The following is a 72089-nucleotide window of genomic DNA, read 5'->3' as shown; positions in this document are numbered from 1 at the left end:
ATACCGCTGCAAATTTTACGGCTCAGAAACCGCATACAAATTATAAAAGGAATGTTGCACTGCCTGGAAGCATCTCAATGAAAGATTGCAATGTCATCGAATTATCCAAGGAGCATATTGAGAAGACAACAAAATGGATTAAAACAAAGCGAATGTTCCCAGAAATTTAGGTACTGGATGATTAAGCACAGAGATAAATAAACAAGGTGAAGAAAAAATGATAAGCAACGTTAACAGGCATTTTAGAAGCCGGTCAGCTCTAGTTGACCATAACTCAGAATTTCATCAAACACAAGCAAGACTTTATGAACACAACAATGAATCATTTCTTGGATTAATCGACATTAGAGCTAAATTCGAGCCAATTTGCAAGGATATGTCCCATGCATTAAAAAAAAACTAATACACTCCTGACCATTTTATTGGAGCCCGTATTCAAAATGAGCTAATTTCGATGATGGCGTCGCAGGTGAGGAACATAAACGTTATTGTAAATTTGAAGGCCGCAATAGACCTTGCGCTTATACTTTTCAGTGCCCCTGGTCTGAGTGATAAAGTTCAAATATTCCTCGTGCTTCGTTAGGTTAATCTCACTTCTGAAGATGTGAATTGAAGGGTGGATTTAATTCATTTTCTGCTGATTCAAGACAAAATTTGGCAAGGACTGTCTGATTCTCTCAATGATGCGCCAGATGGGCTTGACCTTAGCATCACTGACTGTAAGAGGCAGGGACAGAACAATCGGATAAACATTAATGATCAGAAACGAGTCGTACAGGTCCGCCCTCTTCATCACAACCGTCGAGGCTTGTTAACTCCATGAGGCTGCCACAACTTATGTCTGTTATTGCAAGATATGGCAAAGTGTAGTTCTAAAACCATAACATTGCTTTCGAGTTGTGCAGAGAATTTGAAGAATTTCAGTTTGAAATAAGAGATGACATATATTGAGAGCAGATCCTTCCTGTATAAGGTTAAAGTCATTGTCAGACCGTTGGTGGAATGACGAGTGTAGAGTGGGAAGGCAACATGTTACCAAACAGCTGATATTGGGAAGGCAGTGATTACAGTTGCTGAAGAATGTGACAATTCAAACATTAAAGTAGAGACTTAGTCCCCGATCAATGACGAAGTCAAAGCTTTCGAATTTCGCTTTGCAATGGCTGAATGGCACGACAACATATTTGTCACAAGCATTGTGACCCAGAATATTCGATCCTTCGAAATGCAGCTTCGAGCGGCATTATCATTTCTGAAGGCTAAGTGAAAATGAAAAGCAGGCTGCGTAGCACACTTAATAAGGGAAGGTATTATTGGTCAGAGCGGATCTTTCATCAAACGATGATGGGCCAATTTGTGAGGGGCTGGGAAAGTCAAGGGGATCAGATATTGGTGGGAGTTCTTTATAGGCCACCATACAACGGTGCTAATTAGTGGCACAGTATAAATCAGGAAATTCGATTTAACCTGGTTAAAGCAGGAAAATGAGAAACTTCAGTTTGCACAAAGGCCGTGGTTAACCAAATCAGCACTAATAACCTGGAAGTGGAATTAATTGGATGTATACGAGATTGGTTTCAGAACCAGCACATTGAGGAGCCAACTAGGGTTCGAGTTAGACAGGACTTAGTGCTTTGTCATGAGAAAGACTCAATGGAGTTCCATGCTTTCAAGTAGCCTTTGTGAAATAGTCACAATAAAGTGAATGAATTTCGCAAAAAGAACGACAGAGATCTGCTGAATTCTAAAACTCGCTTCTTAAACTGAAGAAAGAAAATTATGCATGTAAGAGAGGCGAGTTGGCTCTGATGGATTGTGAAAGTGTCAGAAAAGATTTGTCAATGGACATCAATGGCGAGTATTTAAGGAAATAATGCACTATCCACATCAGACATGGGGAATAGGAGAAGAGCATAGAAACAAAACAGTAACTTTTCACTTGTCGTCACTGAACAACATACAGAATATTTCCAAGATAAGCTAGGCAACCAAGGGACTTGTGAAACAGGGCAGCGAAAAGAAATAAATAGTTTTATTGAAAACGTTAGTGCTTGAAATGTGAACTGGATTGAAGATTAAATAATTTGCTGGACTAGAATCTCACATGAGTGCTGAAGGAGAATGCTAAAGAAACAATGGGTGTTTTCTTCCAAAATTCTTTAGCTTCTTGTAAGCCTCCAGCGAATTGCAAAATATCATATGTTGCATCACGATTTAAGAATGGAATCAGCGGGATGAGGGAGAACTGAAGACATGTTAGTTTGAAATAAGAGGTCTAGGAAATGTCATAATCTATTAGTACGAATGCAGTAACTGGGCATTTAGTAAAGAATGGTAAAATTGCGCAGAGTTAACAAGGGTATATGAAAGGGGAATCATGTTAGACAGACAATTAAACAACTCACTTCATAAGGATGCACCATAATTATCCACACCAAGAATGCTGAGAGGGCCCAGCACATCACTAGAAAATGTAAAGCTGAAGCAGTCGCAAAGATCTTCCTCTAGATGTGCCAAGTGGATGATTCATCTTGGCCTCCTCCATAGGTTCCCAACATCACAGATGATAGTCTTCAGCCAAGTGCTCTCACTCTCTGTGATATCAGGAAGCAGCTGAACCTCTGGATACTGCAAGACGATGGGCACCGAGAATATTCCGGCAATTGTACTGAAGGCTTGTGACCCGATAGTGCCTTGTGCCATACCCATGCTGCTCCAGTACAGATGCAACAGTGGCATCTACCCAAATATGTGAAAGGTCGCCCAGGTACGTGATACACAAAAACGCTGCACAAACCCAACCCGTTCATTAACTGTCGCATCAGCCTACATTTGATGAACAGGAACGTAATGGAAGGGTTCATCAAGCGGCATCTGATCACCTGTAATTTGCTCACTGAGGCTCAGTTTGGATTCCACAAGATTCACTCAGTTGTGATTAGCATCACATCCATGCTCCAAACATGGATACAAGAGCTGAACTCCAGATGTGACATGACCGTGAGCACACTTAATATCAAAGCAGCATTTGATCATCTGTGGCATCAAGGCGCTCTCAAATAATTGGAGTCATTGCGAATCAACTGGAAAACTCTCCGTTGGATGGAATCATATCTGGTACAAATGAATATGGTAGTGGTAGTTGCAGATAATTCATCTCAGTTCAAGGATGTCACTGCAGGAGATGCTCAGGATTGTGCCTACTTCTAAGCAGCCTTTAGCTGCTTCATATATCACCTTTCATCCACCATATGTTCAGAATTGTGGATGTTCGATGACGATTGCTCAATGGACAGAACATTTGCAACTTCTCAAATACTGAGCTGTCCATGCCTAAATATAGGAAAGTCTGGACATTATCCAGGCTTGGGGAATGAAGTGTCAATTAACTTTAACGCCACGTAAGTTCTAAGCAATTTTTATATTCAAAATTAATCTAACCATCGTCCTTTGTATTCAATGATATTATGATTTCCGAAACCAGCACTATCATCATCCTAGGAACAACCGTTGAGCAGTAACTAAACTGGGCTAACCATCCAAATACTGTGGCTACAAGAGCTGGCCAGAGGTTAGGAAATCTACGGTGAGTAACTTACGACCTGACTCCCCAATGCTTGACCACCATCCACAATGAACAAGTCAGGAGTTCCCAGATCAATGATGCTCCAACAGCCCTCAGGAACCTCAAAACAATCCACGACAAAGCTTGATTGGCTGCCCTTCAATAAGCGTGCGCTCCCTCCACCATGGACAAACAGTGATTGCAGGGCGCACTAGCTACAATATTTTCCTCAGGAACACACCACTCTACCTTAGACAGTACATCCTAAACCCATCTAGAAGGACAACAACAGCAGGCACATGGGAGCACCAGCAATTGCAAGTTTTTCTCCCCGCCACTGACCATCATGGCTTGGGGTTATCACCGTTCCATCATTGCCACTCAATAAGACCCTGGAGCTAACTTGTTAAATGAACTGTGGGTTTACCTGGCCCACATGCACAGCGTTGGCTCAAGAATGTAGCTCACCACCACCTTCTCAAGGGCAATTAGGACGGGCAGTAAATGCCCGCCAACCAGCGATGCCAACATCCTGTAAATGAGTAATAAAGATATAGACACGTTAATGAGGTGAACAATTTTTCCAGTGTTTAGTCACGATGTGGATTCTGGGAGTGAACAATGAAGGCTATGTCATGGAATTTATTCAATGCAGAGTTAGAAAGATTTTTGGTAGAGCAGGGAGGTAAGGGTTATGAACCATGTACAACTTTGGAGTAGAGAGAGATTGCAGGTCAGTTATGATCTTCATGAATAGTGGAGCAGGATAGAAGTGTCGATTGAACTACTCCTGCTGCAAAGCGCTATACTCAAACTTAGATTTCCCATTATTGTAAGCAACATTTACTCCTGTACTCCAATCTCTTACAAATAATCTCAGCGTGTCATCTGCCGTCTTAATTGATTTATTTACACGCAAGCCATCACGTTTAACACATTTTAAAGATTATATTCTGCTTTCATAATATGAGGGTGGAAGTCAATGACTTCATACTTTGACACATAACACTTCATCTAACATCATATTAACAGCTCAATTCATCATTTTATATTTCTCTGCAACCTTTTGGTTCTCCCCCTCGTTTACTTTGCTGCATAACTATATCTTCAGCAACGGTAGACACATAATTCTTTGTCTCTTCTCTCGAGTCATTAAGATTGATTTTCAGAGCCATTGAGCAACTTTCAACCTTTTACACAGGAACAGGAAAAATTAATTCTGAGCATCGGGCATTTTTGAATTGAAATGGATTACATATTCAATGCCTCGAGCCAGTTTCGCAGAAATAGAATAAGTCCTATTCAGTCGTTCTTGTGTTTGTTACAGACGAGCAGGAGGAAGGCATTCAGCATCTGTCGATCCTATTACATAGGGAATGGGGGGAACACAATTCGTTCTATATTCTACCCTCTAAGACATGAGCAGGGGGATGTCATTTAGCACCCACAGCCTGTTGCCGTGGAACTCTGTGGAATGACTGTATGTGAACAATAATAACGTCGCTGGAATGCTCAACACAGGCCCTAATATATCACACAAGTTTGAAAAATTACGCTTCTCTTGCAGAATTGCAGGATTTCGATGTTATTGATTTCTTTGTTGTTGCTGATTTTCATGACATGACAGTAAACAAGAGGAAGCTCTGATGGGTGGCTCTGGCGCATGTAACCATGGGGAATGAGGGATCCATGGTGGCGGAGTGAAGCTGTCATATGATAGCAGGAGTTTCATCAAGCACTCCCCGACATCGATTTTGGTAAGTACAATTTATGACAAGAACCACAAGCAGTAATGTCGGGCGTTTATGGTCCAGGAACGGATCATGGGTGATTTCAATTTGCATTTAAAATGGAAAATTCAGCTTGGTACTAGAAGGATGGATGAACAATACAAAGAATGTCTCCAATATATATGTTCAGCAGCGCATACTGGAAACAACAGGTTATCCTAGATTTGGTATTTTCAATTTAAAAATGATTAATTAATGGCCTCAGAATAAAGGCACTCCTAGGTTGCAGTGTGTACAATACAATTGAAATTTACCTTCATTTTCAAATGGAGAAGAGTGTGCTTAAGTCTAGTATTATGAGCTTAAATATGGGCATCTATGTGGGGCATGAATGCTGAGCGAGCTGAAGCGAATGGGGATATTAGGCTAGTGGATAGATCAAAGGAGAATCAGTGGCTGAAAGTTAATGAGGCATTTTTGAATACTCAGAATAAGTATATATCTGTAGAAAAGGAAGATTCGTAAGCGAGGACCCACAATCCGTGGATAACTAAAAAAGTTAGGGAAAGCATGGAGCTGATGGAAAATGTAATAGACCGTGCAAAGTTTGCTGCCAGCTCAGATGATTGGCCAGATTAAAAGGAAAATCATGAATGACTAAATGGTTATCAGCAATAAGGAATTACAGAGTGAGGGGAAGCCAGATAAAAATGTAAAATGGTTAGAAACAGTGTCAACAGATTTTTTTGAAAGGAAAAGAGTAAGCGGAGTGAGTGATAATCCTATGCTGTGTTAAAAAGCCAGTCAATATTAGCTAATAATGAGATGGCGAATGAAATGAAGGCACATTTTGCTCCTGTATTCAGCACACAAGTAACACAAATGTTCCACTAATAGCTGTAAAGCAAGAGAGGAAAGGGAGAGGGAAACTTGGTGTAATTGCAATCACTAGGAAAGAGATCGTGAACAAACTGATGGAGCTGCAGGCATACACGTCTCAGAGTCCACAGGAACATCATCCTCGGATCTTAAAAGAGGTTACTAATGAGGTAATCAATGCGCTGCTGTTATAATTGCAACATTCCCAAGTTTCTGGAAACGTTCCAATGCACTGGCAAGCACAAAAAAGACATCACTATTCAAGAAGGAAGTGATATGGAAAACAGGAAACCATGGGCCAGCTTGACATCTGCCATGGGAACGATGCTGGATATGATCAGGCAGGAGGTTATAGCTGGGCACTTAGGAATATTCCAGAGAATCAGAAAGAGTATCCATGGTATTACGGAAGGGAAATTGTGTTTAAGCATTTACTTGGAGTTTCTTGAATGATTAACGTGCATTGTGGAAAAAGGATTGCTTTTGCATATGATGTACTCTGGAATCTCGCAAAGCCTTTGATAAAATGCAACATCAAAGTTTACAGTAAATGCAAAATGCCTATGGGATAACTTATTAGCACGGATAGAATATTCGTTAACTGGTAGAAAATGTGGGAAAATGGGAAGTTTTCACAATGAAAATTAAACTGGGTGATACTTAACCTGAGAAAGGCTGCATGATTCCGAACTGCAGAGGGATCAAGTTGGTTTAGTGCATGAGTTGGGAAAAGTGGCCATGCAGGGAGAGCATGTAGTTCAGGCTATGCTTTTTTTGTGAGGGGAATTGAAAATTAAAGTAAGGATGTTTTGCTTCACTAAAAAAGATCATTGGTGAAATCTGGAATATTGTGTGTAGTTTGGATTTTTATGTTTATGGAAGGAGGTGAATGCATGAAGGACCTTCAGAGAAGGCTCACTAGATTGTCACCTGGAATGAATGGGATGTCTTGTGAGGAAAGGTTAGGAAAATCGGACCTGCCTGCACAGCATTTTCTACGAGGGAGGGGTGAACTAATCGATGTGTATGCGAATCTGAAAGCGTTTGACAAGGCGGTGGAAAACCATGTTTCATGTTTTGGGTGAGCCCTGAATTAGGAGGTGTCTATTTATAAAAAAAAGGGTTTGCCCTTTTAGGACAGTGTTTATTAATTTGTGTGTGTGTTTTTTTTTGTTTCTGCTCGAGGTTTATCTGACCTTTGAACTCACTGCCTAAGAAGGTGGTGCTGGCTCAATCACGGAATACTGTTACGATAGTGGTCAATATACTTTAGTAAGGAAAATAGGTCAAAAGTTATGGGGTTGGTTGGGATTTTGGAACTCGAAAAGATCAGATTATCCATGAACTTAATGAAAGATGCCTAAAGATCGATGGGCCAAATAGCCTAAATCTGCTCATACCTTCTGTGTTCCTATGTTCTTAACTTTGAGGACATGGACGAATTTGATCACAACTATATAAACTTTCAGTTTATGTTTTTGCCAGAGCGAAAGAGGTTAATTAGCCCAAGTGGTATGGATGAATGAAGTTTCGTGAGAGTTCGGTTATAGGCAGCAGAGTTCTAGAGGAGTTCTGATCATACAGATTTGTAACTGTATGTTGCCAGTAAAATAATTAGAAAAGTTGAGCCTGGATTTCCCAAAAGGACAGCTGAGGCCTTGAGCAGTAGATGATCTGTAGTAAATGTTGTGACATAATTTTGAGGATCGAGTGAAAAGCTCTGGGTGTGTGTGATGATATGGAGGTGCATGTCAATCAGGGCCAAGTGGATGCTAGATGTTCTGACCTGTCTGATTCCGCAGCAGATATTGGCCGCACACTGGTTCAGGAACCTTTATTGTTTAGAACTGAGGAAAATGACCGCCATCTTCCCAATATTGAGCATCACCGATGTTAATGTAATGGATCATTGATTTCAGGCATAGCATCTGGATATAATGGTTAAACAGGAAGTACGTCAAAGCAAAGATGGGAGAGTGAGTTAAGGAGATCATCAATAAGTTAAGAATGGGTTGTGGAGTTAATAACTGAACGCGGAGATTCAGAAAAAAAAATAAAACACAGGGCAGATTAAATGGCTACAAGAGTGACAGCGCCAAACATCGTTCATACAATTACTCACTGAGTAGAGTTTCTTACTGGGGACAAGCAATAGCAAAGATAACTTAGAAATGTATTAAAACACTAGTCCGAACCGTTTGGCTTAGTTATCGACTACTCATCTGCAGAAATAACGTTGAAAATGTAAGATAATCCGCTGCCCCTTCTTTGTACATTCCACTCTATTGTTGCCAGATCGACTGCATTGCGGTAACATTCAAACCAATTGATCTCAGATTCAGATCCAGTTTTGCAACATTCGAATCGATGGTTCTCAGATTCAAAGACATTGTTGCATCATTTAATTCTGTTGTTCTCAGATTCAAATATATTCCTATAACATCCTAATCTATTGTTCCCAGATTAATATATGTGCGGGCAAACTGGGTAAATGTTGCTAGAAAATGGAATTCCAACGGCAAAGTGGAATCTGACTGGCTACGGTGGAATGGAGCTGCAGGCCTGTTTCCCTTACTATTGTGGTGAGTATCCACACGGGAGATCGAGTTTCAATTCACCGACATGGTGAAAAGTCGTTGTTCGAATTGAGCATTGCGGAAGATGTGTTCACGATGTTGATTGGCAAATGTTTTTTCATTTGCTGATGAATATCGACCTAAAGGGCACATCCTCCACAATCCGAGCAGAAGGCAGATTTGCAAATATACATCATGAGCAAAGATGTTGGAAAAATCAGGAAGTTTAAATCCCCTGTCGGCAAACGACCCGTTGCCTCATCGTGCTGCCCGCACCCATCTTGTAGACGTCGCAACTTTTGCCGAAAATAACGCATCTCAATGTTTATCCAGGGTACTTTAAAAAGAAATCAAGCTTTAGAATCGACAGCGGCACAAGCCAGAACAGGCTTTAGGATAACCGATTAGTCAACGTACTTCACATCCCCTTCACGTTTGAACATCCAGGGCGAACTGACGACGACAACTTCCAGGCAAGAACGCAGCTCCACGTCGCCTGTAGCAGCTGCTCCTCAAGACTGAAGTTGGCTTGTGATGGCCAGAGTGCCAACTGCAATGTACGCAATGTGCTTCAGGGGGCTCTAAACTGGCGAATTCAGTAAAAAAAGAACATTTGAAGGCACGCGACTTTCCATTACTTCCGATAAACAGGAAAAGTAAAATCTTGTTTCAAGAGATACTTATTCAATCGCACTCCACCCTTCTTTAACGTCATTCCTGAATTTGTACATTACTTATGGGATGTGTACACTTCACTTGCGCACATACAAATTCAAGGTGAAAAAAACAGCAACCCTGCATGCAGTCTCCTCTAAACGCCAAGGTAATCATGTGTAAAAACAAAGTTTTGCCAAAAATCCCCTGGTTCTGTCAGCAAAGCATATAATCTTTGCCGCGTGGTAACTGACCCTATTTCAACTGAATTTCTGACTGCCAAAATGTGCCTGGATTTCCAACACCGCTCTATAAACACTTCAGAATACAATTTCCTTTCGCTGAAATAAACTATTCGATTTCAGCTTTGCAAGCAGCCCGAGTCATGCATGGCTTGTTCCTCCCAACTCAGAGGTTCTGTCCCAAGTGTGACGCGCAGATGACAAAAATGAGCGCTGGGCGAGAAAACCGGTCAAGTTTCACAGAAACCCAAACTGTTGGAAAAATTAACCGGGCCTGAAAACATCTGTGGAAGGAAATAAATGGTTTACTTTACGAGTCCGTGGGGCCCTTCTTCAAAACATACATTTGTCAACTTTGTTCGAAAATGTTTGCAAATGCTGCCGTACACAGGGTATCCTCTCCGCATTTCTACACTCCTCTTTAGGCAGTTAACATTCAGTCTGAAATGAAAAAAGCCCTGTGGAATTCCTATCCAATAGTCTCCGATACCACTGTATCAAATCACGCTACCCAGAAGTAGCCTCTGATCCCATGACGACATCTGCTTCTTCTGATTCACATTTCCGCAACACAGGGTTCAAGGAATTCGTGATTTTTAACACTTCGATCGAGCGCTTTGTTTTATTGCTCTGCTCAAAGCTGACCAGGAGAATTCAAGATTTGTTTTTTTTTCTATTTTGCATGTCGCCGCTTGCGTTCGGGGATCCTCCAGCTGCACTGAGCCTTTATCTATGAAGAGGGACCAATAAGGACTTCAAAGGCAGAAAGCGACATCCGGTGATTTGGAAACGTTGCATCTGACAAGTTTACTTACGTTGCTAAGTGCAAGTGAATAAAGCCAAGGCTTCCTTGACCGGTTACATGTGAAGTTTTGTATCCGACACTATGACTTGGGCTGTGTGGATTATGAAAATGGAGCTAGGATTGTGACTGCAGGAGATAGGCGTCTGAAGCAGATGGACGACTGGAATTCCTTGCGAATTCTTTGCGAGACTGTGAGAATGACAAAATAAAGGAAACAGCTGAGGAAGAAGCATCAGTGCCTCTGGGCAACGGGAAGAACTGACGCCATCAAGCGATTTGCAAGAAAAAGATGCATCCCGTTTAATCCGATGGCAGTTAATTGTCTACATTATGCAGATGAACTGTGTAACTAGCGCTTCAAAATGAAAATCTCACTGCAAATTCAAATATCACTAGCTCCCGTGGAAAAGACTTGTCGGCCTCTACTCGTTAGCATAGTGGTGAATATCCCAGCCTGTCATGCTGAAGAACGGAGTTCAATTCCACGAAGGATCGCAAGTCTTTGCTTGCATTGTGTGAAGTAAAACGGGTGCTCACGCATTTGATTCACAAACCGGTTTTCACTTCCACATGGAGATCGACCAAAAGGGCATCTACTCAGCAAATCCGACAGAAGGCAGCTTTGACAAAATAAACCATGAGCAAAATTTCTGGACAGTTCTGGTTCTAATTGTCACCTGTGATCAACGGTCCTTTCCGGCATCATTTTGTCCTCTTCCACCTTGTGAGCGTCGAAACGTTTACCCAAAATAACACATCTCCCTGTGTATCCAGGGCACCTTACTTAAGAAAAAACAGACTTTAGAGACGGCGGCAGCACAAGTTTTAAAACATTTTTCACTAATCGCTGAGGCCCACATACTTCACATCCCGCCCACGATTGAGCATCCAGATCTAACTGAGGACTGCACCTTCCCGGCTGGTTCACAGCTCCACGTCGCCTGTACCAGGTGCTGCTACAGCCTGAAGTAGGCTTGTAATTGCCAGAGTGTCAACCGCAATGTACGCAATGCGTTTTGGTGAACTCCAAACTGGCAAACTCACGAAAGGAATAACGTTTGAAGGCACGCCAATTTCCATTACTTCCAATAAATGGGAAAAATAGATCTTATTTCAGGAGATACTCATTCAATCGCAGTTTCCCCTTCTTTCACGTCATTCCTGATATTGTACACTACTTATGGTATGTGAACTCTTCCCTTCAGCACATACAAATTCAAGCGCAAGGAAACAGCAACCTTGCATGCAGTCTCTTCTAAAGGCCAAGATAATCATTCGTAAAAACAAAGTTTAGCCAAGTATCCCCTGGTTCTGTCAGCAACGCATCACATCTTTGCCGCCTGGTAACTCACCCTACTGCAACTAAATTTCTGACTGCCAAAATGTTCCTGGATATCGAACGCCGCTCTATATCCTCTTCAGAATAAATTAAAAGGTAGGATACACTATTCGAATTCGCTTTTACCTGCAGCCCGAGTCATGAATGGCCTGTGCCTCGCAAGTAAGACTTTCCCTCTGAAGTGTCAAATTACCCGCTGGGTGAGACAACAGGTCATTTACCACAAAATGAAAAATTGCTGGAAAATATCAGAGGGACTGACAGCATCTGTCGAGAACAAGAGAGGGTTGACCTCTGGACTCCATCAGAGCCTTCATCAGAACGGTCATGTGTCAACTTTGTTCGGAGGTATTTCCTTATGTTGCCGTAAGCAGACTATCTTCACCGCCTTTAGGCACTTCTCGTTAGGCAGTTAAAATTCAGCCTGAAATGGAAACAGACCTGCGTATAATCTATGCAATAGCCCTATAAAATTCTGAATCAAAATATGCTTCCCCCATGCAGCCTCTGCTTCCCTGATCTCTTTGTCCCTGTTAGCCCTGCCTTCTGCATCTACATGGTTCCTGCCGCTGCACTGAGCCTTTCTCTCTGAACAGGATGCCCTGAAGTTTAAGAATCCAGAATGCGCAGCTGGTGATTTTGAAATGTTGTTCCGAATGTTTTTTTATGCTGCTGAGTGGAAAAAAATAAATAATCTTTTGTTTTCCCGTTTTACATGTGATGTTTTGAGTCCCACCCTCTGTTGTCTGGATAATGGAAATGGAGCGCGGAGCGAGGCTGCAGTAGGTTAGTGACTGAAACAGAATTCCTTACGAGACTTTGCCCGTGACACAATGAGGCAAATAGCCGAAAAAGAAGCACCTTTGCTTCTGGATGACGGGAAAAACTGACACGATTGGATGAATTTCTAAAGGGATTATGCACCCGGTGTATTTCGTTGTCATGTAAATGTACGAATTGTGCAGGCAAACTGTGTAACTGTTGCCTCAAAATGGAAATTCCAAGGCAACTCAGAATCCCATTGGCTCTCGGGACATGTCGCAGGCCTGTCCTCGTTAGTATAGTGGTCAGTATTCCCCGCCTGTCACACGGGAGACGGTGGCTTAATTCCCCGACGGGGAGGCACGTCTTTCTTGGAAAAGTGTGCGGCGGAAACCGTGCTCACGATTTTGCATTAAGTGTTTAGATTTCTCTTTTGGCAGTTACCATTCCGCCTGAAATTCAATCAGCGCTGCAGCCAGTTTGTTCAATGGACTAACACAATTCTCCGTTAAATCATTCTATCCGTATGCATCCTTTGGTTCAGTGAAATCATTGCGTCCTGCATGTGCTCCCTTCTGCAATTAAAGTTTTCAAAAACATTCGCAACTTTTAATCTGCCAATCGAGCGTCTTCCTTAATTACTGTGCTTAAAACTGACCAAGAACATTCAAGTTTTTGTCTATATTATTTTTGCATTTCGAAGCTTCCAAACATGCCTCGTGTCGCTGCACTGAGCCGTTCTCCCTGAAGAGGCTGCCCAGCAATATTAAACATCCACAGTGTGCGCCAGTTGGTGATTTGAAAACGTTGCTTCCGGAGCTGTTGCTTTTGTTGCTCATTGGGAATTATTAAACAATCTCTCTTACTGGTTTCAGGTGATGTTTTGACTCCGACCCCATGATTGTGGTTGTGCTTGAAATGGAAATGAAGACCATAGCGGATCCGCAGGGTGTAGGCGACTGAAATAGATGGACGGCTTCAAACTTTGCCAGTGATCAGATGAGACAAATTGTGAGTGATGAAGCACCTTTCCTTCTGCATAAAGGGCAAAACTGAAACGATGGATTGATGACCTGGAGGGAAGATGCGCGCCGCCTATTTCGCTTGAATGTAAATATCTGGATTGTGCAGGAAAACGGAGAAATTTGTGTAACAGAACTGTGGCTAACGGCAAATTGAAATCTCACTAGCCGACTGCGCGAACACTGGCCGGGCTCTCCTGGTTAGCATTGCGGTTAGTATCCTCACTTGTCACGCGGTAGAAAACGGGGAGACAAGCCCTTGTTCCAAACGTTAAACATTGAAAGCGGCATGCTGCTTTTCCTTCGCAAATTGCTTTCCAGTCCCGCGTGGGGGTTCATCATAATGTTCCAGCGCTCAGCCTGGCGGACAGGACGCAGATTTGCGGAAAGCAAACATGAGCGACCTTGCTGGACAGAGCAGGAGATCACAATCTCCCGTGGGAATCGGCCGCTTGCCCTATCATCGCCCATGGCTTGTCGGGTTAAGTAACCATCGCCGCGTTTCCCCGGAGACAATGCATTTCTTGTGTGTCTATAACATTTTCCTGTAACGACATGTTTTGGAAACGTCAACAGCACAAGTCATACCAGACATTGCAAAGAAACACAAAGCCGACTTCCTTCACAACCTGACACTATTGAGGATCGAGCACTGACTGACTACAACATGTTCTAGGGCTTGGCCTAAATAGCCAAGTGGTTATGGTACTTGGTTTGTAAACCCAAGATCAAGAATTCAAATCTCACAATGGCAAACTATGAAATAATGTAACTTCAACTGAATAGGAACAGATAGAAACGTGTTTGTACTCGAAAGAGTTACAACATGTTCTAGACAGGGTCACAGTTCCAAATCAGCTCCATCGTATCCGGTTAAAGCCTTAATTAAGGCTGCGGTGCCTAGAATGTCATCTACAGTGAACGCAATGAAGGTTCGTGAGCTATGAACCGAAGAGCCCAGAAAGTAAAGCACATTGAGGCACGTAAATTTCAATTATGTGCAATAAATATGAAATATGCAAACATTTTTCAATTATCGTCTCATTCGTTCGCTATTCTCCCTCCTTTCTCTTCATTGCTTAACGAGTAACTTCCTTAGGAAATGCGAACACTTCCTTTAAGTAAATTGCAATTCAGTAAGAAGTAAACAAAAAACACGTTGCATGCAGTCTCTTCAAGAGGCCAAAATAATTATGCGTAAAAACAAAAGTTCCCCGAGCAGCCCCTGGTTCTGTCTCCTGGTAACTCGCCTTTCTGTAACTAAACTCTTCTTTGTGATAATGTCCCTGTATTTTGAACTCATATCTGTACACTCTTCAGAAAATCCTTTGCTTATACGGGAGCAGATGTATTCGGTTCATCTATACATGTAGCCTTAGTCATGCATGGTTGTTGCCGCATCACTGAAAATGTCTCTCTCTAGTGTGATGCCCAGAAATCTAAAATATCCACAGGGTGGATCAACCGGTGACTTCCTAATTTGCTTCGGGGGTCTTTGCTTCTGTTGTTCTGAATTCAGGCGATACTTATAGGATTTAGACTTCTCTATTGGCAGTTAACATTCAGCCTGAATTGAAAACAGCCTTGCAGTTTGTTAAATGGACTGACACAATTCTGCCTGGAAAATTACCTTCCTCATGCAGCCCCTGGTTCCGTGAAATCAGTAACCCGCTGATCGCGCACCCTTCTGCAAGAAAATTTCCCCTAAATGTTCGTGATTTTTAACCCCTCGATCGAGGGACTTCTTTAATTTCTGTGCTGAAAGCTAACCTTGAGCAATCTTTTATTTCTCATGTCCCGCTGTCGGACATAGCTCCTGCCGCTGTACTCAGCATTTCCCTCCGAAGGGAGCCAGGAAGGGTTAAAAATCCAGAGCGCGCTGGACGGTGATTTGTAAATCTGGGTTCGGAGGAGCTTGCTTATGTTGCTGAGTGGAAATTAATAAACCATGTTTGTTTCCTGTTTCATATGACGTGTTGATTCCGGCCCCCTGATGGGCGTTGCCCTCGAAATGGAAATGCAGCGTGCACCGGGTCTGCAGATGGCGGGTGACTGAAGTAGACGGGCGGCTTCAATGCTTCCAATGACTCAATGAGGCAAATTGTAGCTAATGTTGCATCTTGGCTTTGAGGATCAAGGGCAAAAACGACTGAGCAATGATCTAGAGAGATGATACTTCGCGTGTGCTTAATTGGAATGTACATTTCTGAATAGTGCAGGAAAATTGGGACAGTTCCAGGGTGCAATTCCCCGTCAGGGTCATAACTCTTTGTTCACAACGTGACGCAAGGATTCATGTTTCAGATTCGCAAATCCGTTTTCCTTGTCACTCCGAGATCATGGTAAAGGTCATGCACTCAGCAGAATTGCAATAATTTGTCTGGTTGATAAGAATAGGTCTTTCAGAATTGGCGCAGGGGCGACGGTTGGTGAGTGTCAGATGAGTAATTACGTTATAAATTTCTGTCCTTAACATCTCACATACAATTTAAGGTATGCCTGCTTTGCTGGGCCATGTGGAATGTGCACACTGCCTGGCGTCGGAGATAGTGCAGGCACAAAGTTCTCTCGATGACTACATCTGCAGGAAAAGTATCCAGCTGCAGAAAGTTGAGCTGCGGGTTGCGGAACTCCAGTGGCGGCCACAGTTGCTGTGGTGCATCCGGGAGGCTGAAGATTACGTGGAAAGCACATTTAGAATGGAGGTCACACCGCAGCGCAGTAATCCACAGTTAATGATCGATTCAATGACCACCAGTGTAACTAAGGGAAACAGGAATGTGGTGCTGGAATTCGCTGAGTTGATCTAGCTCTCTAAATGTGTTTTCATGGCCCTTTCGTGATGTTGGTAGGCGAGGTCGGTCCTCAGAGACATGCAGGAAGAGTCACATTCTTTGGAAGACTGGTGGCTCAGCTACACAGAATGAGAGGAGGATGAGCGAATGTGCTACATCAGTAGGGAATTCCATAGCTAGGTGAGCAGACAGGATTTTCTGCCGCCGTAGATGTGACTCCAGGATGTAATGTTGCCTGTCTGGTGTCAGGGCCATGGATGTCACAGAGCTGCTGCAGTACCTTTATATTTCTGGTGGAGGGGTGAGCACCCAGATGTGGTGGGCCAATTTGGGATCATGGGGAGGAAAAATGATGAGGTCGTAAAGGGATTTTTAAGGGAATTAGAAAGGGAATAACAAAGCAGGACCACAAGAGCAGCAACCTCACTATTACTCCCAGTAACACTTGCTAGTGATCATGAGAACGGCAAGATTAAGCAGTTCAACACGAAGCAGAACAGACGGATTAGGAGGAATGGCTTTTTATTTCTGTGTTATTGGGACAAGTTATGGGGCAGCTGGAGCCTGTAATTACGCGCGGGTTACAGCTCAACAGAGCCAGGAGTCGAATGTCCTCGTGGGAAGGTTTGCTGGTGCTGCTGGGAGATTTAAACTACATCGGCATCGGGAGGGAAATGTGAGGGGATTTCCAAGCTGGAGTGGGAAAAAAAACCTGGCATTGGGAATTAGAGAAATATTCACTGAAAAGAAGGAGATATCAGACATCAGCATTAAAATAAATCGAATACTTGAGGAGCTTTATAGAACTAAAAGCCGCAAAAGAACGTTGTTAGATGAAGACAGGATGAGGGCGATTTTTTTTTAGAGCCTAGATCAAGCTTAACGTGTATGTATACCAATGCAGGTATTATGAATATAAAGATTGGTGAAGTAAGACACAGGTTGACAAATGGGAATATGAGATTATTGCTACAACAGAGTCCTAGTTCCAAGAAGGGCACTCCTGGGCTTTAAATATTCCTGGGTGAAAAATGTCCAGTAGTGACAGGAGAGATCACTAATTATAACAATATTTGGCAGGAACTGAGGAATTTAGACTGGAGGCGGATGTTTGAGGGTAAATCAGCAACCTACATGTGGGGGACTTTCAAACGTTAGTTGATAAGAATTCAGGCCGACATGTTCCTGCTAGGATGAAGGATATTTATGGCAAATTTCAGGAAGCTTCGATAACGATGGATATTGTAAGATTAGTCAAAAAAAAAGGGACACATTCGTAAGGGCTAGAGGATGGGAATAGATGAAGGCCGTGGAGAATATAAAGAAAGTCAGAAGAAACTTAAGCAAGGAGTCAGAAAGGCTAAAATTTGGTGATGAAAAGTAATTGGCCACCAGAAAGCAAGAGGATAGCCACCAAAAGGATAGGCCCACTCAGGGACAGAGGTGGGAATCTGTTTGTGGAGCAAGAAGAAATAGGTGATATACTAAATGAGTACTCACCAAAGAGGAGGACTTAGTGGTCGATTTGTCTAGGGAAGAGTCTTTACATGGCCTGGATAATGTTGAGATCCAAAAAGAGTAAATGTTAGGCATCTTCAATGATATTAAGGTGGATAAGTCCCCAGGGCCAGATCAGATCTGCCCCAGAGTACTGAGGGAGGCAAGGGAGGGGATTGCCAGGGCCTTGACAGAAATCATTGTATCCTCACTGGATACTGGTGAGGTCCCAGAGAACTGGAGAATGGCCAATGTTGTTCCATTGTTTAAGAAGAGTAGCAGGGATGATCCAGGAAATTACAGACCGGCGAGGCTTATGTCAGTGGCAGGGAAATTATTGGAGAATATTCATTATAACAGGATTTACTGCCACTTTGAAGCAAATGGGCGTATTACTGAGAGGCATCAAGGTCTTGTGAAGGGGTGGTCGTGTCTCAATAACTTGATGGGGCTTTTCGAGGAGGTGGCAAAGCTGATCGACTTTGGAATTGCAGTGGATGTTAGCTAGATGGTTTTCAGTATGGCCTTTGAAAATGTCCCTCATGGCAGACTGGTACAGAAGGTAAAGTCGCATGGGATCATATGTGAGCTAGCAATATTTCTTGGTCATAGAAGACAGAGTGTAGCAATGGAAGGCTGCTTTTCTGAATGGAGAGCTCTGACTAGTGGTGTTCTGCTGGAATCAGTGCTGGGACCTTTACTGTTTGTAGTATATGTAAATGATTTGGAAGAACATGTAACTGATCTAATTGGTAAGTTTGCAGACTACACTAAGCTTGGAGGAGTTGCACATAGTGAAGAGGGTTGTGAAAGGACGCAACGGGTTGGAGACTTGGGTGGAGAAAGGCAGATTGAGTTTAATCCAGAAAAAATGCGAGTTAATGCATTTTGGAAGGTCTAATGCAGCTAGGAATTATAGTAAATGGCTGAACTCTTAAGTGCATCGACGGGCAGAGGGATCTGGGTTTACAGGTTCACAGATGACTGAAAGTGGCAACGCCGGTGGATAATGTAGTCAGGAAGGCATACGGCATACTTGCCTTTATCGGCAGGTGTATTGGCTATAAAAGCTAGGAAGTCATGCTGCAGTTGTATAGAACCTTGCTTAGGCCACACTTTGGATATTGAGTGCCATTCCGGTCACCAAATTACCAGATGGATATGGAGGCGTTGGAAAGTTTGCAGAGTGGATTTACCAGGTTGTGGTCTGGTCTGGAGTTTATTAGGTATGAGAAGAGTTTGGAGAAACTCGTTTTGTTATCACTAGAGTGACGGAGATTGAGGGGCAACATAATAGTAGTTTACAAAATTAAGAGTGGCATGGACAGAGCAGACAGTCCGAAGCTTTTTCCTAGGTTGGAGGAGTCAATTACTAGGTGACATACATTTAAGGTCAAGAAGGAAATTTTAGAGGAGAAGTGCGGGGCAAGTTTTTTGACACAGAGTGCAGTGAGTATCTAGAATTCACTGCCAGAGGACATGGAGGAAGCTGGCACGATAGTGGTGTTAAAGAGGCAGCTTGGAAATACATGAATATGATGGGAATAGAGGGATACAGACCCCGGAAATGGAAAATTATTTAGTTTGACAAGCAACTATTTCAGCGCAGGCTTGGAGGCCCAAAGGGCCTGTTCCTTTGCTATACTTTTCTTTGTTCTTTGTTCTTTGTTCTAATTGATTGTGGAGACTGTCACTTAATTTACAGAATCAGGGGTCATTCAGAATCGTACATGATTTTGGACACAGTCACTCAGGTGACAGAGCCAGTGGCCGGTCACTATATTAAATGATTAGGAAGTCTGTCACCAAGGGTACAGAGACGGTGTCAGTCAATTTAGAAATGGATTTGGAATACTGTCACTCTGTTTCCAGAGCCAGGGTTCATTCACGATAGCAATTGATTGGGGGGACCGTCATTCAAGTTAAAGATGCAGAGCTCATTCACAAAAGTAATTGATTGAGGAGACAGTCACTCAGGTTTCAGAACCAGGGACAGCCAACATGGGGAATGATTGGGGAGACTGTCACTCAGGCTACAGAATTGGGGCCACTCATGAAAAGCAATTTATTGGTGAGACTGTCATTCAGGTTTCAGAGCCAAGGCCAGTCACTACTGAAATTGATTGGGGCGACAGTCAATCAGGTTAAAGAGGAGGGAGACAGTCATGCATAGAAAGTGATTGGGGGTCTATCAGCTTACGGAACCAGGGGCCAGTCAGTAGAACAGATAGCTGGGGAGACTGTCACTCAGCTTACAGAGCCGGCGGCCTGTCAGCATAGTAATTGATTGAGGAGCCTGTCACTCAAGTTACGGAGCCGAGGCTCAGTCTTTATTGTAATTTAATGGGGAGTATGTCATTCAAGTTACAGAGTCAGGGGCCTGTAAATATAACAATTGATTGAGGATACTGCAACTCAAACTAAAAAGCCGGTGGCCAGTCAGCATAGTCGTTGATTGGGGAATCTGTCACACAGGTTACAGAGCCCAGACCAAGTTAGTGTAATAATATATTGGGGGATTGTCACTCGTGTTATCAAGCCAGGGGCCTGTCACTACAGAAAATGGCTTTGCAGACTATCACTCAGGTTACAGAGCTGGGAGCCTATCAGTAGAGTATTTGATGGTGGAAAAAGTCACTCACGTTAGTGAGGCAGGAGCCAGTTAGTATATTAATTCGTTGGGTGGGGTGGGGGGGAGGGGGGCTGTCACTCAGGTTACAGAGCCAGGAACATTCAGTATAGTAATTGTTTCAGCAGATTGTCACTCAGGTAACAGAGGCGGAGCCAGTCGTTATAGTAATTGATTGTTGAGACTGCCTCTCAGGTTACAGAGCTGAGCCCTGTCACTATAGGTGTTGATTGAGGACATGGTTATTCAGTTTATGGAGCTGGGTGTCATTCCGGATAATAATTGAAGGAGATTCTGTTACTCTGTTAAAGGAACCAGGGGCCTGTCTGCAGAGCAATTTATTGTGGAGACTGTCACTCAGGATCCTAAGCGGGGGGCCTCTCAGTATATTAATATGTTGGGTAGACTGTCACTCAGGATACAGAACTGAGTGACAGCCTGTGTGCTGATTGGTTGCGGAGACTGTACTCAGGGTATTGAGCCGGGGGTCATTCATGTATCACAATTATTTGGGGAAACTGTCAATCAGGTTACAGCGCCGGATCCAGTCAACTAGCAGTAGATTGGGGAGACTGTCATGCAGGCAACAGAACCAGGGGCCTGTCAGTACAGCAAAAGACTGGGTGGTGGATGGGCGAGTGGGTAGCTGTTACTTAGATTACAGAGCAGTTATCCTGTCACTATAGAATTGATTTTGGACACTCTCGCTCTGGTCACAGAGCAGGGGCCTGTCAGTAACATAACTAATTGATGAGACTGTCAGTTCGGATACAAAATCACGGTCATTCAGTCTAGAAATTAACTAATAAGAGTGTCATTCAAGTTAAGGAGCCAGTGGCCTCTCAGTATCATAACTGATAGTGGAGACTGTCACTCAGGTCACAAATCATGGTTTAGTCAGTATTGTACCTGATTGGCGAGACTGTCAGTCTGGTTAGATTGGCTGGGCCAGTCAGTACAGCAATTTATTGTGTAGACTGTCACTCATGTGCTAATTCCCGGGTGCCACTCACCTTAGTGATTGAGTGTCGAATCTGTGATTGTAATGGCTGGGGCCTTTGGTCGGACAATACAGTGGGTGGAGGTGGGGGTCCCTGTCAATATGGTTAAAGATGCGGTTGCTGTCAACATCGCAATAGAGTGGGCGGACTGCCATTCAGGTTACAGAGCTTGGGGGCCTGTCGCTATAGGAATAGTCTGGGACTGTGGGTGTGAGGAGGCGTGATGAGTATTGCTATGACTGTATTAATAGCATATGGAGTTGTCAGTATATTTATAGAGATGTGAGCCTGTCCCCATACTAAGAGAGTGTGTAGATTGTCAGTACGTTTTTGGAACCATGGCCTTTCGCTATTTTAATGGCAAAGGGAGACTGGCAATAAGTTTACAGAGCCTGGGGTCGGTCAATAATTTAATAGAGTGGGGAGAGACTGCCAGTATTTTTACAGGGCCGAGGGCAGTGGTTGGGTTTTGCTGTCACTCAGGTTACTGAAATGTGCCCTGTCACAAAGATGTTAGAGTGAGGAGTATGTCAATCAGGTGACAGATTTGGGGGCCTGTCACCATAGCATTAGAGAGTGATGGTTGGCTTGTTCTGTTACTCAGTTTACAGAAAGGTGCCCTGTCACTATCAGATTAGAGTGGGGCATATGCCAATCAGGTGACCGAGATGTGGACCTTTAACTTTCGTAATATACTGGGGAGGTTGTCAGTCTATTTAAAGAGCAGATGGCAATCACTACAGGGATATAGTGGGTAGACTATCAGCACATTTACACTGCCTGTCAATAAAGTAATAGAGAGGGGGGACCATCAGTAATTTTACCGATCCGGGAGCTTGTCTCTAAAGTAATAGAGTGTTGAGACTGTCAGAATGTTTACAATGCAGGGAGCCTCTCATTATAATAATAGACAAGGGTGACTGTCAGTATGTTTACAGAGCACAGGACTTGCCCATATATGAATAGAGTGTGCAGACTTTAAATATGTGTACACAGCTGGTGACTGATCACAATATTAATAGTATGGGGAGATTTTCAGTAGCTTTACAGAGCCAAGGGCGGTCCCTAGGGGGGATAGAGTGGATAGACTTTCAATGTGTTTACAGAGCTGCGGGATGGTCACATTATAAATAGATTGGGGAGACTGCCAGGATGATAATAGAACCAGTGTACTTTTGCAATAGTAATAGAGTGGGGAGCTTGCCAGTATGTTCACAGAGCAAAGGGCCTGCCACTATTGTATTGGAGAGGGTAGTTTGTCAATATGTTTCTATCACCAGGGCCATTCATTATAATAATAGAACGGAGAGGCTTTTAGAATGGTTACAGAACTTTCGTAATAGAGTGGTGACAGTGTCAGAATGCTTGCAGGGCATGGGCCCTGCAATGTAGCAAAGACAGTGGTGACTGCAAAGTAGGTTTACAGTGAAGGGGGCATGTGACTAGTGTAGTAGCGTGGGCAGATTGCCATCATATTTACAGAGCTGGTGGTATGTCACTATATTAATAGAGTATTGAGATTGTCAGCAACTTAATAGCCCAGGGACCTAATACTATATTAAAAGAGTGGGGAGACAGTGAGCATGCTTGGAGCATGGAGCCTCTCACAATAGCAATAGAGTGGACAGACTGTCAGCATGTTTACAGAGCAGGAATTACTCAATTTATTAATAGAATGTGGGGACTGTCAGGGTGCTTGCATAGCCCGGTGAATGTCACTATAGAAATAGAATGAGGAGATTGGCTGTATTTTCACAGAGCCAGGGGCCTATCACTATATTAATAGAGAGGAAGACTTTAAGGGTCTTGAGAGTGCCCGGGGCCTGTCGCTAAATAATTTAGTGGAGAAACTAATAGTACTTAGAGAGCCGAGGGCCTGTCACTATCATAAAAGGCTGGGGAGACTGTCAGGATGTTTACAGAGCCTGGCGTCTGTCAGTATTGGAGGAGAATGGAAATATTGTCACTAATTTTACAGTGCCGTGTGCCTGCCATTTCATAATTGCATTTTGAGGCTGTCAGAATGTTTACAGCAAAGGGGCCACCTCGCTAGAGTAATAGGCTGGGGCGAATGTGAAAATGCTTACAGAGCAGCGGGCTTGTCATTATACGAATAGAGTAATAAGACTCCACCTATGTTTACCGAGCCGAGGGCCAGTCACTATAGTAATAAAGTGTGGACACTGCCAATATATTTACAGATCTGGTGGCCTGCCACTATAGTAATAGCATGTCGAGATTGCCAAAATATTTACAGTGCCAGGGGTCAGTCAATATACTTATTGAGTGGGGAGATGGCCAGTAGGTTTCCAGAGCCGGGAGCTATCATGATTGGTGTAGGCTTGGTAGAATGTCAGTGTGTTTACAGAGCCAGGGAATTGCCACTCTAGCCATATAATGTGTAGACTGTCCGCCTATTTACTGAGTCAGAGTCTATCACTGTATGGATATCTGCATAAGCTATCAATATATTTACAAATCCGGAACCTGTCACTATAGTAAGAGAGTGGGAAACTGTCTGTATCTTCAGAGAGCTGGGGGCCTGTCAATATAGTAATAGAGTGCGGAGACTTTCAGCATGTTTACTGAGTTTGAGCCTGTCACAAAATCTATAGGGTGGGGAAAACCGTTAGTACTTTAACAGAGCTGGTCGCAAATTACATTTTCAATAGAGTGGGGAGACTTTCAGTATGTTTACAGAGCCAGGAGACTGTCACTATATTAAGAGATTGGGGAGGCTATCATTGTGTTTACAGATCTGATGACCTGTCACTATAGTAAAAGAGTGGGGAGACTGTCAGTATAGTTAAAGAGCCAGGGGCCTATATAGTCAATATAGCTTGAGAGAGACTGGAATATAGGTATTATGGTACAACCAGGGTTCTTTCAGTATAGTAGTAGGGAAGGGAGGCTGTCTGTATATTTAAAGAGCCAAGGCCTGTCTTCATACCAGTTGAGTTGCAAACTTTCATTAAGTTTACATTGCCAGTGGATATCACTACAATAATAGCGGGCACAGATTGTCAGTATGTTCACAAAGCCGGGGGACTGTCGCTACCCTACTAGTGTGGGAGAGGGAATGTTTACAGAGCCGGCGGCCTCTCACTATTGCAATATACTGGGATACTGTCAGTTTGTTTATATAGCCAGCAGCCTGTCATTATAGTAAAAGAGTGGGTAGATTGTTAATATTTTGACAGATCTGAGGCCCAGTCACTATAGTAATAGTGTGGGAGCACTCTCAGTGTATTTACAGTGACAGGGGCTTGTCACTAATGGAAAGCATGGATAGTCTGTCAGTATGTTAACAAAGCCTGGGGCCTGTCTCTATCGTATTTGAGTGGGCAGATTGTCAGTATGTTTACAGAGCCTGGGGCCACTATCGAAAAAGAGTGGGGAGGCTGTCATTGTGTGTACAGAGCTGGGGGCTTGTCAACACAGAAATATAGTGGTACACTCTCTGCTTGCTTACAGAGCCAGGGGGCTGTCACTGTAACAATCAATTGTGGAGGCTGACTGTATATTTTCAGAGTAGGGAGTCTGTCATTTCAATAATAGAGTGGAGAGGTTGTCAGCATGTGTACAGGTCAGCGGCCATCCCTGACATAATCGAATGGCAGCATTGTAACTATCTTTAAAGAGCCGAGGGCCTGTCACAATAGCAATAGATTGGGTAGCCTCTCTGTATGTTTAAAGAGTTAAGGGCCCCTCAATGTTGTAATAGACACGATAGACTGTGACTATTTTTACATAACCCATGTTCTGTCATGATAGTAAAATCTTGTGAGAGACTGTCATTATGTTTACAGAGACAGAGGCCCACCACAATATTAATGGAGTGGGGAGGCTGTCAGTGTGTTTACAGGTCTGGGTGCCTGTGGCTATTGAAATAAATTGGGCTGACTGCTAGTATGTTTGCAGAACAGGGAGACTCTCAATATAGTTACACATTGGAGAGACTGTCAATATGTGTATAGAGCTGTGGGCTTGTCATTCCGGGAGTAGCAAGGGGAAACCATCAGTATTTTAACAATCAGGGAACCTCTCACAATAGTAATACATTGGGAGGACTAGCAGAATGTTTACAGGGCTGGGGTCTCTCAATACTTTAATGTATTGTGCACACAATCAGTATATTTACAGGGCTGGGTTCTCTCACTATAGTAATGTACTGTGCACCCAGTCAGTAACTTTGCATGGCTGGGGCCTCTCACTATTGTAATGTACCGTGCACACAGTCAGTAATTTTAGAAGGCTGGGGCCTCTCATTATTGTAACTACCTTGCACACAGTCAGTAGCTTTAGAGGGCTGGGGTCTCTCACTATAGTAATCTACTGAGCACAGTGTGCACACAGTCATTATGTTTACAGAGCTGGGGTCTCTCACTATAATAATTTACTCTGTACACTGTCAGTATGTTTACAGAGCTGGGGCCTCTCACTATTGTAATGCACTGTGCATACAGTCAGTACCTTTACAGGGCTGGAATTTGTCAATATAGTAATGTACTGTGCACACTGTCAGTACATTTATAGCGCCAGGGGCATCTAAGTAAATGAATTCATTGCGAAAACTGACTTTATGTTGACAGAGCAGGGGGCATGTAAAAATATTAATAGAGTGGGGGAACTGTCAGTATATTTATCAGAGTCAGAGTCTTATAACATTAAAAATAGAGTGGATACACTGCAGTATGCTTATCGGATGGAGGCCTGACAATATAGTAACAGTTTGGGGATAATATTTCTATATCTAAATAGCTGGGTGCCTTTCATTATAGCAATAGAAATTCCATACTGACAGTATGTTTGCAGAGCCTGGGTTCTGTCCCTATATTACAAGATTGGGGTGACTGAAGGTGTGTCTTCAAAGGCTGTAAAAGAGTAGGAATACCATCAGTATGTTTAAGGTGCCGAGGGACTGTCATTATAGTACAGAGTGGGTAGGCTGTCAGTATTTTTACAGACCCCAGGCCTTGTCACTGTAGCAACAGCATGGGGAGACTTTCAGCACTTTTACCGGGCCAGGCGCCTGTCTGTATTTTAGTAGTGAGCTGATGTTGTCAGTATGTTTGCAGAGCTGGTAACTTGTCACCATTGTAAAGAGTGGATAGTCTGTCAGCATGTTAACAAACCAAGTGGCCTGTCACTATTTTAATAGAATGGGGAGATAGTTAGTATTTTTACAGAGCCGAGGGTCTGAAAATATCGGAATACAGTGGTATTCTGTCTGCATGTTTACCGAGCTGGGGTACTGTCACTAAAATAATAGTTTGGAGATTATCAGCATGTTTTCCGTGCTGAGGGCTGACCACAATATTATTAGAGACTGTCAGTACATTGACAGAGCCGGAGGCCTTTCACTGTAGTAATAGATTGAGGACACTGTCTGTATGTTTAAAGGGATGGCCCTGTCACTATAGTAATAAATTGAGGAGACTGTCTGTATGTTTAAAGGGATGGGCCCTATCACTGTAGTAATAGATTGAGGAGACTGCCTGTATGTTTAAAGGGATGGGGCCGGTCAGTATTGTAATAGGAAGGCTAGACTGAGAGCATTTTGACAGAACTGGTGTTCTTTCACTATTGTAATAGAGTAGGGAGGATTTGAATACATTTCAAAGGGGTCCTGTCACTATAATAATAGTATGTGGACTGACAGTATGTTTACAGAGCCATCACTTGGTTTTATAGTAATAGACCGGCGAGGCTGTGGGTATGTATACAGAGCTGGGCCTGTCTTTATATTAAAGATTGGGGAAAGTATCAGTAAGTTTGGAGAGCCAGGAGGTGTCACGATAATATTAGAGGGTAGATATTGTCAGTTTGCTCACAGAGCCGGGAGAATTTCACTAATAAATTAGACTGAGGAGACTGTCAATATTTTTACAGAGCCTGAGGACTGTCGGTATAGTAATAGAGTGGGGAATCTGTCAATGTGTTTATAGCGTGGCGGACTGTCACCATCCGAATTGAGTGAGAAGGTTGTCTGAATGTTTACAGAGCCGGGGGCCTTTCACTGTTGCAATAGAGTGGAGCGAAGATCAGCATGTATAAAGAGAAGGGGGGCTCGCAGTATAATAACAGGTGGGTTGACTTTCATTATGTTGACAGTGCCAATGGCCTGCTAATTTACTAATAAAGGGAGGAGGCTGTCTGAATGTTTACAGAACTGTGGGCCTGTTACTATAGCAAATGGGGAGACTCTTGGGATGTTAACAGATCCTAGAGCCTGTCACTATTGTACTGGAGTGAGGAGACTGTCTCCAAGTTTACAGTGCCGAGGAGCTGTCACTATTTGTATTTGTAGTCATTCAGTTTTTTTTACAGAGCCTGGGGCCTGTCACTTAGGCTGTAGCATGGAGAGAATGCCATAGTATATGCAGAACTGGGACCTATCACTGCAACAATCGACTGGGGGGATTCCCAGAATGTTTACACACCCGGAGACCTGTCAGTATAGGAATAGATTGTTTAGACTGTCGGAATGCTGAAAGAGCTGGGGCAGTCACTACAATAACCGAGAAGCTAGACTTTCAGCTAGACGGAAACAGGGTCCTGTCAGTATAGTAATAGAGTGGGTTGGCTGTGAGTATGTTAACAGGGCCAGGGGCCTGACACTACTGTATTATAGTTTGAAGATTGCCATTATATTTAGATGTCAGCAGCGGGCCTCAATCTTAAAATAGTGGAGAGACTGTCAGCACCATAGCAGACCGAGATTTGTGCCTATAGTGCGGTAATGAGCAAACTGTCAGTATGTTTACAGAGCTGGGAGTTCTGTCACTGTAGTAGTAGAGTGGGTAGACAGTCAGCTTGATTACAGAGCCTGGGGCTGGTCACAATCGTATAAGAGTGGGTAGACTTTCAGTATGTTTACAGAGCTGGGTGTTCTGTCACTCTTGTAATGGAGTGGGTTGAATTTCAGAATGTTCACAGCGCCGTGAGACTGTCACGACAGTAACAGAGTGTGAAGCCTGCCTCTACGTTTAAAGAGCTGGGTGCCTGTCACTATAGCAATAGCGTGGGGAGACTGTCGGCACGTTAAAAGAACCCGGGGCCTGTTACTATAGTAATCAATTGGAGTGACTGTCAGTATGTTTGCAGAGCAGGGACCTGTCACTTGGTTTCTACAAGTAATTTAGAGACCCAAAGTAATTTTCTGAGAACTCGGGTTCAAATACCACCACGGCAGGTGGTAAAATTCAAATTCAATGAAAATCTAAAATGAAAAACATAATAATTTAACGCCCCCCCTCCCCCCAACACACACACACACACACACACACACACACCTTAAACCAGCTTATATTTCAACTCTTTCTTGGACTCGAACTCAAGTTCTGTCGAAGGGTCATGAGGACTCGAAACGTCAACTCTTTTCTTCTCCGCCGATGCTGCCAGACCTGCTGAGTTTTTCCAGGTCATTCTGTTTTTGTTTTTGTTTTTTATAATAATTTAAGTGCCTGTTGAAAACCATGAAACCGTTTCCAATTGTGATAAATATAATCTCGAAAGCATTGAAAGAGTTATTATCTATCTGTCTACCTGTCTGCCTGTATCTCCCTCTCTCCCTTTCGCTGTAGCACATGCTCACTCTCTCTCTCTAACTCTCCTATTCCTGACTTAATTTTCTTTCACTGCAGCATAAATAAATCTATCCACACACTTATCTACATATGCTTTTTTTTTTGCAGGGGCGGGGATTGAAGGCAGAATGAGGAGAAACATTCTAGGAATAAAAGCGGCTGTTTTGGGACATTGGGATCATTTCCTTTTCAAAAATGTTTGTGAATCTTTGGAATTCCCCACTCCAAAGGGTTGTGGCTGCTCAGCTGTTGAATATGTGCAGGGCTGAAAAGTATCGGTTTTAGCTAATAAATTATAGCAATGTACAGGAGGAAATTTGAGGAAAGTCATAGATCAGTCAACATCATGTTAAAAAGCAGTGAAATATTAAAGGCCGAATGTCCTTGCGTTCGTTTTATTTCTTACATCAGTATGCGTGTGTTGCATTTTGTTCTTATCCAAACATTATTCATGTATTTCTGGCAGCCAGTCAGTGTAACTGCAACGTTCTCTCCATCAAGGAAACATAACTTAAATAGTTGAATAAGTAATAAGCATTCTCTGCTGCTCGTGGAACGCATCTACATAACAAGAAGAAATGCCTCGGGGGCACCATACCCGGCTTGAACAGCATGACGTATGGCATTTTATAGAGCATAAATATTGCCACAGTGAGATGAGTTCCTACATGATTCTGCGATTAAACAAGAGGAATGTTGAATGATTGCGTTTAACATCTGCCTCAGGTCAGCCACCCCATCTAACTAGGTGGGGCATTCTCAACCTGTCAGGCTGGAACTCGGGGAGCGCCGCAGGGATTACTGCTGGCGACTCCATTACATACAAGCTGCATTAACCATGAACTGACGGAGAGTAATATATTTACATTTGCTGAAGAGAGAACACAAGTTGAGAGTTATAAACTATAAGCAGGGAACAATAGGCTGCAAAGAGATACAGGCATTTTAAACCAGCAGGAAATAAGATGCGAAACGCAATCTGATATTATGAATGCATACACGCTGTTGGAAAATATAGTAAACAACACAGTTCTTTCACAGTTTGACGTTACGGAATTTTGAACTTCGGGGAGAATTTAGTTTACACATACAGGAACAAGGAATGCTGGATGCTTGTATGCAGCCGAAAAAAAAAGCACTGGGAAGGCAAACAGCATGTGTTTGTTGGCTCCTGGAATAAAGCAGCCTATCCACATTTTTAAGGGCTTTTCAAGGCCTGATCTGGAGAGGCTGTGTGATTTTGGTCTCTTTGTATAACTAGAAGCATAATCAGCTGGCAAGTGGTATAGCAAAGCTTCACAAGGTTGGTCCAGGGAAGAAGAGATTATCTAATGATGAGAAGCCGACTTACTTGCGATCCCAGCAGTGTAGAGATATGAGAAATCTGTTTCATTGAAACATGCACGGCTTTGACAGGGACTATGAAGAGTATAAAGTAAGAGTCTCGATGGGAAAGTAGAGCATATGGGCACAGTAACAGCATAAGGGGGCGATCAGTTTGGGCTGAGATGATTTGAAATTTCTACATTCAGGCGGTTGTGGATAATGGGAATTCCCGACACCAGTAGGTTTTGTCTGCTCCATTCTAAACATGCAAGGGGCTGAGATAGACGGTTTTTACTCTTTCAGAGAATCAAGGGGACATGGGGACTGGGTGTGAAATTTAAGTTTAATGTATTACATCTGCCATGAATGTACTGAAAGCGGTTGAAGCTCGATAGATTACATGATCCACTCCAGCTCCTATTTATTCAGTTCTTGTGGTTAGAAATCACCGTTGCCTACATTGTAATCCATTTCTCACAGTTTTTTCCCATTCACTTCAAAGATGAAAGTCTCTTTGAAATGTTATATTGCCATCGAAAATGATGCTTGCAATGATGCCTATATTTGTGCCATTGGTTAATTATATAATCGTGGTCTTCTTATTATCATCTAAGTTAATAGTAGCTACAGTGAATAGTTGAGATCCTTCTGGGCACCGGTAGGCACAATCTGCCAATCGCAATGATTGTCAATTGCCCCTAGACTCTGGTTTCCTTCCACTGAGCCCTGGCCAAAGTATTAATTAGTCATCAATTCCATCAGTATGAAATTCAGCTGGCAATCTCTTATACAGCAATTTATCAGGTGTCCACTGGGTGTTTTTACACATAAAGCCCATAGACATTTCACTGTCAAGTTATTGAATAAGCACTTCAATAAATTTAATGATTTTTTTGGTCATAACCTACCATTTAAAAACCAATGATGGCTTTGTCTGATTAGCAGAAACATCTCAATGTGCTTACAGATTCTATACATTAGAGAGACTTGTCGCAATCTCCCTACAACTAGTCTTACTGGCCGATAATTCGATGGTTTCCTTCTGACATCGTCCTTAAATGGCGGAGAGACAAGCAATATTTTCCACTATTAATGGCTGTTAGCCAAGTATGGAAAATTTTGTAAGTTTATGGTCAGATACATCTGCAACGTGTCTGATTACATGCTTTAAGATCCTGCAATGCAACAGCCTTGAAATATTGTCAGTCTTTAGATCTATTAATTTCTGAAATACTGATATCCTACTTATATTAACTTTGTTCAGCCTTTGCTCTGATTCAGTAATCGTTTCTTTGTGATGCCTAGCATGTTGATCTCACATTAAATATTGATGCAATGTACTTATTCAGCATGTCCGCCACCTTTTTATTTTAATGGACAATGGTGGCATTAATAGATATAACTTGCCTAATATTGCTTCTGAGTATTCAGTTCCAAAAAACATGGAACATCGGAAAAGGAGTAACTCGACTGGCTCCCCTAAACTGCTCCACCATTTAGTCTCATCATGGCTGATACTCTAATATAACACCGTGCTCGTGCCTTCTCCCAACATCCCTTCCAACCTTTCGTGTCCAGAAATCTATCTATTTCCTTCTTAAGCATATTCAGTTACCTGGCCTACAGAGGGTTCTGTGGTAGAGAATTCCACATGTCCAATACTCCTTGAGTGAAGAGTACTTCTGTTCATCTCAGTCCTCAGTGGCCTATTCCGTACCCTGAGACTGTGGCCCCGTTTTTCTCGACCCCTTGGCTGGAGGAATCATCATCACTGCATCCAGTCTGTACATCCCTATCAAAATAATAGATGTTCCAAGGTGATACCCCCTCATACATCTAAACGCCAGCAAATTTGGGTCTAAGCGGCCAAATTGCTCATCATACGGTAAGCCTGCCATCACTGGAGTCATTCTGGTGAAACTTCCCTGCACCCCTTATGTGGCAGTACATCATTACTTTGGGACGGAGGCCAAAATTGCACACGGTACTCCAGGTGTGGTCTCAGCAAGGCCCTATAAACTGCAGTAAGACATAATTGATCCTGTGCACAAGTCCTCTGGCAATGAAAGCCTACACACCATATCCTTTATCAAATGCTTCCTGAGCCTGCAGGGTTATTTTCACTGATAAGTGTACAAGAATACACATGTCCTATTTAAAATCAACAATATCAAATCTAACAACAGTTTTCGAAGTCTCCCCATTAAATTTTCATAACAATGTCGATAAATCCACACTTATAGTCCTTATATTGCATCTGCCATCAGTTCACCTGTCTAAATCATCTTGAAGACTCTTCACACCCTCCTGACCGTTCATACTCCTACCAAGTTCCGTGTTATCAGCAAACTTCGAAAGATTATATTTTGTTACCTCATTCATATCATTTTCACCATTTGCTGCTCTTTGTATGTTTCCCATGCCTCAAGATCTGTGTGTTATGCATTTATTGACGTAATTATTTTCTTCCCCTCTCGTAATTTTTTCTTGACCACTACTTGTCCTTGGATGTCTCTTTGGAAATTAGTTGTGTGTGTAGGTTGGGGTATAAGTTGGGTCCTGCAACCCAAAAAATTATCTTTGAACAGCCTTCCAATGTCGTTTACCCATCTCATTCACAGGTTTACCCCTTGATGTTTGTCGGAGAGGAAGTTAACTCAGGCACATTCAAGGATCTCCCATATTTCTTACATATGCTGGACTGCTTATCACACACGTCAGGAAAGTTGCATTGACAAAGATATACATAAGGTAAGGATAAATGTTATAGCTACAATGCAGCTGACATTCAGGGGACGGGACTTGATCTCAGGAAGGAATGTGAAGGAAAGTCGTGAAATGCAAAGAGATAGAATAACAACGTAGAAACATATACATAGAAATTACGAGTGGGAGTAGGCCATTCGGCCCTTCTACCCTCATTAGCCATTCATTATGATCATGGCTGATCATCCAACTCAATAGCTTACTCCCGCTTTCTCCCCATACTCTTTGATCCCTTTCGTCCCAAGAGCAATGTGCAACTCACACTTGAAAAAAAAAATGTTTTGGCCTCAACTAGTTTCTGTGGTAGCGAAGTCCAAAGGCCCACCACTCTCTGGGTGAGGAAATGTCTCCTCATTTCAGTCCTAAAAGGTCTACCTCGGATCCTCAGACTGTGACCCCTGATTGTGGAGTTCCCAGCATTGGGAACATCCTTCCTGCATTTGCTCCATCTAGTCCTGCTGGAATTTTGTAGGATTCTATGAGATTCCCACTCATTCTTCTGAACTCCAGCGAATAAAATCCTAACCGAATCAATTTCCCCTCATATGTCATTCCTAAAATCCCAGGAATCAGTCTGTTAAATAGTCACTGCAGTCCCTCTATAGTAAGGATATCCTTCCTCACATAAGGAGACCAAAGCTGCACACAATACTGCAGGTGTGGTCTTACCAAGGCCCTGTAGAATTGCAACAAGGCATCCCTGCTCACTTCCTCTAATATGCCTTATTTATCATCTGTTTGACCTGAATGCTTACTACAGCGACTAGTTAACGTGGATACACTGGTCTATTTGCATTTTCACCTCTCTCAATTTGTAGCCATTCAGATAATAATCTCCCTTCCTCTTTTTGTTAACCAAGTGGATAACCACACATTTATTCACATTATAATGCATCTGCCATGCATTTATCCATTCACCCAGCTTATCCAAGTCACACTGAAAAATCTATGCGTCCTCCTCACAGCTCAGCTTCCCACCCAGCTTTGTGTCAACTGCAAATCCGGGGATACTACATTTAATTCCCTCATCTAAATCATTAATATATATTGCAAATAGCTGTGGACCCATCCCCGATCCCTTTGGTTCCCCTTTAGTCACCGCATGCCATTTGAAAACAAAACACGTTCATTCCTACACTTGTTTCCTGTCACCAAAATGTTTTATACCCATCATAATACAAAACCCCCAATCTCATATGCTTTAATTTTGCACACCACTCTCTCATGTGGGACTTTGTCGAAAGCCTTCTGAAAGTCCAAATAAACTGGCTCCCCCTCATCAACTCCAAGAGTTGCATCATTAAAAAGTTCCAGTAGATTTGTCAAGTGTGATTTCCTTTTCGTAAACCAATACTGAACGTGTCCGATTCAGCCACTGTATTCCAGTTGCACAGATGTGAAATCTTTCATAACTTACTCTAGAATTTTCCCGACTACCAATGACAGGTCTATAATTCCCTGTTTTCTTTCTATCTCTTTTTTTAAATAGTGGGGTTGCATTAGCTATCCTCCAATCTGCCAGAACTGTTCCAGAGTCTTTACAATCTCGGAAGGTGTCCACCCAATGCAACCACTATCTATCGTGCTGCTTCAATAAGTATACATTGGATAGTTATCAGGCCCTGGGTTATATAAGCACTTCTATCCCATTAATTTTCCCAACTCAATTTCTCTACTAATACTGATTTCTTTCAGTTCCTCCCTTCAACTAAACCCTGTGTTTCTGAATATTCCTGGCATGTTATTAGTGTCCTCATTTGTGAAGACAGAAACAAAGCATGCAAGTACTTGGTCAGCCATATCTTTGTCACCCATTATAAATTCTCGTTTCTGATGGTAAGGGACATTCATTTTTATTCACCAATCTCCACATAACTATAATAAATATTGCTGAATTTGAAACTGCTCGCATTCCTCAGATCTGTTGCTTTTTTAAAATTTCCCATTCAATTTGTATGCCTCTTCCTTAGAGCGAATGATATTTCTAATTGCCCTAGTTAGCCATGGCTGGGTCGCATTTCTTGTATTATAACGTGTATTATGTTCAAATTTGAACACTAAGCTTCAGAACGATACATATTCTGCTAAAGAAAATCAAGAACAGGCTGATCATAATGAAGCACAATCAGCAAATTGCAGAGCTTTTAACAGAATTGAAACTAAAGAGAAACTTATCCAACAAGTAAAATGAACAGAAAGTGGAATACAACCATGAGGAACCAGAAGCTTTTAGGATCAATGTCGGAACAAAAAGTTCAGAAGGTTAGAGGAATATGACAGTAACCTATCTCCTAACATAAGTAGAAATAGAAAAATATATCACAGAACAGCTATTATCAAATTGGAATCAGCATTAGGTCAGGCTAATTAAAGGATGAACAAGATATATTCAGGTAATGACGTTAAATGGGAAAAAATGCTTATTGTGCGTCATTTTTAGCTATCAATATAACATTACGCTATTACTGCCGCAACATAAATCTCAAGCTCTCTTTATCGACGACCCAACCCCTCTCAGTCCAGATCTCCCTCACCTTCCGTCTCATTTATATTCTTCTGTATGTTTACTCTTCCTTTGCTGCTTTATATCTGCCGCTCTCTCTAAACGTGTCAACGTTCTAAATTACCACTGCTCCCGTGTCATTCCTGTGTCAACAAAAGAACTTTGTGTTTTATCTAAGCTTTTTGTCGGCATCACTGTATGGCCAGAAATAGTTGCCCATCCCTAACTGCCCTTGAACTGATTGACTTGCTAGGCATTTTCAGAGGGAAATAAAGGATCACCCCCCTTGCTGTGGACCTGGAGTCACATGTAGGCCAGGCGACAGAAGGATGTTAGATTTCCTTTTCTAAAGGATATGAGCGATATCAATGGATTTTTGTCACATACCTTTCATTGTGGCCATTACTGAGACAAGTTACTCAATTCTTGTTTATCAATTGAATATCAATTCCACGAGATACCGTCCAGGAACTTTAACCCTGGCTGCCTGGATTACCAGCCCATTGACATTTCCGCTTTGCCATTGTCTTCGTGGCCCCCACCCCTCTAAGACCTTAACTCAGCTTCTACAGCCCCAGGTATAAAATGATCTGCCATGGATGTGCAAAACTAACTATCCGTCATGGAAGATATTGCTGTGAACCTGAGGGAAGTCTATGTTTGGATTTAAATTCTGCTGTGGTTCTGCCTCCCCCAACGCTCAGGAAAATCCCAGATTTTTTTTTATATCATATTTCATCTGAAGTGAAAATATTCAACCGTTTATATACACTTGCTGGTTGGGGAGTCGACAAGGAGGTCACACCGTCAGGGAATAAAACCCCATTACCTTTATTAATGTTTTAACAAATATCTTCAGACTAAAGTTGTCACCTTTGGAGTTCCTCGCCACAAAGGGCTGTGGATTTTCAGATTTTGTGCATACTTAGGACATAGTTTGTTAGCTTTTCGACAATTAATCATGTAAAGAACCTGCAGGCAGGTAGTGTTATTAGCATTCTCATATTAATTGGCAGTGCAACATCGAAGGGCCGAATGGAATATTGATGCTTCTATTTCTGACATTTGAATGTCTGCGATGCGCTTTGCTATTTAAATCTTTTTGGTTTTTTCCCCCCTTATTTCTGACAGTCTGCCTCTTTAACTGAAGCTGTTTTTCTCAACTTCAAAATCAACCTGAACACATTTGAATAAACTTTTAGCAGTTGCTGCTGATCTGCGGATTATATTTGCCTGTCGAGAACTAATGCCTTGGGTAAGGCTGCATCATAGACAGGTTAAATAACGTGAAACAGGCTTTTCTAGAAAACAACGCACGGTGGCAGGGGATTAGAAGGGAAAATGTTAGCAAAGCTATGACACGAATAACATTCATAGGATCGTTATCATGTTGTTTTTCAACGACAACAGTTAATCTGGGAAGGACGATTGCGAAATTGGGGGAATCAAGGGGGTTATATTGTGTACGTCAAAACACACAATTCCAACCCAGTTACTAGGAGACTCCAAATTCGGGGTGCTGGAATTCGACTTTGAACATAAAACACAGAATTGAATGAATAATTATTTTAGTTGCAAATGCGGATATCATCTATCAGAAATTAATGGCCTTTTCTGGCAAGGATACGGAAAGAAATAGGAGTAAGAAAATCCAAAAGAAAATAATTGATTGCCGTTAGAGGGTGGAGAGAGGGGCGGGGGCGGTGGTAGGGCGGGGTAACACATATTCTGGCAATTGGAATGTATTTTGTGTTATTCAACTGCCATGGAGTATTGGCGAACAGCACTGAAAATATTTTAAAACTGATCAATAGTGTCCAGGGGAACTATTTTCAATAAAAATTATAATAAAAGTGGTCAATAATGAGACGCCCTGGATGAATAAATGGTAGTGAAGAACACTAGATTTAAAATCTAATACCTGCAGTGCTATGACAATAATGGAGAGGAAGCTGAATACCAGATCTCTTTCCCTCTCTCCCTATTTCTCCGGCAGACCTTCTAACTTCACACAAGCCCAGAAAACGCAATAACCATATTAACCGCGATGACCTCAGCTTTTAGATCCCCGCAATATATCTTTCTTTTTGTCATTATTTTTTCCAGGAAATTCTCCTTTAGCTTTGAAGCTCTGCCGCAAATCTGTCTCACCATCTCACCTGCTTCCATTCCTGATCCCTGTTTCTTATATCTTTCATGTAACACGGATATATATCTGCTCGCTAATGTGTACATATGTTTTATTATACTCTAAACACTGGTGTTATGTATCCGGACATTTATGAATAAGATGTAAACAATGCTTCTCACTCAAAGCCTTGTGGATCTTTGGAAATCTCTGCTGCAGAAAGCAGCAGATTGCTCGGTCGTTTGATATAAACAGGGCATGATTTAATCAAACCTCTTGACCCGATTGGGATGAAAGGCTATATGGAGATTGTTAGCGTTTGAGGAAAAGTAAAACATTAGGTGCAAATCACTTGAAAGGGGCTGCAAGCTGTGACGAGAAATTAGCTACTCCTGCGACCATATCTTATATCCTGATTATTAAATGCGTTCAAAGGCTATTGCTCTCGTCATCTTCTGTGCTAGCTTTCTCCATATTTTTCACAGCCTGTCTCTGTAACTGATGCGATTTTGCCTGTTTCCAAATTTACCTTCAACATTTAAAGTATTGGCGAGCAATTTGTTACTGCTGAACAGTGTATTTACATGTGGGAATCAGGCTCTTCAACGATGGGACTATCAGGGCGATTTTAAATAACGCAAAGGTCATTCCAAAGCCCAACTGATCTTGGAGGGAATGCACATTGCAGTATTATCTGTGTGCCCCAGTTTGCAATGCTTGCCTCGTAGAGAAACACACCAAAGGATTAGTCTTGAATCTAGACAATAAAAAATCACTGACAGAGGAATGAGAAATCATACCCTTTTGAGATAGAGGCATTTCCAATCAGAAAACAATTGGAAATATCTGGAAAAGTTTGAGAAAGAAGTAAGGGATAGAATATCCAAAACAAGACCATGTCGTAAGGAGCTGTTATGGCAGTAGTGAGAATGTTAATTGCGTAGATAAACTGGAATAGGGTATTGATGACAAAGAGAGAGAATAACAGTAGGGAATATATATTTATCATTGACGTCCTGGATAATATGATCCACTAAAACAAAGAAACATAAGTAGATAAGGATATAAGTTGCTGAATGAATAAAAGGGGGACAGCAAGCAATAGAAATTGAGCTGAAAAACATGCCATAACTGCAATAACAAAGAGGAGCCAACGGCAAAAAGCATATTCGAGGATTTCGGGAAGAAAGCAAAAAAAAAAAAGCAAAGGAAATACTCGAAATGATATTAGGAATGAATGACAAAAGCATTAAATCATCCTAAAGATGACATTGGCAAGGAGCAAATAAGAATTGGAGCAGAAATAATAAGGGTCCTTTCAAAGAAACGAAAGATTTATTCTCTCCCTCTCTTTCTCTCACTCATTCTCTCTCACTCTCTCACTGCATCAATAGATCTCTATCTCCCTCTCTCTCTCATTCCTGAAGTCACTTTTTATCCACTCAAATATAAATGACTCTATCCGCCCATTTTTCAGCCCTCTTTTGTGGGGGTGGGGGTGGGGGGTGGTGGGGGAGGCTGGTGGGGGGGGGGGGTGGTGGTGGTGGGGTGCGGGGGTGTGGGAAAAGGTCAGATTGAGGGGACACATTCTGAGAATACGAGTGGCTATTATGTGCTAAAATGTGGAGCATTTTGGAATGCTCTACCCCAAAGGGTTGTGCCTGTTCAGCTGCTGAGTATATTCCAGACTGAAAAGTACGGGTTTTAGGTTGTAACTGATATGAAGCTACAGCAGGAAAGCTGATGAAAGTCATAGATCAGAGATCATCATGTGTACAAACATTGAATGTTAAAAGATGAAATGCTACTTGTCCACTTTATTTCCAAGTTCTTTATGCATGCAATGCCCTTATACAACTGTTAATCATTTATTTCTGGCATCCTGTCAAAGTAACTGAAAAGTTCTTTCCAAAACGAAAATAGACATAGATACTTGAATAAGTTGTAATCATTCTATGCTGTTCGAGGAGCGCATTTTACTAAGATTAACAAGTGCCTCAGGACTGACACGTGGTAACCGGCATTAACTGCTTGAACATCCAGACAGACGAAATATTGGAATGGGATAAAACATGTAGTAACAAGGCTCTGAAATGAGCAAAATTCTCGTTAGTGATCATAAAAATTTGAACCCAAACATTCAATCAGAGACAGAGTTGGTGAAGGGGAAATTTAAAGGGGGCCTTTACTGAGTGCAGGACAACATGAGACAGCCTGTCCACAAAAGCAGTTGTGGTGTACTTAGACACTATTATAAAGCCATAGCAGATTTGAGAAATCATTTCAACTGAAAGTCGAGGCATCATCATCAAACAAACTTAGTCATTTGTTGGGTCAACTATAAAGAAAGTTACGAGAAAGAAAGATGTTAGAGATAGAGAGAGAGGAATTCGGGACAAATATGTCACAATAAAAGAGAACAAATTAGTCAACCATAAAGCATCCAGATGAATAAAGGAAACAGAGGGACAATATAATGCAGGAAAAAATAATTCAGTAAGTTTAATGACGATGAACGAAAGTAGGGAGAAAAGCAGATGCAGAGGGTAGGGACGAATTTTTGAAATGGAAGAGAAACATAAGCTGCGGCAGGAAATCAGGAAGAAATATATCATGTAATCCCTACAATAGCCTACAGAAATAACACAATAAAAATCCAAAGGGGTACGTAGACATTATGGTTGAATTAGAAAGAATAAACAGAGAGACATGGACCAAGGTTTTCAATGATTATCTCTATCGATCACTTTCTCTCTTTTAAGCCAGGATCATATCTATATTATCACATAGAAACATAAAAACACAGCGACTAATAGCGGGAATAGTTAATTCCGTCCTTCGAAACTGCTCCACCATTCATTATGAACATGGCTGATGATCGAACTCATTAGCCTGCTCCTGCTTTCTCCCAATATCCTTTGACCCCTTTTGCCCGAAGACCTATATCTAACTCCTTCCTGAAAACATACAATGTTTTGATCTCAACTACGGTCTGTGGTAGCGAATTCCAAAAGGCTCACCATTCTCTGTGTTAAGAAATTTCTCCTTATCTCAAGCTACAGTCGTCTATCCCATATCATGAGACTGTGACCCGTGGATATGGACTCTCCTACCATCGGGAAAACCCTTCCTGCATCTACCAAGTCTAGTCCTGTTAGAATTTTAGAGGTTTCTATGAGATGCGCCCTCGTTCCCCTGAACTCTAGCAGATATAATCCTAACCAACAAAACAGCTCCTCATATATCAGCCCCACAATCGCAGGCATCTGCCTTCTATCCTGCTTTACCTACTCCTGTCCTCTTAAACAACAGAAACTGAATCACTTTTTAATGTTCTTTAGCCTTAATAAAGAGGCTAGCAATAAAGTCCTCGCGTTCACATTCTATTCCGCCATTAATCAAACCAAATGGTCCCAATGAAGGATCTTCACCACTTTGCACCTTCAAACATCTGTGTTCATAGACCTGGGCGTCTCTGCACCTGAGCTCCACTTTAAACTGTATAATTTAATATATATTGCCTTTTCACCATCTTTTGATCAAATTGAATCACTTCGGACTGATCTTTGATCAATTTAATTTGTCAAGCGACCACCCAGTTCAGCAGTTTGCTTGTTCCCGAGCGGATATTTCACCATCCTCCTCATTGTTTATTACATTTCAGAATTTCTATTCGTCTTACATCTTAAAAAAATATATATAAGCTCTGTATAAAAAACTCCATTACACATGTATCGAAAAGAACAGAAGTCACCAACTTGGCCAATGGGAAGACACATTGTATTCATTGAGCAAAGAAAGACTGTCTTCAGAGTGGGAGCTGTGCTCAAAGCGGGATCAGTGGTTAGAGCGGGGCAGTGTTCAGTTTAGACAATGTTCCGTGTGGGCACTGTGCTCAGATTGGAAACTCTGTCTACTGTGGTCTCAATGTTCCACGTGAGGTCTGTATGCTAAGTGTGGTCTTTCATCACGGTGGGATTTTCGCCTCTATGTTCGGTAGGGGGTCTTTGTTCAATGCAGTTTCTGTGTTAAGAAAGGCGTGTGTGTTGAAAAAACGTCAGTGTTCACTGTGCGATCTGTGTTCAGTTTAGGGATATTATTCATTCTTGGATCGCTGGCCACAGTGGAGTTTATGTTGAGCCTGGGGTCTCTGCTCAATTTTCTGTCATTTTTCAAATTGAACTCTGTGTTTAAAGAGAGGTCAGAGAGATGTAGTGTCGGAGTACAGAGGGAAAACTGAGATCACGGTTCGATCTTAATTCAGGGTGTGGCCTGTGTTCAGTGTGGGACCTGCCTTCACTGTGAGTACTGTGTTCAGTCTGCGCCCTGTGTTCACTGTGGAGTCTGTGTTCATATTGGGGACAGTGTTTGGAGAGGAGTGTGTGTTCAGAGTGGGCTCTGTGTTAACAGTGGGATCTATTTTCAGAGTATTGGGTGTGTTCAATGTACTCCCGTGTGTTCATTGTGAGGTGTGTGTTCAATGGAGATTCTGCTTTAAGATTGGAGTCTGCGTTTGGAGAGGCTTGTGTGTGTGTGTGTGTGTGTGTGTGTGTTCAGAGAAACCTGTGTTTACAGTGGGACCTGTCTTCAGAAAGGGGTCACTGTTCGGAGTGGAGTCTGTGTTTGGAGTGGAATCTGTGTTCGGAGTGGAGTCTCTGTTCCGAGGGGATTGTGTTCGGACTGGTGTCTGTGTTTGGAGTGCAGTCTGTGTTCGGAGTGGGGTCTGTGTTCAGAGTGGAGTCTGTGTTCGGAGTGGAGTCTGTGTTCAGAGTGGAGTCTGTGTTCGGAGTGGAGTCTGTGTTCAGAGTGGAGTCTGTGTTCAGAGTGGAGTCTGTGTTCGGAGTGGAGTCTGTGTTCTGAGTGGATTGTGTTCGGAGTGGAGTCTGTGTTCGGACTGGTGTCTGTGTTTGGAGTGGAGTCTGTGTTTGGAGTGGAGTCTGTGTTCGGAGTGGGGTCTGTGTTCGGAGTGGAGTCTGTGTTCAGAGTGGAGTCTGTGTTCAGAGTGGAGTCTGTGTTCGGAGTGGAGTCTGTGTTCTGAGTGGATTGTGTTCGGAGTGGAGTCTGTGTTCGGAGTGGAGTCTGTGTTCGGAGTGGAGTCTGTGTTCGGAGTGGAGTCTGTGTTCAGAGTGGAGTCTGTGTTCGGAGTGGAGTCTGTGTTCGGAGTGGAGTCTGTGTTCAGAGTGGAGTCTGTGTTCGGAGTGGAGTCTGTGTTCGGAGTGGAGTCTGTGTTTGGAGTGGAGTCTGTGTTTGGAGTGGAGTCTGTGTTCTGAGTGGATTGTGTTCGGAGTGGAGTCTGTGTTCGGAGTGGAGTCTGTGTTTGGAGTGGAGTCTGTGTTCAGTGTGGAGTCTGTGTTCAGTGTGGAGTCTGTGTTTGGAGTGGAGTCTGTGTTCCGAGTGGCTTGTGTTCGGAGTTGAGTCTGTGATCGGCGCGGACTCTGTGTTTAGATAGGATTCTTTGTTCTGAGTGCTGCCTGTTCCCGAGTGGTATCAGTCTTCAGACTGTGGTCGCAGTACAGAGTGAGATCTGTCTTCATGAAGTTACTTTCTAATTGTGTGTGTGTTCAATCTGGTCTCAATGTTGAATGTGTACTTTTTGGTGTGTTCAAGCTGCTGTCTGCATTCAGACTGGCCTCTATGATTACAATGGGGCCTTTGTTCAGAATGGGCTCGTTTTAATGTTAGGGTCAGTTAATTATCTGGGGTGCCTTCAGTGTATGATCTGTGGTCAGCATAAACAATTTTCTCGCTACGAGGATTATTCTCAGACTGGTATCTGTGTTCAAAATGAGATCTCTGTTTAACGCAAGCTCTGTGTTCAGAGTGGGCCGTTTGTTCAGTGCGTATTCTGTGTTCAGTGTGGGATATGTGTTCAGTATGTGTCCATGTTCAGTTTGGGCTCTGTGTTCAATTTGTGCCTATGTCAGTGTGGGTTCTGTGTACAGTGTGGGGCTTGTGCTCAGTGTGGAATCTGTGCCCCATGTTGTTCTATGCATAGTGCGGGGGCTGTATTTAAATTGGGATCTCTGTTCCGTGTAGGGTCTGTGTTCAGTGTGGAGTCCGTGTTTAGTGTAATGTCGGTGTTGTGCACGGGGTCAGTGATCAGTGTGGTGTCTATTAGCATTGTGGGCCCTCTGTTCAGACTGAAGAGTATGTCCAGAGTGATGTATGTAAAACTCTGTAGTGGATGCCTGTGCCTCTGCTCCCCATTTTAAACTGTGCCATTGACGTTGTATTGAATCTCCCCAACCTTTGGACCGAAATGTTTTCAGACTCTGCATTCATATAAACATGTAAGGATTAAATAAATGATTGGGAATAAGGCAGATGTTTTAGAATTATTCCAAAAGCCCTCATTCTGTACCTTCAATGCCTCAATGCAGAGAACTCTTAAGGGCACCCCACAGTACTGAAAGTCAACATTTCAGGATGTGATCGCCACACACCTATCATCTCCGAGATTATTCATTCCAGTATGGAATGTCCAGCAGCTTTACCCTCAGCAAAGAAAAGCTCCAGTCTCTCAGTTTGTTTCCGCACAATATCGCGGTATTTGGGATTTCAGGGAAACAGATGTCACCATTGTCCCTGATTTCAGGTTTCTGTTTCTGGAACACATTCTGTTTTCAGATTCGAGTTTGCATTTGGAGAGGGGAGTGTGTCTGTGTTTATTCAGAGACACCTGTGTTCACATTCGGTTATGTGAATAGAATGAGGTCTGTTTTCAGTGTGGAGTGTTTGTTCAGAATGGATTCTCTGTTTAGCATTTAGGTAAGCATATAGGGAGGGTGTGTACTCACAGAGAGGCCAGTGTTCATCATGGGGCCTGTGTTCATAGTGTCGACCGAGATCAGTGTGAGGGCAGATTACAGAGAGAAATCTGTGCTCAGAGGGGGCTTGTTGTGATGTTTCTTATCTCACAGGGCTCAATGCTGAATGTCGTGTTTATCTGTTTTCAGAGTGCAGTCTGCATTCAGGGTTCTACTTTTGGAACAGGGCCTTTGCTGTGCCTTTAAAAAAAAGGTTTGTATCTGTATTCATTGTCTCAACTGTCTCCAGCGTGCTTTATGAATTCAGTGTGAGGACTTATCACCCACAGCGCACTGACCTCGGAGTAGTTTTTGTGTTCACAGTGAGATCTGCAGTCAGAGAGGGCTTTGTGTTCAGTGAGCACTCTGCGTTCAGAGAGGAGTCAATGTTATGTGTGGGTCTATGTTAAAGGCGACTAATTTGTGAACAAGCCTGCATTTTGAACACAGAAGACACATTGGACTTTAACCAGTCAATGAACACTGACCCGCATCTTTAAAGATCCCATTCAAAACAAAGACCCCATCCTAAACTTAGAAGGCTACAGACAGACAGCACTATGCACACATTCATAAATACCACATCTAGAGTGTGGACAATATTCAGAGAGGCATCTGTGTTACAACAGTGGGCGGTGTTCAGAGTGCTCTGTGTTCAGGGAGGCATATATGTTCAATGTGGGGTTGTTGTTGAGACCAGGGGTCGTGTTCAGAGTAGCGTCTGCGCTAGGAGAAATGTCTCTGTTCAATGTTGGGCGTGTGTTCAGATCAGGGATCGTGTTCAGACTCGGCTCTGTGATTAGAGGTGCCTAGGTTCAGAGTATTCAGCGTGTGTTCAGAGCAGCGATCATGATCTTAGTGGGTACTGTGTTTGGAGAGTGGTCGATGTTTAATGTGACCTGTGTTATCAGAGAGGCGAATTTACTCAAAGAGCGGTTTGTGTTCACAGTGGGGCCATTGTTTAGATGAGGCCCTGTGATCAGAGCGGTTTCTGCGTTCAGAATCGGGGCTGCCTTCAGAATGTTGTGTTTGGTCGGTCACGGATGTGTGTTTATACTGAGGTGTGCTTTCAGAGTTAATTTTGTGTTCGGTCTGTGATAGTTGTTGTGGCTAGAATCTGTGTTTATGTCGAGGGTTTTTTTCGGGGAGTGATATCGGTTCAGATTATGGTCTTTGTTTAAAGTGGGCTTTGTGTTCAAACTGTAATGTTAATATAGACTTGGATCTGTGTTTAGATTGGGCTGTTTTTATGGTTTTATATGGGCTCAGAGTGTGGTCTTTTTAAAGCTGTGGTTTCTGTTCAAACTGTGCTGTTAGTTTAGAGGAGGATCTGTGTTTAGACTGGACTGTTTTTAGGGTTTTGTGTGATCTTTTTAAAGCTGGAGTTTGTGTTCAAACTGTGCTGTTAGTGTGGAGGAGGATCTGTCTTTAGATTGGTCTCTGTTTTCAGGGTGGGGTATGGGTTCAGAGTGTTGTCTTTGCTTAAAGTGATGTTTGTGTTTAAACTGCGGTCCTTGTTCAGGCTCGAATCTGTATTCTGTATCTTTCTGTAGTCAGTTTCTGTCCTTGTTTGTCGATCCATGCCTTGCCTTGCATTTCCATTCATTCAGTAGGGTGCAGATTATGAGTGTCTAGCAATTCAGGAGATGTTTGGGATAAATGTTCCAGAGAATGTTTCAAAATGTTTCCCTCACTCCATCTCTCCGAGCTTCTCTGCCCCATCATCCGTTATTACTGACACGGAATATTTCACGGTGTTATCTGCTCACAGCCATTTACCCCGAGAATCTTCTGTCCCAGTGGGGAATATTGAGCAACTTTACACACAGTGAACCAAGTTCCCGCCTCTCAGTTTGTTTCCACACAATATCCTGATGGTTAGTGTCTCAGGGAAACAGGTTCCTCCATTGCCCCTGAGCGATCACAGTATTTATGTAAAGATATTCTGTTGGTAAGGCGCCTTTTTGGATATGCATGTAAAGTTTAGATTTAACCGCATAACTGATGAAAACTTTTCGTTCAGAGCGTCAGGCACATAAAATACAAAAAAAAGCAGAAGCCATTCATCCCATCGTGTTTCTGCTAGACCTTTTCTAAAACTATTTTATTAGTCCCACTTCCCCTTCTCTTGCTTAATATCCCTGTTAAAGTCTTAAATAGAAACAGTTACCATGATCAGCATAACTGGCTCTGTCATTAAATGCTTGCTTGAATTTTGTTCTTGAGATTTTGCCAAATAGCTTCAGTCTGTGTCCATTTTCTGCCTGACCATCCCATCTCAGAAAAAGCTTCTCCTCATTGACTCAATCAAACACCACCCTGCAGTTGAACGCCTATAATCTAACTTTACTTAACCTCCTCTGTTCAAAGGTGAACAACTCACATTCTCCAGTCTCTCCACATGAGTTAAATACCCTCATTCCTGGAATCAAATCAGAAAATAAACTTGCCACCCTCTCCAAGGCCTTGACACCCTTCGTAATTTTTTGATTTGATTGGGCCACAGAACTCATCTGGGTCCTAACCACTGTATTATAAAGAGTTCAGTTACAGTTTCCTTGTTTTTGTATTCATGTCCTCTATTTATAAAGGCAACGATTCCATGTGCTTTCCAATTCTTCCTCCACCTCTGCTGCCAGATTCAATAATTTGTGTCCGAAACCCCCAGATCTCTCTGCTCCTGTGATTACTTTGTATTTTTCCATAAGTATTATATTGCCTCTGCTCATACTTAGTGGAAAATCTCTCTCTTCACACTTGCCCTTTTCCCCAGTCCGTTTATCTCCTCATAATGTATGTGACTATCGTCCTCATTGTTAACTTCATTTCATAGTTTTGTAATAATCTTACAATTCTTATGTCAAGGCGTATATAAAAACCAATAATAGTAATAATCCATGTCAGTAACACACATGATATAGAGATGTGGTCTCAAAATGAAGTGTAGGTGAACATCGCTCGATACACCCCCAATAGAAAGTGACAAATGTTCATAATCTGGACTGTGAGACGTGAGGTGCATTATTCAGCTTGGACTCTCTTTATTCAGTCTGGGGATTTTGTTCAAAATGGGCACGGTGTTCATGCAGTACAGTTTGCCCATGTTCGGACGGTGTTCACGTTTGTGGATTGTATTTAGAGTGGGGCCTGTGATCTAGGTGGGATCCGGTTTCAGAGTATGGACTGTGTTCAGTGTGGGGACTGTGTCCAGTGTGGCTTTTGTGTTCAGTGTGGCCTTTGTGTCCAGCGTGAACTCAATGTGCAATGTGTGCCTTTTGATCAGTGACTAACAGTGTGCAGTGTTCGTTCTGTTCTGACTGCGCGCTTTGGGGGAAATGTCTTCATAGTGGGCGCTGTGTTCAGCGATGGCTTTGAGTTGATTCTGGGGTCAGGGATTCGTGTGCATTCTCCCCTCCGATTGTGGTCTCCATATAGAGAAGATTGTGTTTTCAGGCTGTGGTCTCTGATCATACATGAATCGGTGTATTCAGTGGGGTCTGTGTTCAGTTTTATTCCCTGTGTTCAGTACTGCCTCTCTGTTCATTCTGGGGTCAGAGTTCATTGTTGGGTGTGGGCTCTGGGATCAAGAAGGATTCTATGTTTATCATGCGGCCTGTGTTCAATTTGTATTCTGTGCTCAGAATCGGGTATGTGTACAGAGAGCCGTGAGTGTTCAGAGATAGGTCTCGGTTCACACTGGAAGCTGTGTTCACTGCGGGGCCTGACTTCATTGTTTGGACCTTGATCAGTGAGGATACTATGCTCAGTGTGGGGTTTGATGTAAGTGAGGTGTGTGTGTTCAGAAAGAGGACTGTGTTCACAGTGGAATATGTTTTCTGCGAGGGGTCTGTGGTCCCAGAGGGATCTGTGTTCCGTGCCAGTCCTATGTTCAGTGTCGATTCTGTGCAAAGCTTGGGGTCTGTGTTCAGACCGGCATGAGTTTTCAGAGAGAGGCTTCTGTTCTCAGTGTGATCAGTGTTAACAATAGATTCTGTGTTTAATGCGGGTCCTGGGTTCAGTGTGGGTCCTGGGGTCAATGTGGATTCTGTGTTCAGATTGAAGTGAGCATTTGGAAAGAGGTTTGTGTTCACGGAGAGCCCTGTGTTCACATTGGGACCCGTGTCCGAAGTGTAGACTGTGTTCAGTGTGAGATCTGAGCACAGAGTGAGTTCTGTGCTTAGAGCGGACTTTGTTATGATGTGTCTTTTGAAACAGGTCTCATTGCTGAAGGTAATTTTGCAAATGTTTTCATTTCTATATGTTCAGAATGGGGCGACTTGCTGTGATTCCTTTTTTTAAAGATAAGGAACTATGAACATTATCTGAATACTGTTCAGTGTGCCTTCTTCTTTCAGCGTGAAGAGATTTTTTCATTACCGGAATTGTGATCAGATTCGTTTTTTTGGTCATAGTGAGATCAGTATTCAGAGAGAGTTGTAAGTTTAGTGCATTGTCCGCTTTCAGAGCAGGGTCAGTGTTTTTGTTAGTCTGTGTTCATGGCGTCTAATTTGCCGAATATCCCTATCCTGAACACAAACAGCACCTTGGACACTAAACAGCCAATGAACGCATAACTGCATCTTATAAAGTTCCCATTCAAAAAAGAGGCCCCATTCTGAAAATGTAAAGCTGAATACAGACACCACTCTGCACACATTCACTAACAAAACATTCAGTGCGCGGCCTGTTTTGAGAGAGGCGTCCATTTTATGTATGGGTTCGTGTTCAGAGTAGCGCATGTGCTCCAATGAGACTCTGCGTTCAGGGAGCTGTCTCTTTTCAGAGTTGGAGTGTATGTTCCGAGCAGGGATTGTCCTCAGTGTGGGCCCTGTTTTAAGAGGGGTATCTATATTCAGTGTGGATTGTTTGTTCAGAGTGGGGAACGTGCTCAGAGTGGTATCTGTGTTTAGAGACGGAGCTATGCTGAGTATAACATGTGTGATTAGGGAGTCGGATATGCTCAGAGAAGGGGTTTGTGTTTAGACTGGGGCCTGTGATTAGATGAGAGGCCTGTGCCCAGATTATTTCCTGCGTTCCGAATCTGGGATGTCTCCTGATTGTGGTATTTGGTCAGTCTTGGATGTGAGTTTACACTGATGTTTGTTTTCAGAGTGGGGACTATGTTCAGTCTCTGGTATTTGATAAGAATAAAGTATGTGTTTAGGGTCTTGTCTGCTTTCAGGCTGTGATATGTGTTCAGAGTGTAGTATTTGTTTAGAGTGAGGTTTCGGCTCAAACTGTGCTGTTAGTGTAGACGAGGATCTGTGTTTAGATTGAGCTCTCTTTTCAGGTGGGGATATGTGTTCAGAGTTTGGTCTTTGCTTAGAATGTGGTTTGTGTTCCAATTGCTGTTTTGTTCAGAGTGTTATCTGTGTTTTGTTTATTCCCCTTGTTTCTGGGCTTGTTTATCGTTCTGTACCTTGCTGGGCTTTATCAGGCATTCAGCAGGATGCAGGTTATGATAGTCTCGAAATTACAGGGATGGTTGGAATAAAATTCTAGAGAATGTTCTCAATTTTTCCCACAATCCTATCGCTCTGTATCTCCGAGTTTCTCTGCCCCGGCATCCTTCATTACTGACACGAAATATTTCACTATGTTATCTGCTCACAACCATTTTCACCGAGATTGTCGCGTCCAAGTGTGGAACATTCAGTGACTTTACCCCCAGTGAACCATGCACCTGTCTCTCGGTTTGTTTCCACACACTATCCTGTTGTTTAGGATTTCAGGGAAACAGGCTACTCCATTGCGCTAAGCGCCCTCAGTGTTTATGCAAATATATTCTGTGGATACGGTGACTTTTTGCTGTGTATGTAAAGTTTAGGTTTAAAACCACAGTTGATTGAACCTTTTTAGCTACAGCGTCAGGCATATGAAATTTAAAAAAAGCTATTCGACCCATCGTGCTTCTGGTAGATATTTTGTAATTATGTTTAATTGGACACAACCCCCCTTCTCTTGCTCTATATCACTGCTAAATTCTTAATTTGAAGCATTTAATCCTAACAGCACAACTGGCTATGTCATGACATGTTTCCTTGAATCCCACGATTTTCTTTTGCAAAGCAGGTTAAGCCTGTGTCTTTATTTTTCCTGACCATCCTGTCCCAGGAAAGCGTTTCTCCTGATTGAATCTATCAAAAAATTTCCTGATGTTGAACGCTTCTAATCAAAATGTAATTAGCCTCCTCTGTTCAATGGAGAACAGCCAACTTTCTCCATTCTCTTCACATGAGTTGGAGAGCCTCATTCCTGGAATCAAATAAAGAAAATAAACTCCGCATGCTCTCCATGTCCTTGACACCCATCCTAAAGTGTGGTTTCAGAATTGGACAATGAACAGCATCTGAAGTCTAACCGGTGTGTTTTAAAGAGTTCAGTTACAGTTTCCTTGCTTTTTGTGTTCTAGTCTTCTATTTCTAAAGGCAATGGATCCATTTCTTTATGACACCTTCGCCAGTTGTGCTGCCACCTTCAGTGATTTGTGTCAGACACTTCCAGATCTTTTTGATCCTGCAACAACTTTGTATTTTACCATTAATTTTATATAATCGCTGCTCATTCATCTGTAAAAGATGTGTCTCTTCACAGCTGCCCAGTTTACCAGTCTGATTGTACCCTCGTAAATTCACTGAAACACAGAATCACACATTGCAAGAGAGGGCCTTCAGCCCATCGAGTTTGCACCGAAAGATACTATGATATTACCTTCCTCATTGTTCACTACATTTGAAATTCTTTTTTAATAATCAGAACATTGTTAAATCATGGCCTGCGTAAAATTAGAAAAAACATAATTGTGCACAATAATATGTTTCATATGGCGATCTCATTTCAAAATCATCTCTGTGGGAACACCGCACTCTCCACCCCTAATTGATAGTGATAATTGTACAGAGTTTGGACTTTGAGACATGTGCTGTAATATTCAACATGGACACTTTTATCAGACTGGCGATTTTAATCAGAATGGGCACTGTGTTCACTGCGAATATTGGTTCCATTGTCGCTCTGTGTTCAAATTGTGGATCTGATTCAGAATAGTGTCTGCGATCAGAGTGGAATTGAGTTCAGTGTGTAGACTGTCTTCACTGTGTGGAACGTATCCAGTGTGGGGATTGTGTCAGAGCTGGTTCTGTGTTCAGAGTGTGGACCCTCCTCAGCGTGGTCAGTGTGTCCAGTGCGTCTTTCTGTTCTTTGTGGGGATTGTATCCTGGGTTGTTATAGGTTCAGTGCGGTGACTGTGTTCAGAGTGCGGAGTATGTCCGAGCTGTTCAGAGTGGAGACTGTATTCAGTGTGGTATATGTGTCAGAAGTTATTCTGTGTTCAGAATCTGGACAGATTTTAGTGTGAGGATTCGGTCAGAGGAGCTTATGTGTTCCGAGTGTAGATTGTCTTCAGTGTGGTGATTGTGTACAGTGTTGTTATACGTTCAGCGTGGGGACTTTGACTTGGTTCATTATGGGATCCCCGTCCACACTCGTGTTGCTCGCTTGAGCGAATTTGCTCCTCTTTAAAGGCAGCCCAATGTTCAGGTACAGTTTCGGCCCTGCTGATTTTTGATTGCCCAGATATTTATTTGGGGTAGATTCTGTTGTCACCCCACTGGATCCCGTGTATCAAAAGATGAAATTGCTTCTGGATTAACAAGAGTCGAGGTCACCCGTGATGAAACCCACATTTGTCCACAGCCATTCTCTTGATCCCTGAGCCAAACGGCCAATCATGTCTCAGTTTAACAGAAGATATTTGCCTCAGCAGGAGTCACTCCTCGTCTCTGGAATGATAAATTCGCACAAGCACTCTCTGTTGTTCCACACACAGTTTCTAGTGTCCAGTTCACTGATCCTTACGTGGAGGGGCTCTGTTTAAGATGATGAAGATTCTGTACTGGTTCTTGGTCTCCTGCTGATTGCTGAGGATTTCCAGGTCGTGGGTGAGTAGCGACCTCCCTGTCGTCAGCAGCTATTTGGAACAATGTCAATTTCTTACTCTTTGATTCTGTGTGTGGTTGTTAGGGTGCAGGGTGAGAGGAGAGGTTTGAGGAGCTCTTTCAGTCCCTTTCCCTTCCAATCACTGTTCAACGAAAACAAAGGGAGAATGTTGGAGCGGGAATTAAACCAGCCTTATTGTTATTCCCATTCTTGCATCCAAATCCCTCCACATCCCTCGAGAGCGTAGACCACTGCAACCTCCTCCTTCCTCCAAAACATTTCCTGGCCCTGTGAAAATCTCCAGCCCCTACAATAGCCTATCTCTCTGCACCATCCTGCAGGCGCTTCATAACTGCCCATCAAAGAAATACCACCAGCCCCTACAAGGCTCTGTATCCCAATGAGTTCTTGCAGCGGAGAAACATTCTCTATGCACGTAAACTCCTCCAGCCTCGACAACCCTCCCTATTTCCATAACCTCCTCCAGGCCCGACAGCCCTCCCTATCTCCGTAACTTCCTCCAGCACCGACAATGCTCACTCTCGCCCTAAGCTCCTCCAGCATCGACAACACTCACTACGCTCTAAGCTCTTAACAACCATTTCTAAACTTTATATCTCTGTAAAGTCCACTAGAACATCCTGCAATGCCTATCTCTATCAGCACATCCAACCCTTTGGACAACCATTTTGTCTGTAATATCAACAATCTCCTCAGCCCTCTCCCTATCTGTAAATTCCCACAGCCCTCACAACCTTGCCTGTCTCTTTAAAAGCCTCTAGAACCTCCGATTCCTTGAATGTTCGTAATGTACGCCAGCCCCTGCAACTGCCCCCAGCTTTTTACCCTTCTCCAGCCAACAAAAGCATCCATGTCACTAACATTACCAGCTGTTACAAACCACCTTCAATCCCCCAGCCCTCGCAAACTGTGTGAACAACTCCAGTCCTACAACTCTCACAATCTCCGTTACCTCCCTCAACAGCCGTTACATTCTACGTACATCCTGGGGCCCCTAGACCTCCATATCTCCGTGGCAACCCACATTCCACACAACTCTGCCTATTTCTGCGAAAAAAAAATCCGGCCTCTACAAACTTGCCCCTTTCTCTGCATCCTCATCCACTCCCAGCCACCCCCTCTCTATCCCTGTAAACAAAGCCAGTTTATATAAAAGTCTCTGTCTTCTTGAACTTCTCCAGGAATTACAACTCTGCCAAACTCTGTAAACTCTCCCAGCTGGAGCAGCACTCTCCATCTACGTAACATTCCCCATCTTCTACAATCCTCTTCATCTCCATAATGCCTGCCATTTTCTACAGTCCTCTCTGTCTTCGTAACTTCTCCCATCATCTACAACCCTCGCCAATTCTGCAAGTTCCTACAGCCCTCTCTACCACTGTAACCTCTTCCAGTTCCCAATAACCTCACTCATCTCTGCACTGCTGTGGTTCCCATCTCTCTTACACATCTCTGATTTCAACCCTTCCATTATTCGGCCTGCAGCTTCCTGGAACCTGAACCCTGGAATTCCATCCCTAAACCTCTCTGGCCCTATCTCCCCCTTTGTGAAGTGACTAAAATATTTTCTATATTGAGCCTTTGGTCACGTCTCCCCCCTGCAATTGTTGACATGACGCATTGTCCGATCCTGAAAAACAACCTGAGCTATCAGTTCTCTTGCTGTTTCCATGTATTGCTGTGTACACACTGGCTGCTGCATTTTGTACATCGCCACGGTGAACATAAAAAGGAAAAACAATCTCCCACTGTTCTTCACTCTCCTCTCTGCTCCTCAGGCTCATTCTCCAAGTGACTCTTTGTTTAAAATTACAGATTCCTCCACGGGTAAATGTGAGGATGCCGATGGAATATGTACCAATGACCCTTGCCCACCGGGTTATTTGCTTGAAGAAGATTTCTGCGATAACGGTTCTGATTGCTGCTATCCGGGTCTGGGATGAATCTCCAGTGAGTGTGCGCCCCAACACCCAACCGCAATCGTCATTCCGAATAAGCACGAGCTGTGTAATTGGGTGTGCGCAACAGGCCCCACCCCATCTCCGAACCTGTTCTTTTCTTAGTGCAATAATGGTCTATAATCAGCAATAAAATAATTTGTATTGATCACAGCCTCACCTTGGTGTGGTTGTTTTATTCTCCCTTTGTTTAAACGATTTCTAGACTTATGGGGAAGGCGAGGTCGGTGCAGGAATGATCCCATGGCAGCAGCTGTATGGTCACCGGTATGAATGGATGTAAGGGGGGAGGGAACAGACCTGGACAATATCTGCTTGCGCCTAGAACATGAATCCAGGAAGCTGCTGGCATGAGGGGGAAGGCTATTCTCGAGCTTTCACACTTTGACAATGCAGATTGAATCATTTTACCGACTCCTGCCCCACCAGCACCACCACCACACTCCGTTTTTATACAAGGGCATCAGGAATAGCTGCAGGGGCAGGTCATTCGGCACATTTCTGCTGGCCTTCTACACCAGTCCAGTTTTCCATTCTATTGAAAATAATCCTTCATTTCCTACGTTGGCAACATTCCGAGTTTTCAACATAGGAAGCATCTGAGAAGCCTGAATGCCCTGGGGTAGAGATCCAAAAATTCACAGCCCTCTGGGGAAATACATTTCTCCCCATCTCAGCCGGAACAGTTAGACCCTGCGCCCTGAGGCAGCGAGCTCCGTGTGCGGATTCCCCATCCAGGGGCAAACAAGCTCTCAGTGTTCACCCGTCAGAATTCCGCATCTTTCAATGAGGTCAACACTCTTTCTTTTATACTCCAGAGAAGAAAGGCCACATGTGATCAGTTTACAGGAGAAGCTTCTCCCAGCAGGATGTAAGGCCAGTCAAATGAATAAATAAATACTTCCCTAAACCGGGCCTGAAATTGACATGGAGGATGGAGTGTGGAGTGAAATCAATTTGCTGGTACACTAGAGGCTTCTGTTAGGATTGTGTTATGAATATGCAGGTAGTTTATAGATACTACCTCTGAAGCAATCAATACTCCTATCCATCTCTTAATACAGCGGGTCACCTATCCCATTATCTCTGTGCTGTGAACACGAAGCAGATGTTCATCAAAGACAATGGGGGAGAAAGGATCCAAAACCAAAGGGCAGGAGCATGGGGACGGGTTTTCAACATGAACAGCGAGACCTGAGTTTACCTGTGCACAAATGGTTGGAGGTCGCATTGCAGCTTTGAAAAATGGTTAAAATAATATTACATCCAGGGCTATTAATAGACCTAGACAGAGAAGAGAGAATTTCGTTTAAGCAGCGTTTTACATGGCCTTGGTTGTCTCAGAGATCCGGGCAGGTGAAGCGACTTTTGAAGAGTAGTCGCATTTCTACTGCAGGAAATAAGGCAGCCGTGTTGCGCACAGCAGGATCCCATAAATTGCAGTGTGATAACTTCAGATAATTTGCGTTTGTGATGTTAATCATGGGATAGTTACTGTTCTTGAAGTTATTTCTAAACTCATCCAAAAAACAATGTGTTCTTTACTGGCTGGAATACAGCATAAAATTATAGGCACCACACTTCGGGAAGGTTGTCAAGGCCTTGGGAACGGATCAGAGGATATTTACTGTAGCTGCAACAGGAACCAGGGACTTTAGTTAATGTTCAGCCACTGGAGGAGGTCCGTGTGTTCTTTTTGGAGCAGAGATGCTTCATTGGAAATGTGCTAAAGGGCGCAACATTTAAATAGATTTTGATAGAATCATTAAGGAGAAACTGTTGTCAATGGCAACAGGATCGGGAACCAGAGGAACACAGATTTAGCGTGACTGGAAAAGAAACAGAAGTGGAAGGGGAGGAGTGAAGAAACTATTATATTTCTTTTTAAACAGAGTGTGTCTGTTATCTGGTTAAATAATGCAAGTGAAAACATTGCCAGAGGCATCGAGAAAGACAAGAAGGCAGTCAGGCTAAATGAAGAGCTTTAGAAAGGGGATGACAAAGACTGAATGGGCTGAATGGCATGTTTCGGGTCGAAAATTCGATGCACCTACAAAATCTGCTGTTTTGCTTCTTTTCAATATACCTGCATGGTGCTGATCAGAATGAGTGTGATCAACATCCAAATTACGTTGAAACTTTACATGCATGAACAACAAAGATACCTCACCGACAGCAGATATATCTATATAAAGAAAAATTGGAATTGGTCAGTGGCAATGGAGGAAAATAATTCTCCCAAATCCTAATCATCACTAAGTTGAGTGAAAAGAAACTGACAGACAGGAGATAGTTTGACTGAAGCTAGATCCGCAGGAAATTTCGCCCTGGGACAGAACCATTGCAGTTTAAATGTTTGCGAGGAGGTGAAACCGTGAAATATTTTGTGTCAGAAATTGTGCATTTCCTGAATAAGGGAAGATATTGGCGCAGATGTTCGAACGTACTGAAAGTTGGCACTGGATTAGGGCTTAAAATTTTATATTATTATTTCAAGATATATTTTCAATCATAACAAACTCTTGAATTCTGCCGTCTGCTGAATGTCTGGTAAGGCTCGGAGGCCTTTGAAGAGAAACAACGTCTGAAGATAAAGAAAGGCACTTAACACAGGGCCGTCACTGAACACGGAGCACAAACTGAACTCACAGGCAACCCTGAACGTCGAGCAGAAACTGATCATAGAGACAAAACTGAACACAAACCACATGCTGAACACTGAGCCCACGCTGAACACGGAGGCCTCACTGAACACAGAGCCCACACTGAAAAGACAGCCCACACTGAACACAGAACCCACACTGAATACCGGGCCAACACTGAACACAGGCACCACACTGAACAGAGAGCCCACACTGAACACAGAGGCCACACTGAACACAGATCCCACACTGAAAACACAGCCCACACTGAACACAGAACCCACACTGAATACCGGGCCAACACTGAACACAGGCACAACACTGAACACAGGCACCACACTGAACACAGGGCCCACACTGAACACAGCGCCCACACCGAACACAAAGCCCACACTGAAGACAGGTACCACACTGAATACTGGGCCAACACTGAACACAGGAACGACAGTGAACACAGGCACCACACTGAACAGAGAGCCCACACTGGACACAGAGCCCACACTGAACACAGAGCCCACACTGAAAACACAGCCCACACTGAAAACACAGCCCACACTGAACACAGAACCCACACTGAACACAGGCACCACACTGAACACAGGCACCACACTGAACACAGGCACCACACTGAACACAGGCTCCACACTGAATACAGAGCCTACACTGAACTCAGGTACCACACTGACCACAGCGCCCACACTGAACACAGCGCCCACACCGAACACAAAGCCCACACTGAAGACAGGTACCACACTGAATACCAGGCGAACACTGACACAGAAACGACAGTGAACACAGGCACCACACTTAACAGAGAGCTCACACTGAACAGAGAGCTCACATTGAACACAGAGCCCACACTGAACACAGAGCCCACACTGACCACAGAGCCCACACTGAAGACAGATACCACACTGAATACCGGGCCAAAACTGAACACCGGCACAACAGTGAACACAGGCACCACACTGAACAAAGAGCCCACACTGAATCGAGAGCCCACCCTGAACACACGCAGCACACTGAACAAAGGCACCACACTGAACACGCAGCCCACACTGAACACAGAGCCCACACTGAAGACAGGTACCACACTGATCACAGAGACCACACTGAACACAGAGCCCACACTGAAGACAGGTACCACACTGAACACAGAGACCACACTGAACAGAGGTACCACACTGACCACAGTCACCTCACTGAACACAGAGCCCACACTGAACACAAAGCTCATACTGAACACACCACCCTCACTGAAGACTGAGGCCACAATGAGAAATGGTCCCACATAGAATCAACTCAGAGCACAAACAGAACTCAGAGGCAACACTGAACCTGGAGCCCAAACTGACAACGGGGAACAGACTGAGCACAGAGCTCAGGCTGCTCTGAGTGTCTACATGGAAGACTGAGCCCACACTGAACACAGAGCCCGCTCTGAAAACAGAGCATGCACTGAACGCTGAGCCCACACTGAACACAGGGCCCACACTGAACACAGAGCCCACACTGAACACAGAGCCCACACTGAACACAGAGGCCACACTGAACACAGAGCGCACACTGAACACAGAGCCCACACTGAACACAGAGCCCACACTGAACACAGAGCCCACACTGAACACAGAGCCCACACTGAACACAGAGCCCACACTGAACACAGGGCCCACACTGAACACAGAGCCCACACTGAACACAGAGCCCACACTGAACACAGGGCCCACACTGAACACAGAGCCCACACTGAACACAGAGCCGACATGGAACACAGGGCCCACACTGAACACAGAGCCCACACTGAACACAGAGCCCACACTGAACACAGGGCCCACACTGAACACGGAGCACACACTGAACACAGAGCTCACACTGAACACAGAGCCCACACTGAACACTGAGCGTGCATTTTGCATGGAAGCCACTCTGATCAAAGAATCCAGGCTGATCTGAATTCTCACTCTGAACACGGATACCACACTGAATACGTGGCTCACAGAGGACACAGGATCCATACAGGACACATCGCTCACACAGGCCACAGAGCCCAAACTTAATACACGGACCCTAATGAACACATAGCCCAAATTGAGCAAAAAGCACAAAATGAACACAGAGCCCACACTGAAAACAGAGCCCACACTGAACACAGCTCACACAGAACACAGAGGCAACACTGAACACAGAGCCCACACTGAACAGAGAGCCCATACCGAACGCAGAGCCCACACTTAACACATAGCCCACACTGAACTCAGAATCCAAACTGAACACAGAGCCAAATTGAACAAAGGGTCCAGACTGAACACAGGGACCACAGTGAACACAGGCACTACACTGAACAGGGAGCCCACACTGAACACAGAGCCCACACTGAACACAGAGCCCACACTGAACACAGGCACCACAGTGAACACAGGCACTACACTGAACAGGGAGCCCACACTGAACACAGAGCCCACACTGAAGACAGGTACCACACTGAACACAGAGACCACACTGAACAGAGGCGCCACACTGACCACAGTCACCTCACTGAACACAGAGCCCACACTGAACACAGAGCTCACACTGAACACAGAGCTCATACTGAACACAGAGGCCACAATGAGAAATGGTCCCACACAGAACACAGTGCCCAGAACGAACACAGGGCCCAGAATCAACTCAGAGCGCAAACAGAACTTAGAGGCAACACTGAACTTGGAGCCCAAACTGACCACAGGGAACAGACTGAGCACAGAGCCCAGGCTGCTCTGAGTGTCTACATGGAACACTGAGCCCACATTGAACACTGAGCCCAAACTGAACACAGGGCCAACACTGAACACAGAGAACACACAGAACACTTGAGCCCACACTGCACACAGAGCCTACACTGAACACAGAGCCCACACTGAACACAGAGCTCGCACTGAACACAGAGCTCGCACTGAACACAGAGCTCACACAGAACACAGAGCCCACAAAGAACACAGAGCCCACACTGAACACAGAGCTCACACTGAACACAGAGCTTACACTGTACACAGAGCCTGCACTGAACACAGAGCCCACACTGAACACAGAGCCGACATGGAACACAGGGCCCACAATGAACAGAGAACCCACACTGAACACGGAGCACACATTGAATTCTTATCCCATTATGAACACACAGCCCAGGCTGATGGGGGAGGGCTGCGTGGGGGTTGGATCGTGCGTAGTGGGATAAGAGTTTGGGGTGAGCAGGACTGGAGTTCGGGGGAGGATTATGGAAGCCTAATGCAAGGGGGCAGGAGATCAGGGCGGGTGGGACAGGAGGTTGAATGAAGGAGACATGATAACAACATGTTGGGATAGAAGCTACAGACTGGGGTGTGTGAGGGTGGGTGGTGGGGTTCGGGCGGTGGTCCTTGCTGGGGTTTTGGGGGTGTTGTGGGGGATGGGGTGGCGGGGAGTGGTGGTTGGTGGTGGGTGGTGGGGGCTGGGACAGAACCTCGATGGTGGGTGGGTGGGTGGGACAGAATCTCAAGGTGGTGTGGGTGGCTGGGAACCAGCACAGGGGGAGTGGGAGAGCTGCTCGGGCGCTGGCTGGGTGGGAGAGCAGCTCAGGGTGTGGGTGGGTGGGGCAGGAGCTCGGCGGGTGCATGTGGGACAGGAGCTTTGGTGGGGTAGGACAGGATTTCAGGAGGGTGGGAGAGCAGCTCTAGGGGAGTAGAAAAGAAACTCAGCTCCGGGTGTTGGGAGGGTGTATCAAGGTTATGTGGGAAAGGAGATCATGGGGAGTGCGGCAGGAACTCATGGAGAGTGGGACAGGAGCTCATGGAGAGTGGGACAGGAGCTCATGGAGAGTGGGACAGGAGCTCATGGAGAGTGGGACAGGAGCTCATGGAGAGTGGGACAGGAGCTCATGGAGAGTGGGACAGGAGCTCATGGAGAGTGGGACAGGAGCTCATGGAGAGTGGGACAGGAGCTTATGGAGAGTGGGACAGGAGCTCATGGAGAGTGGGACAGGAGCTCATGGAGAGTGTGCAGGAGCTCATGGAGAGTGGGACAGGAGCTCATGGAGAGTGGGACAGGAGCTCATGGAGAGTGGGACAGGAGCTCATGGAGAGTGGGACAGGAGCTCATGGAGAGTGGGACAGGAGCTCATGGAGAGTGGGACAGGAGCTCATGGAGAGTGGGACAGGAGCTCATGGAGAGTGGGACAGGAGCTCATGGAGAGTGGGACAGGAGCTCATGGAGAGTGGGACAGGAGCTCATGGAGAGTGGGACAGGAGCTCATGGAGAGTGGGACAGGAGCTCATGGAGAGTGGGACAGGAGCTCATGGAGAGTGCGGCAGGAGCTCATGGAGAGTGCGGCAGGAGCTCATGGAGAGTGGGCAGGAGCTCATGGAGAGTGGGCAGGAGCTCATGGAGAGTGCGGCAGGAGCTCATGGAGAGTGGGACAGGAGCTCCTGGCTGTAGGACAGTAGCTGAGGTGGTGCGGGACAGATGCTCGGGAGTGTGGGGCAGGGGATCAGGGTGGGTTTGAAGAGGAGCTCAGTGCAGAGCCGGCCAGGGGCTCAGCAGGATTGGGACAGGAGATCAGGGGAGGTTGAGACAATAGCTCAGGGGGAGTGGGACAGGAGCTTGTGGGGGGTGTGACAAGAGGTTGATTTGTGCGGGGCAGAAGCTGAAGCGGTTTTGGGACAGGTGCGCAGCAGCGTGGACAGCAGATCGGGCGGGGAGGTGGGGTAAGGCAGTTGCTGGGGTGAAGGGGACTAGAGATCAGGTACGCGGGCAAGTGTCTGATTTGTGTTCCGGAGCTCGGTGGGGTGGGGTGGGGTGGTGGGTGCTGCGGTGAGCGGCTGGAAATCTTGAAGGGACAGGAGCTTAGGGGGAGGGGTACAGCAACTCAGGGGAGGGGTACGAGAGCTCAGAGTGAGGGGAACAGGAGAGCAGGGGGAGGGGATAGGAGCGCAGGGGGAGGGGAACAGGATTTGAGGTTGGAGCGGACAGGAAGTCAGGGGGAGTGGAGGGGAACTCAAGGGGATGGCAGCGGAAGTCAGGGGGAGGGGAGAGGAACTTAGGGGGAGGCGAACAGGAGTTCAGGGCTGAGTGGAAGAGGCGCTCAGGGGGAAAGGACAGGAGCTCAGGGGGAGGGGCAGGAGCTCAGGGGGAGGGGCAGGAGCTCAGGGGGAGGGGCAGGAGCTCAGGGGGAGGGGCAGGAGCTCAGGGGGAGGGGCAGGAGCTCAGGGGGAGGGGACAGGAGCTCAGGGGGAGGGGCAGGAGCTCAGGGGGAGGGGACAGGAGCTCAGGGGGAGGGGACAGGAGCTCAGGGGGAGGGGACAGGAGCTCAGGGGGAGGGGCAGGAGCTCAGGGGGAGGGGCAGGAGCTCAGGGGGAGGGGACAGGAGCTGAAGGGGAGGGACAGGAGCTCAGGGGGAGGGGACAGGAGCTCAGGGGGAGGGGACAGGAGCTCAGGGGGAGGGGACAGGAGCTCAGGGGGAGGGGACAGGAGCTCAGGGGGAGGGGACAGGAGCTCAGGGGGAGGGGACAGGAGCTCAGGGGGAGGGGACAGGAGCTCAGGGGAGGGGACAGGAGCTCAGGGGGAGGGGACAGGAGCTCAGGGGGAGGGGACAGGAGCTCAGGGGGAGGGGACAGGGACTCAGGGCAAGGGACAGGTGCTCAGGGGGAGGGGACAGGAGCTCAGGGGGAGGGGTCAGGAGCTCAGGGGGAGGGGACAGGAGCTCAGGGGGAGGGGCAGGAGCTCAGGGGGAGGGGACAGGAGCTCAGGGGGTGGGGATAGCAGCTCAGGGGGAGGGGAACAGGTGCTCAGGGGGAGGGGCAGGAGCTCATGGGGAGGGGACAGGAGCTCAGGGGGAGGGGACAGGAGCTCAGGGGGAGGCGACAGGAGCTCATTGGGAGGGAATAGGAGATCGGGGACAGGGGACAGGGCTCAGGGGGAGGAGACAGGAGCTCAGGGGGAGGGGACAGGAGCTCCGGGGGAGGGGACAGGAGTTCAGGGCGAGGGGACAGGAGCTCAGGGGGAGGGGACAGGAGATCTGGGAAGGGGACAGGAGCTCAGGGGGAGGTGACAGGAGCACAGGGAAGGGGACAGGAGTTCAGGGCGAGGGGACAGGAGCTCTGGGAAGGGGACAGGAGCTCAGGGGGAGGTGACAGGAGCTCAGGGAAGGGGACAGGAGTTCAGGGGGAGGGACAGGAGCTCGGGGGAGGGGACAGGAGCTCAGGGCAGGAGCTCAGGGGGAGGGGACAGGAGCTCAGGGGGAGGGGACAGGAGCTCAGGGGAAGGAGGCAGGGAAAGGGGACAGGAGCTCAGAGATAGGGTACAGGAGCTAAGGGGGAGGGGACAGGATCTCAGGGAAGGGGACAGGAGCTCAGGGAAGGGGACAGGTGCTCAGGGGGAGGGGACAGGAGCTCAGGGGCAGGAGCTCGGGTCTCAGGAGGAGGAGAGGGGACAGGAGCTCAGGGGAGGGGAGGAGGGGGAGGGGACAGGAGCTCAGGTGGAGGGGACAGGAGCTCAGGGGGAGGGGACAGGAGCTCAGGGAGGGGGAGCTCAGGAGGAGCTCGGGGAGGGGACAGGAGCTCAGGTGGAGGGGACAGGAGCTCAGGTGGAGGGGTCAGGAGCTCAGGTGGAGGGGTCAGGAGCTCAGGTGGAGGGGTCAGGAGCTCAGGTGGAGGGGTCAGGAGCTCAGGTGGAGGTGTCAGGAGCTCAGGTGGAGGGGTCAGGAGCTCAGGTGGAGGGGTCAGGAGCTCAGGTGCAGGTGTCAGGAGCTCAGGTGGAGGGGTCAGGAGCTCAGGTGGAGGGGTCAGGAGCTCAGGGGGAGGGGTCAGGAGCTCAGGGGGAGGGGTCAGGAGCTCAGGTGCAGGTGTCAGGAGCTCAGGTGCAGGGGTCCGGAGCTCAGGGCGAGGGGACAGGAGAGGAGACGGGAGCTCGCGGAAAGGGGAACAGGTGCTCTGGTGGAGGGGACTGGAGCTCGGCGCGAGGGGACAGGAGTCAGGCAGGTTATCAGGAGAGGAGACGGGAGCTCGCGGAAAGGGGAACAGGTGCTCTGGTGGAGGGGACTGGAGCTCGGCGCGAGGGGACAGGAGTCAGGCAGGTTAACAGGAGAGGAGACGGGAGCTCGCGGAAAGGGGAACAGGTGCTCTGGTGGAGGGGACAGGAGCTCAGGGCGAGGGGACAGGAGAGGAGACGGGAGCTCGCGGAAAGGGGAACAGGTGCTCTGGTGGAGGGGACTGGAGCTCGGCGCGAGGGGACAGGAGTCAGGCAGGTTAACAGGAGAGGAGACGGGAGCTCGCGGAAAGGGGAACAGGTGCTCTGGTGGAGGGGACTGGAGCTCGGCGCGAGGGGACAGGAGTCAGGCAGGTTAACAGGAGAGGAGACGGGACCATGAGGACAGGGGAACAGGTGCTCTGGTGGAGGGGACTGGAGCTCGGCGGGGGCAGCAGGAGCTCGATGGGAGTAAAACAGGATCTTTAAGAAGGTGGTACGACATTGTAAATCTCAGTCTTAGAAAGCAGTGCAGGCAGTCATTGGATACTTTTCAGGCAGCGGTAGAGAGAATCTTGTTAGGGGAGGGAATCAAATGATATTGTAGTTGGTGGGAATGTGGAATTTGAATAATAAACAGATCAGCCACAATATTATTCAGTGGTGCAGCATGCTCGAGGGGCTGAATGGCCTACCTTCACTCGTGTTTCAATATTTGGTAAGTTCGGATGTTGGAGGATTAGTACGGAAGGAATGCTGAGGAATAAAAGCACCAACTGCACTGTCAAAAAAGACATGCAGAAATTCTTAAATGCTTCCTGAATTCTTATAAAAAATATTTATTTTTCAGGATTGAACCAATTCAGATTGACACATGCTTTATGGAGAGCGGTGCTGACTTCTTTAAACTCTCATTGGTCAGATATCTTTACAGAAACCGCATTACTGCCCTTGAAGATACTTCTTGCTGAGCTTTTACTGAACTCCACACGTGGGGCAGGAAGATCCCAGACCACCCCCTTGCCTTTCCTCAGCCAACATCCACACACAAAGCTCTTTTTGCAGGAGTGAACAATGCATAATGAGGCCCCATCCCTGAAACCCAGAGATTCTGACAATGATTCTGACAACCCCCTTCTCCCAATCCCCCTCCCCCACACCCCCGCCCCTCCCCCGGAACTCCGCTAAACTCAACCGGAATCAGGTCGGATATGCAACTCAGAAAACCCACCATTGTGGTAACACACCCAATGTCATTCACAGGAGCACTGTTAAATAAACATTAACTGCTCATGTTTCTATGTACTTTTCATAATATTGCATCTAGCCAAAGCACTTCACAGGATCTTGTAACACAAAATATAACACTAAGCAGCATAATTAACTGTTTCGTCAAATGACCAAAAGCATTGTCAAAGAGATTTTCCCAGGCGTGTTTTAGCGCAAGGCAATGAGGAAGACATGGCGAGTGGTTGTCGAGAGGAGATGCCACAGTTGAGTTCACTTTCAATTGAAGTAAAGGCAGCTAATATTTTGTTGAATAAAGTCAGGGATGCTCAGGAGGTCAGAATTAAAAACACACGTATATCTCAGATGATTGTTGGGCTTGATAAATATTACAGTGACAGGGAGGGGCAAGAATCACAGAATCACACAGTGCAGAAGAGGCCCTTCAGCCCATCGAGTCTGAACCGACACGTGGGAAACACCTGACCTACCTACTTAATCCCATTTACTTGGACTTGGCCCATAGCTTTGAATGGCATAACGTGCCAAGTGCTCATCCAGGCACGTTTTAAAGGATGTGAGGCAACCCGCCTCCACCACCCTCCCAGGCAATGCGTTGCAGGACATCATCAGCCTCAAGGTAAAAAAAAAAATTGTTTCCTTTCATCCCCACTAAACCTCCTGCCCCTCACCTTGAACTGATGCCCTCCTTGTGACTGACCATTCAACTAAGGGTAACAGCTGACACCTACCCATCCTGTCAATGCCCCTCATAATCTCGTACACCTCGATCAGGTCGCCCTTCAATCTTCTCTTCTCCAAGGAAAACAACCCAAGTCTATCCAACCTCTCTTCATAATTTAAATATTTCATCCCAAGCAGCATCCAGGTGAATCTCCTCTACACCCACTCCAATGCAAACACACCCTTCCGATAATGTGGTGACCAGAACTGCACTGTGTTCTCCAGCTGTGGCCTCACCAAGGCTGTATAGAACTTCAACATGACCTCGCCTTTTTTTGCAATCCATGCCTCGATTGATAACTGCAAGTATCCCAAATGTCTTTTTCCCAACCCCACTAACATGCCTCTCTGCCTTCATATATCAATGAACACACGCACGAAGTTCCCTTTCTTCCTCAGAACTTCCTAGTGTCATGCCATTCATTGAATACTTGTCAAATTACTCCTTCCAAAGTATATTACCTCACACTTTTCAGGGCTAAATTCCATCTTCCACTTATCTGTCCAATTGACCATCCCGAATATATCTTCCTGTAGCCCAAGACACTCAATCTAACTGTTTACCACCCGGCTAATCTTTGTATAATCCGCAAATTTACTAATCCTACTCCACATAGCCATCTATTTTGTTTATATAAATGACGAATAATAGGGGACCCAGCACAGATCTCTGTGGTACGCCAGTGGACACTAGCTTCCAGTCACTAAAGGACCCTTCTTTCATCACCCTCTGACTTCTAAAAATCAGCCAAATTTTAATCCACCTTATCATATTATCCTGTATGCCATGTGCCGTCTTTATAATTCTCCCATGTGGAACCTTGTCAAAGGCTTTACTGAAATCCATATCAACACCATCAACTGCACTATCCTCATCTATACACCTGGTCACCTCCTAAAAAATTCAATCAAATTTGTTAGGCATGGCCTCCCTCTGACATATCCATTCTGACCATCCCTGATCAGATCTTGCCTCTCCAAGTGTAGATAGATTATCTCCTTCAGAATTTTTAGCAATAACTTCCCTACAACTGACATTTGGCTCACTGGTCTGTAGTTCCCTGGCTTATCTCTACAACCCATCTTAAATAGCGGAACAACATTAGCTGTTCTCCAATCCACTGGCATCTCCCCCGTAGCCAGAGATGCATTAAAACTTTGGGTCAGAGCCCCTGTGATCTCCTCACTTGCCTCCCTCAGCAGTCTGAGACACAAATAATCTGGACCTGGAGCTTTGTCAATTTTTAACCTAGCCAACAACTCCAATCCCTTGTCATCCCCAGTATCAATATCAGGTGAACATTGAGTACAGATGGTGAGCAGCACTTTTTGCTCAGTGAGAGATAGGCTGGTGTTTCTCGTCCCCAGTTGAACACTGAGAACAGATGATGAGGGACACTCGATGGTCAGTGAAAGATATCATGGGCTATCTCAGTCCCCAGGTAAAGTTATGTGCTCAATAACTTTGTGTTATTGCTGATTCAACAAAGAAGTTAACATTTAAAGTTGCATAAATTATTATAACTTGATAAATAAATTGGATGCTTGACATAAACTTTATTTTAATGATGCATTAGACAAACGGAGTAATATATTTACCAATTAAAATGCTGAAATTAGCAAATGCCAATATAGACACAGGCTCTGAATGCAAACATAATTAAATTAGAAAGGTGTGAAATTTAAAAAAAGCATATCTGTAACTGATGATTGGATAACTATTAGAATTGTAGTAAGAGGAAATTACACCAAATAGAAACAATGTGCACATTTAAGACTGAGACTTACAATTAATATCGGGCTATTTGTACAAATAATAATTATTTACCGTGATTAACATTAAGTGTTGTGACACTTGCCCTTCCTGATATGTAATAATGAGCAAGGTGTAAAGGCATCGTTTCAAAGAATTGAGGAAAATAAATAAATTAGAAACATTGTGAACTATGAGGAGGATAGTGTGTAATTTAAAAAGGACCTAGACAAGTTGGTGGAATGGGTGGACAACTGGCAGATGAAGTTGAATCCGGAGAAATGTGAAACGATTCATAATAGTAGGAAGCATGTGGGGAGAAAATATACCATTAATGGCGATATTTTAAATGGGGTGTAGTTTCAGAGGGACATGGGTGTATGACACGTGTCATTGGATGTCGCAGAACAGTTTTACAGAGTGATTAATAAAGCGATCTGTATCCTAGATTTATTAATGGGGCATTGAATAAAAGAGCAAGGAGGTTATTTTGAATTTGTATAAGATACAAGAGCAAAATGGGGCATAGAATAAAAGAGCAAGGAGGTTATTTTGAATTTGTATGAGATACAAGAACAAAAACGAAAAAAAGTTGGAAAATCTCAGCAGGCCTAACCGCATCTGAGGAAGAACCCATCTTCAGAGTCGAGCTTAGCCATATGATTTGAAACGTTAACTCTGTCGTTCTCTCCACAGATGTTGTCAGACATGCAAAGTTTTTTCAGCATTTTTGTTTTTGTCTCAGATTTCCAGAAGCTGCAGTGTTTTGCATTTATTTTGTATAGAACGCAAACTCAGCTTTGGCTGGAGTATTTCATCCAGCTCTGGACGGGACACATGAAGAACGATATGAAAGCATTGGAGAGAGAGCTGAAAAGTTACATGAGAATGGTTCATGGGATGAGGATCCTCAGTTAAAAGGACAGACTGGAGAAATTGGGCTTTTCATTGGAGAAAATGAGGGTGAGAGGGCCTTTGAAAGAAGTATTCAAAATCATGAGGGGTCTGGACAGAGTAGATAGAGAGAAGCTGTTCCCCTTGGTGGAAGAAAAGAGAACAAGAGGGACACAGATTTATGGTGATTGGTAAATAAAGCGATGGAGACAGGATGAGAAAGTTTTTCGCACAATAGCTGGTTAAGGTCTGGATTGCACTGTCTGAGAGTGCGCTGCAGGCAGCATAGTGGAAACATTCAGTAGGGAATTAGATTGTTATCTGAAAAGGAATAATACACTGGGCTACTGGGAGACGGTGATATGTAGAAGTGTTTTCTAATTTCATTCAAGAAATTCGGACTCCAATTTTTATATCACGCCCCCTCATCCTCCATATCTGAACTCTCGGAAATAGATTCTATCCACCTGATCCCCTCCCTGTAACATCTATAATTTTTTGATCCAGTCAGGTCCCCTTCTAAAAAAGGGACAACAGACTTAGTTTGCCTGAAATCACATAATAATTTAACCCATGGAATCCAAGTTTAATTCTGGTAAATCTGCATGACACTCCCTCCGAGGTCAACCTACCCTTCCTAAGGTGCAATGCACAGAACTGCTCACAGTTACTCCGTGTGTAGTCTGACCAGGACTTTATGAATCTGATACATGACGTCTACAAACTTGGCGACCATTACTGAAGATATAAAGGTCAACAACCGAATTGTCTTTCCGATTATTTTGTCAATCTGTTCATGACATGTGATAATCTGTGTAAAGGATCTCCAGGTCTCTGGGCCCCCACTCTTACTGGCTTTTCCCCAATTAGAAATGTCCCAATTTTATCATTTTATTGGTCCAGAGTGTATGAGCTTACATGAGGCAACAATCAAGCCCATTTGAAACACTGTTGTCCATTCTGTGAACAATCTATTTGTAATTGTATATTCCGTGTACACTGCTTACATTTTTTAATGTTTATTTGTCCCAGGCACAGCCATAAAGCCACCCGCAACAACATCATTAAATCGGCTTCTCTCAATAACTGCTTTAAATTAAAATGGTGGAATTTGATATCAATGTTAGTCAGGAAACCGAGAATCAGCAGCAGAGTCCTCATCTCAGTTGGTCATATTCTGGGGAGCAAAACACAGGATTAAGATTGGGGAACGTTGATAGAATAGTGAAAGGGGTGGGGGAATGTAATTAGATAATGGGACGGTGGATTAAGGTGTATATCGATTTATAATGGGTGAGCTCTACCTCCCGCCATCTATGGAGCACCACCTGAGCACTACATCTACAGCCAAAGGTGAAGTCCACTTCATCACGTGCTGACACAAAACACCAATTCATTCAATGCATCCTTTGTTATTACATAGTTCAACTCCGAAACATCCAATTTTATAAATCGTCAGTTGTTGTGAGCAGCCTGTTTTCTTTTCGAGTTCCATTCCCAGCCCTGCAATAGAGACACCCAGCTAATATTCTCATACAGCGCCATTACTGAGTTCTGTATGCGGACAGATAAACAGCCCACACACCACCGTGCCCAAACCCTCTTGTTATACAGGTCAATTCAAATGCGATGCTTACCAGGGTCTCCAAATGAGTTGTCGTTGTGAAGATGCAGTGGGGTCACCACTTATGTCGTCCTTACTCGCCGGTGCAATCTGCTGTGAGTGGTGTCAGTCTTTTTTGACAACACCTCCAACGCCGCCCATCACACGGAATTCACATGTGACCATTCGCTGGACTGTTTAGCTGAAACATTGTTATTCATGAACTATGCACATTTTGCCAGCAAACATGCAAATTACTGAAATTACCTGCGAAAACCAAACAAGGAAACATATCACCTGATATTTGGAACTGTTCCCCGCCACCTCACCACACCACCCCCCCCACCCCACCCCCACTCCCCGTATCATCACCGGCCTTCAGGTGTCCATAATGAATTGTGTAGCGGTGGGGGGAGGGGCGGGGGTGGGGGTTGAAATTGGCACCAGGCCTGAACACTTTATGGTCCACATTGTGTAATGGCCTTTGAAAATATCTCCCATCGTGCTAGGGATGTGGACATCACACCCTTGGCCGGCAATTATTAACCATCCCAAACTGCCCCTTCAGAAAGAGATGGTGAGCACCTTTCTTGTACAGCCATGGTCCATCCGGTGTACATCCACCCACAGTGCTTTAGGGATGGTTTACCAATGTTTTGACCAGCGACAATGATGTAACCAACAAAATAATTCTCAGCCAGGGTGGTGTGTGACTAGCTGGGTAACTTGCAGGGGGCAGTGTTCTAATATCTTATTCTAGGTGATGGAGGACGCAGGTTTGGATGGTGTAGTAGAAGCACCTTTGCCGAGTTAGAATGTTAATGGGTACAGTTTTAGAGGGAGAATATTCAATGTATAAATTCTTACAACATTAGCAATCTGTCAGCGACTATCACTGACAGATGCTTCTTGTACACATATTTCATATTAAGTTCATATTCGCAAATCCCAGGGGAGCAATTTGAAATCACGGTCTCAAATTAGCAGCCCTGCAATGTAACTGTTTTCCCTCTCACTCACAAAACCCCGATTGTCCACCGCCTGGCCCTTCATATCCTTCATCAATCCCTATTCTCACCGAATTTACAATCTATATCAATGACCTGATGAGTGGGCGGAATGTTCTGTGTCCATGCTTGGTCACAACCCGAAGTTGGATAGTAAGTTGTGCTCATCTTCGGCTGTCCGAATGATGTCTCCTCAGGATCGTCACTTCCTGCTGTGTGTCTTCATGTGGATGAACAGGCCGATTCTCAAGCCGCAGAGCTTCGGGCACATGTGGCAGGACGTCCCACCCGGAAGTGGAATCCGGGTAGCAGGATTTGCTTTATTTCCATCCTTTCCCTGCGTCCGCTCCACCTCATCATTAACAATTGGAGACTCAAAGCGTGATACAAAATCATGGGCATGCTGTCGCCATGTTGTCTGGTTTGTAGAGAGTTCCTCGCAGACATTAATGTCGATGTGTTAGCACTTGAAGAGTGAGTCCTGCATTGTTTCGGTGAGTATTATATTTTTCCCTCTATGTCCTCGTATTAGCTACTTGATAAATTATAAATCATGGTGCAAGTTGATTGATGATTCTTTCATAAGTGCATTGATGTTTTAATTTGCTTCTGCTCAATAAGCGTCAGTAATATTCGTTAATGCAGTGTCTGAGACGCTGCCTGTTGGTTCTGTCTCTGTCAAACAAACTCACCTTGAAGGTTTAATTCTAGTT

General features: G+C 44.5%; 1 long non-coding RNA gene across 6 annotated transcripts; it reads left to right on the top strand.

Moving 5' to 3' along the window:
- The first annotated feature begins 15592 nt into the window (after positions 1 to 15592).
- Positions 15593 to 54684, top strand: LOC121273420. 6 transcript variants are annotated; one of them, XR_005942022.1, is made up of 5 exons: positions 15593 to 16003; positions 33033 to 33162; positions 44765 to 44828; positions 52443 to 52554; positions 54389 to 54684. It is a non-coding gene; the product is annotated as an uncharacterized LOC121273420 (long non-coding RNA). The 6 variants fall into 6 exon arrangements; XR_005942020.1 differs by having other exon boundaries at positions 52380 to 52554; XR_005942021.1 differs by having other exon boundaries at positions 52310 to 52554.
- The last annotated feature ends 17405 nt before the right edge of the window (positions 54685 to 72089 follow it).

This window comes from Carcharodon carcharias (assembly GCF_017639515.1).
Source record: "Carcharodon carcharias isolate sCarCar2 chromosome 18 unlocalized genomic scaffold, sCarCar2.pri SUPER_18_unloc_1, whole genome shotgun sequence".
Classification (NCBI taxonomy): Eukaryota; Metazoa; Chordata; class Chondrichthyes; order Lamniformes; family Lamnidae; genus Carcharodon; species Carcharodon carcharias.
This window is presented reverse-complemented; position numbering and strand designations above follow the sequence as displayed.